Here is a 72,089-nt window from a genome sequence, read left to right as displayed (position 1 = left end):
TCCCTCCTTCATTGATAAAAAGTGAAGTCAATACTCAGTCTTACCTGGCATTCTTCTTCTTACTTGGGTTATAGGCCTGTGTTCTAGATGCAAAGGAAATTGGGTTTTTGCTTTCATCTTAGAGAAGAATTTATAAGGTGAAATTTTCCCAGACACAGGCACAGTATTCAAAGAAATGCAGATCAAAAAGCATGAACAGTGTTAGCTATAGGGCTGTCAGAACGGAATCGTTGCTTGACCCTAGCAAATCATAGCTTTGTTCTGTTTTCCCCCAGATAATGGTGAGAAATCACAGAAAACATTTGGGGAGATTTCAAAATTGTTAAAATCATATATGTTGGAGTTAATATAGGAGAAAATTATGCCTACTGATACTAATATTTGTCTATGTCATTTTTAACAATCAGAGTTCATTTAAGTGATTTTCTATTCATAAGTAAGAAATCTATTACTGTAAGTTCTTGATTAAGCTTATTAGATTCATTCATTCTAAAAGCCTGGTTACATTTTGTCACATATCAGCTCATTTAAACAACTGATACTCAAATACTTAACCTATGTTTATGCAAGGTAACACTAACTATAGTCTTTAAAGAGGGAATGAGTCACCATACTTGGCAGCTATGCAAAAGTTTTGCATTGTTAATCATGAGCGTAATGTAATGTGGCAGAGGGCATGGGGCCTTTTGAGTTACTGGGCGAAGTCTAAAAATAGCTGCCATTCACTGAGTCCAGACCGTAGACGTTGCTCTGAGAATTTTTTTATGCTGCCCTCCTCCCCCTTTTTTTTTTTTTTGAGGCGGAGTCTCACTCTGTCACCCAGGTTGGAGTGCAGTGGCACAATCTTGGCTCACTGCAAACTCCACCTCCCGGGTTCACGCCATTCTCCTGCCTCAGCCTCCAAGTAGCTGGGACTACAGGCGCCACCACCACGCCTGGCTAATTTTTTTGTATTTTTAGTAGAGACGGGGTTTCACCGTGGTCTCGATCTCCTGACCTCGTGATCCGCTCGCCTCAGCCTCCCAAAGTGCTGGGATTACAAGCGTGAGCCACCGCGCCCGGCCTTTTTTTTTTTTTTTTTGAGACAGAGTCTCACTTTGCTGCCCAGGCTGGAGTGCAGTGGTGCAACGGTGGCTGACTGCAGTCTTGACTCCCTTTGGGCTCAAGCAATCCTCCCACCTCAGACCCCCAGGTAGCTGAGACTGCAGGTGTTGCCACCACACATGACCAATTTTATTATTTTTTTTGTAGAGATGAGACCTCACTCTGCGATCCAGGCTTGTCTTGAACTCCTGGCCTCAAGCTATCCTCCCATTTCGACCTCCCAAAGTGCTGGCAATACAGGCATAAGCCACTGTACCCAGCCTGTGTTAACTTTTCTTTCTACCAAACTTTTGAGATAGGTGCTAAGCTTATTCATATACTGAGATGTAACTTGACAAAGGTCACTCAGCAGACTTATGGCAGAGTAAAATCTCTGTACATCTGTTTTGTCTCCTGTGTACATGTGCTTTGTTTAATACCCTACCTTTAAGTGGAATTGGTGTGTGTGAATATAACTAAGCAAATTATACCACAAGAGTGATCCTCTTGGGATTATTTCTTGTTACATAAGCCTCCCTTATAGCAGGCTGGAGAGTTTCCTCTAGCTTTAGAGAAGTAAGCTGCTATGTGTTGAGAGGGCCATATGGCTTGGATCTGAAGGTGGCCTCCAAGAGCTGAAAGCAACTCTCGTTGACAACCAGCAGAGAAACAGGGACGTCAGTCCTCTAACTGCAAGAAGCTGAGTTCTGCCATCAATCAGAATGAGACTGGAAAAAGACCTCCGAGTTTCATGTGAGAATTGCAGACCGGTTGACACCTTGATTTCAGACTTGTGAGACCCAGAGCAGAGGATGCAGTTGAGTCACACACTCAGATTCCTGACCCATGGAAAATGTGAAATAATACACTTGTGTTGTGTTACACTTCTAATTTTGTTGTAATCTGTTATGCAGCAAGAGGAAACTGACATATTATGAAGGTTACACAGCTGATGAGGAGTTAAGTATTTTGCTGAGGAAGCTCAGCTGCAAATCCTCTGGCCTCTCCCATTATAGATGGTTGCCTTCAAATTCGAGGACTCAGCCGTGAACCAGTCCAGGGAACTAGCACAACCCTTGTCCTCTGGGCCAAGCTCCTAGGTAGTTCCACTCTCATTAGAGAATTACGGTTTGGTCCTCTGATGACCAAATTTAAAGACAAATTATTGGTGATTTGAAATTTATCTGAATGCTAATATATGATTAGCTCTAACAATCCTTAAAAAGAAAGAAAGATTTTCTAATAATTACTTTTATTCCTTTAGCAAATATAAGTACATCTGAATCAGGTCTTTTAAACTGATTTTCTTTTAATGAAAATAAAAGTTGGGGGCCTGAAAGAATACATACAATGTAAAAGCACAATAGAGCTAAGATATTTGAGGAAGTGTCTATTCAGGGCAGCTTGAATCTATGCTCCTGGAAATAACATTTTAAAAATAAAAAAGAGAAAGATCTAAATATTTTAAAGGGTGTATGTACCTAATAATACCTATCTTTTCCAATTTTATTTCAAATGTGCCATGCTGCCATAAAATAAAGGTAAGTTTTTTTTCTTTGTTTGTTTGTGTTTGACTTGTATATCTTTATCACAGGAGTATAACAAAGATTATATGTATAGTCATTAATCAATTTGCATTCCAGATTGTTATTATATATATATTTGCATTCCAGATTGTCCATATATAGGGAAATAGATAAGTTGAAACAACTTTCAGAAAGAAATGAAGCAAAAGTGGTTAATAAATATAATAGCATAAAAATTATTGTAAGAAACCGAAAGATTTGTAGCCCGTAAAGATTTCATTAATGTGGTGAGAGACACAGGCTCCGTATCTCTCTGTTGTCAGAGTTAACTTGATTTCCTCACAAAAAAGTGCTTTCAACAATCATTGTGGTTGCTTATCCTAGAATTATAGAATATGTTTTTCTTTGCTCAATTGTAAAGTAGTAATTAGTGCTTATTCTCAGGATATTTTAAATAATGTGCGAGAACAATTTACAATCTCAAGGAAGATGACTGCAAAGCGGCTTTTAAAACACTGTGTATATGATTCAAAAATCATTGGTAAAGACATAACAATCGTGTTGTGTTGAATACTTACTTCCAAATCGATGCCAAAGATTGTTGGCCACTAGTTAACCATATTTTGAACTATAAGAAACAAAATCTTTGGCAAATTCTGTCTGTAAAAGCATCAGAAACCTAAAAAGCCTCTACTTAGAAAATGAAATTTCCCTTATAATAACCTTTCCTCCAAAGGGTTATATTTTTGTAATGTTATGGAAGAAATAAAAATTATTTGACAAAGTAAAATTTTAAATGCCTAAAAATACAGCCTGATATGAGTTTTCACATTCATACCAATTTTTAAACTAAATATAAGCATGTGTATATATATATACACTCACATATATGCTGCCATTTGTAGTTTTACTTAGACATGTTGATTCAGTGCAGTGGTTATTCCAAATTTTGTCTGAAATATTTTAGATTAACTATTTAAAGAATAGTCCCTGTATTGAAAAATTGTCCATCCCATGGCAGTGCAGATGATAAGCTTTCTGTACTTCTGTATTATTCCCTGCTCTCAACAGCTGCTCTTAATTGAACCCTAGGTACGATTTAGGATTGTTTTCTTTTGCTTTGTTGTTCTAAGAATTCTCACTTTAAATCCGTCTAAGGTTACAACAGCCTCTTATCATGTAGCTTTCGTACAAATGTGACATGGTCTCATTATATTTCTGCCAATGGATTTTATCGCTTTAATAATCCTTTGCAATATTTATAGAATGTCATGATGAATCATATTATATTTATCATATCACACAATAAATAGCATGACATGCTAATAAATCATTCCAGTTTGGAGAGTGTTGAAATTATTCTTTGTAAGCTTACATCAAAATGATTAGTCAGCATCCAGTCTCTGCATTAAATCTGTAGTCTTACACCAATTTATAACTTAGAATGGATAATGCAAATGAATACTCAAAATTATTTAATTATTTGCTAATATTTTATATAAGTTAACTTCTTTAGTTGTACAAAATACTAAATTACGGAACCAAATATTTTTTATAATGAACCATTTTCTTAAGAATAATACAATAGACATAAGTCTAATAAGACTTTGCAAAAATTGAGATGTTTGTTGAACATTTTTCAAATTAGCAAGAATAAATTTAAGAGAAAACTTTATTTTAAGGATATTAGAATCCACAGAGAAGAAAGGAATAGAGAAATATGATTTAGTCTGCCAATTTTATATGTGAAAAAACATAGGCTCACCTATGTTAAGGAATGCAATCAGTTAGACTGACAAAGAAATGAAATTAGAAATTAGGTTTTCAGACATTTATCTTAGTGGTACTTTATAATAAGTTCTTTTCTGTTCTCTTTAAAATTTCATGTTGAGTTTTAAGAATTTAAGAAATAATATATAAATATTAAAAGATAATTAAGCTGATAGATATAATCAATCAAGTTAGCTTAGATTGCATCAGAATCTTTTGGAATCCGGGTGTTATCTTCTTGGCTGCGTGTTTGAAGCCAGCAATTTCTTTTCAATTGTCTTTTGCCTTAATGTGAATTCTTTATTAGCTCTTTCGAAACAAAGACACTTTCCATGGACAAATACGAGTCTCCAGCTCGATGACTGTAGGGTTCCTGAGGTTGTGTGGCTGACACAGGAAGCCCGAGGCAATAGCTGAGCAAAGTGGTTCAGGTTGTGAATTCTGGAGTCGGCTTTTTTGGTTTGAATCCCAGATTAGACACAAATCAGAAATGTGATCACAGGCCAGTTATCTGATTTTTCTAAGCCCCAGTTCCCTTCTGTTAAAAATGGGGATAATAAAGAATACAACACAGCTCACATCTGTTGTATGATTAATTATTGTATATCAAGATCAAAGGAGGACAATATCTGCATAATAATCAGCAAATAACAGCTATTGTGTATACTAGTAACAGGGACTAAGAGGAATCTTTCTGAACAAATGTTTGGAAAACATGGTAGAGATTGGCAGCCAAATTTAGTCAAATAGTTTACAGAATTCCTGCGATTCACTGCTTTTCTTTACAATAGATACCAGAGCCTTGGAAATGTTTTTTTTAAAAAAAACTATTGTTTACCTAAAGATCCATAAATATATCAGGCTCCGCACAATTAAGTAGAAAAAGAGTCTTTTTTATATTATTATTATCCTGTAGCATTTATCTGTACTTGGTGTCATATCAAAAACCTTTGCGAGAGGGCCTGGTTTCTTCCAATTACAAAGTAGGAAATGTATTTATTTTGTAAACTTTCACCAGTGCTCTAGTTACCAGTATTTATTTTTGCCTTCTAGTCTTACGAGAAATCTCACTGAAAACTACAATACCCTCTAGTGTACATGATTGCATATAGTTTAAACATTGTTGTTTTAGGATTTTTATGCAAAGTAGTAAAAATTTGAGGTTAAGCCCTAAAATATCATTTTATTCATTTATCTGGCAAACTTACTGAACATGTAATATGTGATGGATAGTAATTTAGCTGCTGGATATATAGCAGTGAACGACGGGTAAAAATTTGTGTTCTCTTAAAATCTAAAGGGGTAAGACAATTATCAAAGAAAATATTTAAAACTCTTAATATGTCGTGTATTGGTGAGTGCTAAGGAGAAGAAGTACACGTGGAGGGTGGAGGGTTACAAGGTCAGGAAAGACTTCATTAAGCAGGTGAAATGTGAGCAAAGGCACAAATGAAAAGAGAAGGCAAGCCCTGCAGAATAGCCTAGTTGTTAAGAGCACAGACTTTGCAGGTACAGAGGCGTGCAGGTGTCTGGTGTGTTTGAGGGAGGGTAAGGAGTTCTGTCTGACTGGGCTGTAGTCAGCAAAAGGACAGTGAGAGCAGAAGGGGACAGCGGGGTAATGGAGCCAAATTACATAGTTCCTTGTAGGCCTCCGTAACACCTCAGGCTTTTACTTTGAATGAGATGGAAAGCCACTGAGGAGTTTGTAACCAGCCATACCTTATGGTCTGGTTTAATACGAGAAACTGTCACTGTGGGTGCCATGGAGAAGGTGCCCTAAGAGGCCACAGTGTGTTCATAGGAAATGCTAAGCCTTCTACCTGTGTGCCAGACACTGTCACCTCTCACCTAATGCAGGAACATCATTCCCCCAACTTTTCCCTTTCTTCTGCATCATCAATTCTCCTCTTGCTAATTAATAATATTCTTCATATGCAAACATGCTACAATTATTCTTATTTTAAAATACCTTTCCACATTCTACAAATCTCTCAAGATACTGCCTCCGTTCTCTGATCCTCAGAGCAAAACTCCATGCACCCATTATACCCAAATCCTTTCATCTTGGTTTTTAAAGATTCCACCCCAATCTGCCTTCTCCTTTTCTACTGTCCAAAATTTGTTGTTGCCAAGGACAACATTGATCTCCATATTCTTCAACTTTTAGTCCTTTTCACAGAATTTGACACAGGTAATCACTGACTTCTCCTTGAAACATGTTTGTCACCTGGGTTCCAGGTCACAGTATTGTCAGTTCCATTCACCTTGTTACAGCTGCTGCTTCCTGCGTTCCTTCGTTCACCACCATCTTCCTGATTTCTCAGTTACAGCACAGAAGGGATGATTCTGGCATTTATTTACTTTATTTAAATGCATTTTCTTTTTTATCTCAGATGGTGTCATGCTTTAACTCCTATGCGTATACTGCCGATTTTCAAGTGTTTAATCCCCAGCCTTCATTGTGCTGTAGAACTCTAGAATTGTACATTGAGCCACCTAGTTAATATCACTTCTTGAAATCTAATAAGTAACTCAAGGTTATTATTTGCAAAATTGACCCTCTGATTTTCTCCCTAAACCTGGTTCTGCCGCAACTTGGCCAGCTCAATAAATGACAGTTTTATTCTTCGATAATTTAAACCAAACTCTATGAAGTTATCCTTACCTGCTATTTCTAGTTTTCCCAGATTCAATCCATCAGGAAATCCTGCAAGTCTACTTTTAAACTGAATGCCTGTTGAGGTAATTTGCACTGACACTACTTGGTATAAACCACCATCAGCTCTCAATGGAATATTGCCTTAGTTTCCTGTTTGCGTCTAGAGCTGATGAAGCCGGACAGCAGGCTGATGGCTAGTTTTTTTTTTTTTCCTGAAAGAAATAAATTATTGTAATTTGGTGGGTCTTAAATAACTGACTTAGAAATTATGTAATCTCATTAAAATTCCTACACTATTTTTTAATGAAAATTAGAAACATCCTAAACTTTGTTTAGTAAAGTCTTGACAAGTTCTTTCTGTGTGAGTTTTAATGGCGAAATCTTGTTCAAGAACAAAGAACACGTTCAGACGTGTTAGGTAAGGGAAGGTCTAAGCTAAACTCAGAGAGAAGAGGCCTATTGCTTTATTTGAATTTGTGATTCTTTGAGATTCTTAATGTCACAAAAACAAGTATAAAAAGAAACCATACAAATACCTCATTAGCCATCTAGTTTTTAATATGCTGTCTAACCAAGGGTTGCATTTCTTGAGTCAAAGGTAGCATTTTATGATTCATAGTTTCTACCATTGCTAAAATTTTAAATTTGGTCTTAACATTTGATTGGTTCTCTTTCATAATTGCAATTTCAGGGCCTATAGTTTGTCTGGGTTGATAATTATTCAGATGAATGATTTATCCATTTAGATAAACATCAACTGGTTCTAATAATTTGCAGTTACTGTTTATGTCAGGTTGCTTAATCATAAATGCTTTCTTGAGACCCCCTCTTTGTCAAAACTGTTCTTTAGATTCCCACAAAACACTTTTGGAGTTAGAATTTTCCCTATCATTTCTAAAGATAAATGGAAGAACTCAGAAATTAATTTGACCTCTTTGCTGCCTTGCCATCCTGCTTAATTACTACAGAGTTAACTATAAAAGCTATTATCTCATCAGTAACTATCTAATTTATAATATCCTATATTGAGTATAAAATGTATGAACTGGTTGGGTTATCTGGCTTTATGTTACATAATTGCCCATTCAAATTTTTATTTCAACCTGGTTTATGTGCTTTGCGACATTTCGGATATATTCGTATTTTTAGGTATTTCTCGTTTTAGTAGAGACTGATGTTCTTAAATACAAGCTTTTACTTTGATTTTTATCAGCATTGTGAGCAATTTGCTCATTTTCTAATCGGACGTTTTCAGGTCATAGAAAAATTAAGGAATGATATTGTCATTTAAATTCACTAAGAGAGTTGGAAACACCAGTAGTGATTTACAAGTTAAGGAAAGTAAACAGACGCTTTAAAAATATATATTTTTTAATGATTATATTATTATTAATTGAAAGCTGATTTTTAGGAATGGAAACAAATGTAGATTTGTGGGTTCTTAATGTCAAGCTAACACCTGTTTCTGGTAGTTTAATTTACTTTGGTTCACTGTCTTCTTCATGTAAGAGTAAAAACTGTTTTGTGGAACACACTTCAGTACCAAGAAAAGCTTGTTAATAGCTGTTCTACAGTATATATTCTCAAATTCGTGTCATGCCACATCTTTTCATATGTTGTAAGTCAGTGGTTTAGGACATTAAAAAATGATGTTTCTCAAAACACTTATTTTCTCACACATACTGTGTTCTAGCATTCTAGAAGTGTTTTGGTAGATTTAAAGATTGGTTTGCTCTGTCACACTATAATCTAACAAAGTTTTCTTTGGCTTTTAAATCTAATCTCTGAGGCTGGATAGTAGGCTTTCTTTCCCCCACAAAAAAACTCTTCGTTGGATTTTTTTTCCTTGAGGCATATCAAATTCTTATTTCCTTTAGGTTATAAAGAAATAGAGACTCAAAACATTGTGTCAAAACTTTTTCATATTTTACCCCCTATTTTGTGGAGAAATGTTTCGAAAAGTAGCCAATGCTATATTTCTTAGTTGTATTTTATTTTTATTTTTACTTCATATTATGTTGAATATAAAATAAAACTTGAGAGATGCATTTACCAGTTTATTCAATAAGGCCTTTTCTTTATATATACTCCTAGATAAATTTTAGCAGGAAAGTCAGAAACTTGTACTAAATTAAAGCTTAGTTTTTTTTTTGTTTTTTTTTTTTAAGACCTACAAACTCCTCTTGTATCAGCACACTTCATATTATGGCTTAAGCTGTTATCAGAAATACTATTTCTTAATATCATATATTATTTTTAAAGCGCAAAAATTTAATACAGCTCTATTTATTAAGACCCTCACAGATCAAGAGCTGAGGGTGTTTATAAATGAAACATAAAAGATGACAGACATAGGGCCAGTGGTCTCGAGCAATGTCCATGAAACCCCAGTGCAGGAATGCAGGCAGGCCTCAGAGGTAGTAAAGTTATACTAAGAAGTAGAAAGTTGACAATTGTTTCTCTACCTATTCAGACCTCTGTTTCCTCATTTGTCAAATGAAATCAATAATAGAAAGTACCTCCCAGGACAAACGATGGGATGGATATAAAGCATTCTTACACTTTAGCACATAATAATTTTTCAGTGTTCCACAAGAAACCTTTATTTTGATTTATTTTATTTTGTCCCTATTCTTTCCCCAGTCACTTGAAATGTTGGAATGAAGGTGAGGGGACTGATCTGCTTACTGCTCTTGTGTTGTGGCTGAAATTTGTAGGGGAGGCTGCTCTCCATAATTAAGTCTAGTATCATTGTTTCATACGTGTGCCTTTAATATTTTTAAAACATTTATTTAAAAACTTAAGCCTAACTGATTTGTGAACTTCTCAGAATGAGTATTCTTCTGAAAATGTTAAATTAATAAGAAAATTAAGCACAATATAAGGAAGACATTTATATAAAAACTGAACAATAAGTTAAATTGGAGTGTAGTCAAAGGCACTTGGGATGCTAGAGCTGTTATAAGTGAGCTTTCAATTTATGTCAAGAGTCCTGGTAGATGGAAGATTAAGAGTCTTTGTGTCTTACCATCTTATAAAGTAAGTTATACGGGTTCAACTAGAGAGATAAGCAGTGTCCTGACAAACGTGAATACGGGTTCCCTTTTAAAAACGTTTCTAATAAAGGCATTGTGTTGAGCTTGCCTCCAATGTGGCATCTCGGTGGAGACCTGAAGCTGAGGCTCCAGGTCCGTGGAGGTCATTTCTCACTCTTCAGTTCCATCAGATGATGTGCCAGGGGTTAGGAGAAGCTACACCCCGTCTCACATTTCAACTCTGCTGCAATGAGAAGGAAATAAGCCAAGGAAAATGCCTTACTGCGTTAAGGCAGGGGCAAGAGAGAAGAAGAGCACCATGGTTTGCTCATGATTAAAAAATATTCAGCCAGATGGCCCACAAGTAAATGTGGCCCAATTAATTGGTAATGTGTAATCAGATTAGAATCTCTTGCCTTCTTAGAGGAGTAAGAAATGGGCAAAGATATGGACAGAGGTGCCAAACATATCTTCTTTCTTAATTTCTCATCAGGAAAAATGTTGATTATGAGTAAAAAGGAAGGAATTAATTGAAGTTAAACTAATATTAAGTGAGATGGATCAATATGTTAGGTTAAATACTTGTCATTAATCTGGAGGAATTAGTATAAAGTAAAATATAAGACTGTTCATTGTAAAATAGTCAATAAAATGAATATAAAGGCACATAGCCCACATATGCTAGTTTTTTAATGAAAAAGGAAAGTTCTGTTTCAGATATGGCCCTTCAAAATATATGTAAAGAAGACACAAAATAAATTGATCAAAAAACGGTAAAGTAACATGTCAGATTACTTTTAAAAATTGTTCCTTTAAGCAAAAGTTAATGAAATGGTGGTAGTTGCATATAAAGAAAGAAATATGTGACAATAGGGTCTTTCATATTCACTAGAAACATACTTGGGGATGAGACTTAACCCATAAGGCATGAATACGAACAGAAATGGAAGACATTCAGACACAAGTGATCATTTGTGAGACATGAGATTGGTCGTATTTATCCTGCTGAGTTCTTTGTTGAAACGACATTGCTTCCCCACATGATATTTCCCACAGCCCGTCTGAATTATGCTGTGTGGAGCCGTGTCACCCAGGCTTTCTGTGCCAGGGCCACCGTGTGATGGCTCATCCAGTATCTACTATCCACTAGCCAGTAACTTCCAAGGCTGAGAGTGGCCAGGGGAGGAAGAAAGATTATGTCATTATTACCAGGAAGGCAAGGCACACTGGTGATATCTACAGCCTGAATGTTTCTACAGGAAGAGTGTTTCAGAAAGGCTCAATCAAAAATATAGTTCAACTCTTTTAGTTGAATGCAAAGAACAGAACGAAGTTTCACAGAATGCTTCTGTGTAGTTTAGATTTGAATATATTCCTTTTTCACTATTACCCTCTTAGCGCTCCGAATGTCCACTTGCATTTTCTACAGAAAGAGTGTTCAGAACTGCGCAATCAAAAGTATGGTTTAATTCTGTTAGCTGAATGCACATATCAGAAATAAGTTTCACACAATGCTTCTGTGTAGTTTTTATTTGAAGATATTATTTTTCCCAATATAGGCCTCTTAGCGCGCAGAATGTCCAATTGCAGTTTCTACAGAAAGAGTGTTTCAGAACGGCTCAATCAAAAGTAAGGTTCAACACTGTTAGTTGAATGCACAGAACAGAAAGAAGTTTCACACAATGCTTCTGTGTAGTTTATATTTGAACATATTCCTTTTTCCACTGTTACCCACTTAGCGCTCCGAATGTCCAGTTGCATTTTCTACAGACAGAGTGTTTCAAAACTGCTCAATCAAAAGTATGGTTTAACTCTGTTAGCTCAATGCTCAGATCAGAAAGAAGTTTCACAGAATGCTTCTGTGTAGTTTATATTTGAATATATTCCTTTTTCCACTACTACCCTCTTAGCGCTCCAAATGTCCAGTTGCATTTTCTACAGAAAGAGTGTTCAGAACTGCTCAATCAAAAGTATGGTTTAACTCTGTTAGCTGAATGCACAGATCAGAAAGAAGTTTCACAGAATGATTCTGTGTAGTTGATATTTGAAGATATTACTTTTTCCACTATTACCCTCTTAGCGCTCCGAATCTCCACTTGCATTTTCTACAGAAAGAGTGTTTCAGAACGGCTCAATCAAAACTAAGGTTCAACTCTTTTAGGTGAATGCACAGAACAGAAAGAAGTTTCACAGAATGCTTCAGTGTAGTATTTAGTTGAAGATATTCCTTTTTCGACTATTACCGTCTTAGCGCTCCGAATGTCCACTGGCACTTTCTACACAAAGAGTGTTTCAGAACTGCTACTTCAAAAGTAAGGCTCAGCTCTGTTAGTTGAATGCAGAGAACAGAAAGGAGTTTCAGAGAATGCTTCTGTGTAGTTTTTATTTGGAGATATTCCATTTTCCACTATTACAATCTTAGCGCTCCGAATGTCCACTTGCATTTTCTACAGAAAGAGTGGTCAGAACTGCTCAATCAAAAGAATGGTTTAACTCTGTTAGCTGTATGAACAGATCAGAAAGAAGTTTCACAGAATGCTTCTGTGTAGTTTTTATTTGAAGAAATTCTTTTTCCCAATATAGGCCACTTAGCGCTCTGAATGTCCAATTGCAGTATCTACAGAAAGAGTGTTACAGAACTGTTCAATCAAAAATAAGGTTCAATAGTGTTAGTTGAATGCACAGAACAGAAAGAAGTTTCATACAATGCTTCTGTGTAGTTTATATTTGAAGATATTCCTTTTTCCACTATTACCCACTTAGCGCTCCAAATGTCCAGTTGCATTTTCTACAGAAAGAGTGTTTCAGAACTGCTCTATCAAAAGTAAGGTTTAACTCTGTTAGTTGAATGCAGAGATCAGAAAGAAGTTTCACAGAATGCTTCTGTGTAGTGTTTATATGAAGATATTCTTTTTACCAATATAGGCCTCTTAGCGCTCAGAATGTCCAATTGCAGTTTCTATAGAAAGAGTGTTTCAGAACGGCTCAATAAAAATAAGGTTCACCTCTTTTAGTTGAATGCACAGAACAGAAAGAAGTTTCACAGAATGCTTCTGTGTAGTATTTAGTTGAAGATATTCCTTTTTTGACTATTATCCACTTAGCGCTCCGAATGTCCACTGGCAGTTTCTACACAAAGAGTGTTTCAGAACTGCTCCTTCAAAAGTAAGGCTAAACTCTGTTAGTTGAATGCAGAGAACAGAAAGGAGTCTCAGAGAATGCTTCTGTGTAGTTTTTATTTGGAGATATTCCCTTTTCCTCTATTACAATCTTAGCGCTCCGAATGTCCACTTGCATTTTCTACAGAACGAGTGTTTCATAACTGCTCAATCAAAAGTATGGTTTAGCTCTGTTAACTGAATGCACTGATCAGAAATAAGTTTCACAGAATGCTTCTGTGTAGTTTTTATTTGAAGATATTCTTTTTAACAATGTAGGCCTCTTAGCGCTTAGAAAGTCCAATTGCAGTTTCTACAGAAAGAGTGTTTCAGAACGGCTCAATCAAATGTAAGGTTCAACTCTGTTAGTTGAATGCACAGAACTGAAAGAAGTTTCACAGAATGCTTCTGTGTACTTTTTATTTGAATATATTCCTTTTCAACTATTACCCTCTTAGCGCTCTGAATGTCCACTTACATTTTCTACAGAAAGAGTGTTCAGAACGGCTCAATCAAAAGTATGGTTTTACTCTGTTAGTTCAATGCACAGATCCGAAAGAAGTTTCACAGAATGCTTCTGTGTAGTTTTTATTTGTAGATATACTTTTTCCCAATATAGGACTTTTAGCGGTCAGAATGTCCGTTTGCAGTTTCTACAGAAAGAGTGTTTCACAACGGCTCCATCAAAAGTAAGGTTCAAATCAGTTAGTTGAATGCACAGAACTGAAAGAAGTTTCACAGAATGCTTCTGTGTAGTTTATAATTTCATATATTCCTTTTCCCACTATTACCGTATTAGCGCTCCGAATGTCCACTTGCATTTTCTACAGAAAGAGTGTTCAGAACTGCGCAATCAAAAGTATGGTTTAGCTCTGTTAGCTGAATGCACATATCAGAAATAAGTTTCACACAATGCTGCTGTGTAGTTTTTATTTGAAGATATTATTTTGCCCAATATAGGCCTCTTAGCGCTCAGAATGTCCAATTGCAGTTTCTACAGAAAGAGTGTTTCAGAACGGCTCAATCAAAAGTAAGGCTCAACACTGTTACTTGGATGCACAGAACAGAAGGACGTTTCATACAATGCTTCTGTGTAGTTTATATTTGAACATATTCCTTTTTCCATTATTACCCACTTAGCGCTCCGAATGTCCAGTTGCATTTTCTACAGACAGACTGTTTCAAATCTCCACAATCAAAAGTATGCTTTAACTCTGTTAGCTGAATGCTCAGATCAGAATGAAGTTTCACAGAATGCTTCTGTGTAGCTTATATTTGAATATATTCCTTTTTCCACTACTAAACTCTTAGCGCTCAAAATGTCCAGTTGCATTTTCTACAGAAAGAGTGTTCAGAACTGCTCTATCAAAACTATGGTTTAACTCTGTTAGCTGAATGCACATATCAGAAAGAAGTTTCACAGAATGATTCTGTGTACTATTTAGTTGAAGATATTCCTTTTTTACTATTACCCACTTAGCGCTCCGAATATCCACTGGCAGTTTCTACACAAAGAGTGTTTCAGAACTGCTCCTTCAAAAGTAAGGCTAAACTCTGTTAGTTGAATGCAGAGAACAGAAAGGAGTCTCAGAGAATGCTTCTGTGTAGTTTTTATTTGGAGATATTCCCTTTTCCTCTATTAAAATCTTAGCGCTCCGAATGTCCACTTGCATTTTCTACAGAACGAGTGTTTCATAACTGCTCAATCAAAAGTATGGTTTAGCTCTGTTAACTGAATTTACAGATCAGTAATAAATTTCACAGAATGCATCTGTGTAGTTTTTATTTGAAGATATTCTTTTTCCCAATATAGGCCTCTTAGCGCTTAGAAAGTTCAATTGCAGTTTCTACAGAAAGAGTGTTTCAGAACGGCTCAATCAAAAGTAAGGTTCAACTCTGTTAGTTGAATGCACAGAACAGAAAGAAGTTTCAAAGAATGCTTCTGTGTACTTTTTATTTGAATATATTCCTTTTTCAACTATTACCCTCTTAGCGCTCTGAATGTCCACTTACATTTTCTACAGAAAGAGTGTTCAGAACGGCTCAATCAAAAGTATGGTTTTACTCTGTTAGTTCAATGCACAGATCCGAAAGAAGTTTCACAGAATGCTTCTGTGTAGTTTTTATTTGTAGATATTCTTTTTCCCAATATAGGCCTTTTAGCGGTCAGAATGTCCGATTGCAGTTTCTACAGAAAGAGTGTTTCACAACGGCTCCATCAAAAGCAAGGTTCAAATCAGATAGTTGAATGCACAGAACTGAGAGAAGTTTCACAGAATGCTTCTGTGTAGTTTATAATTTCATATATTCCTTTTCCCACTATTACCGTATTAGCGCTCCGAATGTCCACTTACATTTTCTACAGAAAGAGTGTTCAGAACTGCGCAATCAAAAGTATGGTTTAACTGTGTTAGCTGAATGCACATATCAGAAATAAGTTTCACACAATGCTGCTGTGCAGTTTTAATTTGTAGATATTCTTTTTCCCAATATAGGCCTCTTAGCGCTCTGAATGTCCAATTGCAGTTTCTACAGAAAGAGTGTTTCAGAACGGCTCAATCAAAAGTAAGGCTCAACTCTGTTACCTGAATGCACAGAACAGAAAGAAGTTTCATACAATGCTTCTGTGTAGTTTATATTTGAACATATTCCTTTTTCCATTATTACCCACTTAGCGCTCCGAATGTCCAGTTGCATTTTCTACACACAGAGTGTTTCAAATCTCCTCAATCAAAAGTATGGTTTAACACTGTTAGCTGAATGCTCAGATCAGAAAGAAGTTTCACAGAATGCTTCTGTGTAGCTTATATTTGAATATATTCCTTTTTCCACTACTAAACTCTTAGCGCTCCAAATGTCCGGTTGCATTTTCTACAGAAAGAGTGTTCAGAACTGCTCTATCAAAACTATGGTTTAACTCTGTTAGCTGAATGCACATATCAGAAAGAAGTTTCACAGAATGATTCTGTGTAGTTTATATTTGAAGATCGTCCTTTTTCCACTATTACCCTCTTAGCGCTCCGAATCTCCACTTTCATTTTCTACAGAAAGAGTGTTTCAGAACGGCTCAATCAAAACTAAGGTTCAACTCTTTTAGTTGAATGCACAGAACAGAAAGTAGTTTCACAGAATGCTTCTGTGTAGTATTTAGTTGAAGATATTCCTTTTTCGACTATTACCCTCTTAGCGCTCTGAATTTCCACTGGCAGTTTCTACACAAAGAGTGTTTCAGAACTGCTCCTTCAAAAGTAAGGCTCAGCTCTGTTACTTGAATGCAGAGAACAGAAAGGAGTTTCAGAGAATGCTTCTGTGTAGTTTTTATTTGGAGATATTCTTTTTTCCACTAGTACTATCTTAGCGCTCCAAATGTCCACTTGCATTTTCTACAGAAAGAGTGTTTCAGAACGGCTCAATCAAAACTATGGTTCAACACATTTAGTTGAATGCACAGAACAGAAACAAGTTTCACAGAATGCTTCTCTGTAGTTTTTATTTGTAGATATTCTTTTTCCCAATATAGGCCTCTTAGCGCTCAGAATGTCCAATTGCATTTTCTACAGAAAGAGTGTTCCAGAACGGCTCAATCAAAAGCAAGGTTCAACTCAGTTAGTTGAATGCAAAGAACAGAAAGAAGTTTGACAGAATGCTTCTGTGTAGTTTATATTTGAATATATTGCTTTTTCCACTATTACCCTCTTAGCGCTCCGAATGTACATTGCATTTTCTACAGAAAGAGGGTTCAGAACTGCGCAATCAAAAGTATGGTTTAACTCTGTTACCTGAACGCACATATGAGAAATAAGTTTCACACAATGCTTCTGTGTAGTTTTTATTTGAATATATTATTTTTCCCAATATAGGCCTCTTAGGGCTCAGAATGTCCACTTGCAGTTTCTACAGAAAGAGTGTTTCAGAACGGCTAAATCAAAAGTAAGTTTCAACTCTGTTAGCTGAATGTACAGAACAGAAAGATGTTTCATACAATGCTTCTGTGTAGTTTATATTTGAACATATTCCTTTTTCCACTATTACCCACTTAGCGCTCCGAATGTCCAGTTGGATTTTCTACAGACAGAGTGTTTCAAAACTGCTCAGTCAAAAGTATGGTTTAACTCTGTTAGCTGAATGCTCAGATCAGAAAGAAGTTTCACAGAATGCTTCTGTGTAGTTTATATTTGAATATAATCCTTTTTCCACTACTACCCTCTTAGCGCTCCAAATGTCCAGTTGCATTTTCAACAGAAAGAGTGTTCAGAACTGCTCAATGAAAAGTATGGTTTAATTCTGTTAGCTGAATGCACAGATCAGAAAGAAGTTTCACAGAATGATTCTGTGTAGTTTATATTTGAAGATATTACTTTTTCTAGTATTACCCTCTTATCGCTCCGAATGTCCACTTGCATTTTCTACAGAAAGAGTGTTCAGAACGGCTCAATCAAAAGTATGGTTTTACTCTATTAGTTGAATGCCCATATCAGAAATAAGTTTCACAGAATGCTTCTGTGTAGTTTTTATTTGAAGATATTCTTTTTCCCAATATAGGCCTCTTAGCGCTCAGAATGTCCAATTGCAGTTTGTACAGAAAGAGTGTTTCAGAACGGCTGCATCAAAAGTAAGGTTCAACTCAGTTAGTTGAATGCAAAGAACAGAAAGAAGTTTCACAGAATGCTTCTGTGTAGTTTATATTTGAATATATCCCTTTTTCCACTACTACACTCTTAGCGCTCCAAATGTCCAGTTGCATTTTCTACACAAAGAGTGTTCAGAGCTGCTCAATCAAAAGTATGGTTTAATTCTGTTAGCTGAATGCACAGATCAGAAAGAAGTTTCACAGAATGATTCTGTGTAGTTGATATTTGAAGATATTACTTTTTCCACTATTCCCCACTTACCGCTCCAAATGTCCAGTTGCATTTTCTACAGAAAGAGTGTTTCAGAACTGCTCAATCAAAAGTATGGTTTAACTCTGTTAGCTGAATGCACAGATCAGAAAGAAGTTTCACAGAATGCTTCTGTGTAGTGTTTCTGTGAAGATATTCTTTTTACCAATATAGGCCTCTTAGCGCTCAGAATGTCCAATTGCAGTTTCTATAGAAAGAGTGTTTCAGAACGGCTCAATCAAAATAAGGTTCACCTCTTTTAGTTGAATGCACACAACAGAAAGAAGTTTCACAGAATGCTTCTGTGTAGTATTTAGTTGAAGATATTCCTTTTTTGACTGTTACCCACTTAGCGCTCCGAATGTCCACTGGCAGTTTGTACACAAAGAGTGTTTCAGAACTGCTCCTTCAAAAGTAAGGCTAAACTCTGTTAGTTGAATGCAGAGAACAGAAAGGAGTTTCAGAGAATGCTTCTGTGTAGTTTTTATTTGGAGATATTTCTTTTTTCTCTATTACAATCTTAGCGCTCAGAATGTGCACTTGCATTTTCTACAGAACGAGTGTTTCATAACTGCTCAATCAAAAGTATGTTTTAGCTCTGTTAACTGAATGCACTGATCAGAAATAAGTTTCACAGAATGCTTCTGTGTAGTTTTTATTTGAAGATATTCTTTTTAACAATGTAGGCCTCTTAGCGCTTAGAAAGTCCAATTGCAGTTTCTACAGAAAGAGTGTTTCAGAAGGGCTCAATAAAAAGTAAGTTTCAACTCTGTTAGTTGAATGCACAGAACAGAAAGAAGTTTCACAAAATGCTTCTGTGTAGTTTATATTTGAATATATTCCTTTTTCAACTATTACCCTCTTAGCGCTCTTAATGTCCACTTACATTTTCTACAGAAAGGGTGTTCAGAACGGCTCAATCAAAAGTATGGTATTACTCTGTTAGTTCAATGCACAGATCCAAAAGAAGTTTCACAGAATGCTTCTGTGTAGTTTTTATTTGTAGATATTCTTTTTCCCAATATAGGCCTTTTAGCGGTCACTATGTCCAATTGCAGTTTCTACAGAAAGAGTGTTTCACAACGGCTCCATCAAAAGTAAGGTTCAACTCAGTTAGTTGAATGCACAGAACTGAAAGAAGTTTCACAGAATGCTTCTGTGTAGTTTATAATTGAATATATTACTTTTTCCACTATTACCGTATTAGCGCTCTGAATGTCCACTTGCATTTTCTACAGAAAGAGTGTTCAGAACTGCGCAATCAAAAGAATGGTTTAGTTCTGTTAGCTGAATGCACATATCAGAAATAACTTTCACAAAATGCTGCTGTGTAGTTTTTATTTGAAGATATTATTATTCCCAATATAGGCCTCTTAGAGCTGAGAATGTCTAATTGCAGTTTCTACAGAAAGAGTGTTTCAGAACGGCTCAATCAAAAGTAAGGTTCAACTCTGTTAGTTGAATGCACGGAACAGAAAGAAGTTTCATACAATGCTTCTGTGTTGTTTATATTTGAACATATTCCTTTTTCCATTATTACCCACTTAGCGCTCCGAATGTCCAGTTGCATTTTCTACAGTCAGAGTGTTTCAAATCTCCTCAATCAAAAGTATGGTTTAACTCTGTTAGCGGAATGCTCAGATCAGAAAGAAGTTTCACAGAATGCTTCTGTGTAGCTTATATTTGAATATATTCCTTTTTCCACTACTACCCTCATAGCGCTCCAAATGTCCAGTTGCATTTTCTACAGAAAGAGTGTTCAGAACTGCTCAATCAAAAGTATGCTTTAACTCTGTTAGCTGAATGCACATATCAGAAAGAAGTTTCACAGAATGATTCTGTGTAGTTTATATTTGAAGATAATATTTTTTCCACTATTACCCTCTTAGCGCTCCGAATCTCCACTTTCATTTTCTACAGAAAGAGTGTTTAAGAACGGCTCAATCAAAACTAAGGTTCAACTCTTTTAGTTGAATGCACAGAACAGAAAGAAGTTTCACAGAATGCTTCTGTGTAGTATTTAGTTGAAGATATTCCTTTTTCGAATCTTACCCTCTTAGCGCTCTGAATTTCCACTGGCAGTTTCTACACAAAGAGTGTTTCAGAACTGCTCCTTCAAAAGTAAGGCTCAGCTCTGTTAGTTGAATGCAGAGAACAGAAAGGAGTTTCAGAGAATGCTTCTGTGTAGTTTTTATTTGGAGATATTCCTTTTTCCACTATTACTATCTTAGCCCTCCGAAAGTCCACTTGCATTTTCTACAGAAAGAGTGTTTCAGAACGGCTCAATCAAAACTAAGGTTCAACACATTTAGTTGAATGCACAGAAGAGAAAGAAGTTTCACAGAATGCTTCTGTGTAGTTTTTATTTGTAGATATTCTTTTTCCCAATATAGGCCACTTAGCGCTCAGAATGTCAAATTGCATTTTCTACAGAAAGAGTGATCCAGAACGGCTCAATCAAAAGCAAGGTTCAACTCAGTTAGTTGAATACAGAGAACAGAAAGAAGTTTCACAGAATGCTTCTGTGTAGTTTATATTTGAATATATTGCTTTTTCCAATATTACCCTCTTAGCGCTCCGAATGTCCACTTGCATTTTCTACAGAAAGAGTGTTCAGAACTGCGCAATAAAAAGTATGGTTTATCTCTGTTAGCTGAACGCACATATCAGAAATAAGTTTCACACAATGCTTCTGTGTAGTTTTTATTTGAATATATTATTTTTCCCAATATAGGCCTCTTAGCGCTCAGAATGTCCAATTGCAGTTTCTACAGAAAGAGTGATTCAGAACGTCTAAATCAAAAGTAAGGTTCAACCCTGTTAGTTGAATGTACAGAACAGAAAGCTGTTTCATACAATGCTTCTGTGTAGTTTATATTTGAACATATTCCTTTTTCCACTATTACCCACTTAGCGCTCCGAATGTCCAGTTGCATTTTCTACAGACAGAGTGTCTCAAAACTGCTCAGTCAAAAGTATGGTTTAACTCTGTTAGCTGAATTCTCAGATCAGAAACAAGTTTCACAGAATGCTTCCGTGTAGTTTATATATGAATATATTCCTTTTTCCACTACTACCCTCTTATCGCTCCAAATGTCTAGTTGCATTTTCTACAGAAAGAGTGTTCAGAACTGCTCAAAGAAAAGTATGGTTTAATTCTGTTAGCTGAATGCACAGATCAGAAAGAAGTTTCACAGAATGATTCTGTGTAGTTTATATTTGAAGATATTACTTTTTCTAGTATTACCCTCTTAGCGCTCATAATGTCCACTTGCATTTCCTACAGAAAGAGTGTTCAGAACGGCTCAATCAAAATTATGGTTTTACTCTATTAGTTGAATGCCCATATCCGAAATAAGTTTCACAGAATGCTTCTGTGTAGTTTTTATTTGAAGATATTCTTTTTCAAAATATCGGCCTCTTAGCGCTCAGAATGTCCAATTGCAGTTTCTACAGAAAGAGCTTTTCAGAACGGCTCCATCAAAAGTAAGGTTCAACTCAGTTAGTTGAATGCACAGAACAGAAATATGTTTCACAGAATGCTTCTGTGTAGTTTATATTTGAATATATTCCTTTTCCAGTATTACCGTCTTAGCGCTGCGAATATCCACTTGCATTTTCTAAAGAAAGAGTGTTTCAGAACGGCTCAATCAAAAATAAGGTTCAACTCTGTTAGTTAAATGCACAGAAGAGAATGGAGTTTCATACAATGCTTCTGTGTAGTTTATATTTGAATATATTACTTTTTCCACTACTACCCTCTTAGCGCTCCAAATGTCCAGTTGCATTTTCTACAGAAAGAGTGTTCAGAACTGCTCAATCAAAAGTATGCTTTAACTCTGTTAGCTGAATGCACAGATCAGAAAGATGTTTCACAGAATGATTCTGTGTAGTTTATATTTGAAGATATTCCTTTTTCCACTATTACCCACTTAGCGCTCCAAATGTCCAGTAGCATTTTCTACAGAAAGAGTGTTTCAGAACTGCTCAATCCAAAGTATGGTTTAACTCTGTTAGCTGAATGCACAGATCAGAAAGAAGTTTCACAGAATGCTTCTGTGTAGTGTTTATATGAAAATATTCTTTTTACCAATATAGGCCTCTTAGCGCTCAGAATGTCCAATTGCAGTTTCTATAGAAAGAGTGTTTCAGAACGGCTCAATGAAAAGTAAGGTTCACCTCTTTTAGTTGAATGCACAGAACAGAAAGTAGTTTCACAGAATGCTTCTGTGTAGTATTTAGTTGAAGATATTCCTTTATTGACTATTACCCACTTAGCGCTCTGAATGTCCACTGGCAGTTTCTACACAAAGAGTGTTTCAGAACTGTTCCTTCAAAAGTAAGGCTCAACTCTATTAGTTGAATTCAGAGAACAGAAAGGAGTTTCAGAGAATGCTTCTGTGTGGTTTTTATTTGGAGATAATCCTTTTTCCCCTATTACACTCTTAGCGCTCCGAAGGTCCACTTATATTTTCTACACAAAGAGTGTTTCATAACTGCTCAATCAAAAGTATGCTTTAGCTCTGTTAACTGAATGCACATATCAGAAATATGTTTCACAGAATGCTTCTGTGTTGTTTTTATTTGAAGATATTCTTTTTAACAATGTAGGCCTCTTAACGCTTAGAAAGTCCAAATGCAGTTTCTACAGAAAGAGTGTTTCAGAACGGCTCAATCAAAAGTAAGGTTCAACTCTGTTAGTTGAATGCACAGAACAGAAAGAAGTTTCATACAATGCTTCTGTGTAGTTTATATTTGAACATATTCTTTTTTCCACTATTACCCACTTAGCGCTACGAATGTCCAGTTGCATTTTCTACAGACAGAGTGTTTCAAAACTGCTCAATCAAAAGTATGGTTTAACTCTGTTAGCTGAATGCTCAGATCAGAAAGAAGTTTCACAGAATGCTTCTGTGTAGTTTATATTTGAATATATTCCTTTTTCCACTACTATGCTCTTAGCGCTCCAAATGTCCAGTAGCATTTTCTACAGAAAGAGTGTTTCAGAACTGCTCAATCCAAAGTATGGTTTAACTCTGTTAGCTGAATGCACAGATCAGAAAGAAGTTTCACAGAATGCTTCTGTGTAGTGTTTATATGAAAATATTCTTTTTACCAATATAGGCCTCTTAGCGCTCAGAATGTCCAATTGCAGTTTCTATAGAAAGAGTGTTTCAGAACGGCTCAATGAAAAGTAAGGTTCAACTCTTTTAGTTGAATGCACAGAACAGAAAGGAGTTTCACGGAATGCTTCTGTGTAGTATTTAGTTGAAGATATTCCTTTATTGACTATTACCCACTTAGCGCTCCGAATGTCCACTGGCAGTTTATACACAAAGAGTGTTTCAGAACTGTTCTTTCAAAAGTAAGGCTCAACTCTGTTAGTTGAATTCAGAGAACAGAAAGGAGTTTCAGAGAATGCTTCTGTGTGGTTTTTATTTGGAGATAATCCTTTTTCCCCTATTACAATCTTAGCGCTCCGAAGGTCCACTTATATTTTCTACACAAAGAGTGTTTCATAACTGCTCAATCAAAAGAATGGTTTAGCTCTGTTAACTGAATGCACATATCAGAAATATGTTTCACAGAATGCTTCTGTGTAGTTTTTATTTGAAGATATTCTTTTTAACAATGTAGGCCTCTTAGCGCTTAGAAAGTCCAATTGCAGTTTCTACAGAAAGAGTGTTTCAGAACGGCTCAATCAAAGTAAGGTTCAACTCTGTTAGTTGAATGCACAGAACAGAAAGAAGTTTCACAGAATGCTTCTGTGTAGTTTATATTTGAATATATTTCTTTTTCAACTATTACCCACTTAGCGCTCCGAATGTCCACTTGCATTTTCTACAGGAAGAGTGTTCAGAACGGCTGAATCAAAAGTATGGTTTTACTCTGTTAGTTGAATGCACAGATCCGAAAGAAGTTTCACAGAATGCTTCTGTGTAGTTTTTATTTGTAGATATTCTTTTTCCCAATATAGGCCTTTTAGCGGTCAGAATGTCCGATTGCAGTTTCTACAGAAAGAGTGTTTCACAACGGCTCCATCAAAAGCAAGGTTCAAATCAGATAGTTGAATGCACAGAACTGAGAGAAGTTTCACAGAATGCTTCTGTGTAGTTTATAATTTCATATATTCCTTTTCCCACTATTACCGTATTAGCGCTCCGAATGTCCACTTACATTTTCTACAGAAAGAGTGTTCAGAACTGCGCAATCAAAAGTATGGTTTAACTGTGTTAGCTGAATGCACATATCAGAAATAAGTTTCACACAATGCTGCTGTGCAGTTTTAATTTGTAGATATTCTTTTTCCCAATATAGGCCTCTTAGCGCTCTGAATGTCCAATTGCAGTTTCTACAGAAAGAGTGTTTCAGAACGGCTCAATCAAAAGTAAGGCTCAACTCTGTTACCTGAATGCACAGAACAGAAAGAAGTTTCATACAATGCTTCTGTGTAGTTTATATTTGAACATATTCCTTTTTCCATTATTACCCACTTAGCGCTCCGAATGTCCAGTTGCATTTTCTACACACAGAGTGTTTCAAATCTCCTCAATCAAAAGTATGGTTTAACACTGTTAGCTGAATGCTCAGATCAGAAAGAAGTTTCACAGAATGCTTCTGTGTAGCTTATATTTGAATATATTCCTTTTTCCACTACTAAACTCTTAGCGCTCCAAATGTCCGGTTGCATTTTCTACAGAAAGAGTGTTCAGAACTGCTCTATCAAAACTATGGTTTAACTCTGTTAGCTGAATGCACATATCAGAAAGAAGTTTCACAGAATGATTCTGTGTAGTTTATATTTGAAGATCGTCCTTTTTCCACTATTACCCTCTTAGCGCTCCGAATCTCCACTTTCATTTTCTACAGAAAGAGTGTTTCAGAACGGCTCAATCAAAACTAAGGTTCAACTCTTTTAGTTGAATGCACAGAACAGAAAGTAGTTTCACAGAATGCTTCTGTGTAGTATTTAGTTGAAGATATTCCTTTTTCGACTATTACCCTCTTAGCGCTCTGAATTTCCACTGGCAGTTTCTACACAAAGAGTGTTTCAGAACTGCTCCTTCAAAAGTAAGGCTCAGCTCTGTTACTTGAATGCAGAGAACAGAAAGGAGTTTCAGAGAATGCTTCTGTGTAGTTTTTATTTGGAGATATTCTTTTTTCCACTAGTACTATCTTAGCGCTCCAAATGTCCACTTGCATTTTCTACAGAAAGAGTGTTTCAGAACGGCTCAATCAAAACTATGGTTCAACACATTTAGTTGAATGCACAGAACAGAAACAAGTTTCACAGAATGCTTCTCTGTAGTTTTTATTTGTAGATATTCTTTTTCCCAATATAGGCCTCTTAGCGCTCAGAATGTCCAATTGCATTTTCTACAGAAAGAGTGTTCCAGAACGGCTCAATCAAAAGCAAGGTTCAACTCAGTTAGTTGAATGCAAAGAACAGAAAGAAGTTTGACAGAATGCTTCTGTGTAGTTTATATTTGAATATATTGCTTTTTCCACTATTACCCTCTTAGCGCTCCGAATGTACATTGCATTTTCTACAGAAAGAGGGTTCAGAACTGCGCAATCAAAAGTATGGTTTAACTCTGTTACCTGAACGCACATATGAGAAATAAGTTTCACACAATGCTTCTGTGTAGTTTTTATTTGAATATATTATTTTTCCCAATATAGGCCTCTTAGGGCTCAGAATGTCCACTTGCAGTTTCTACAGAAAGAGTGTTTCAGAACGGCTAAATCAAAAGTAAGTTTCAACTCTGTTAGCTGAATGTACAGAACAGAAAGATGTTTCATACAATGCTTCTGTGTAGTTTATATTTGAACATATTCCTTTTTCCACTATTACCCACTTAGCGCTCCGAATGTCCAGTTGGATTTTCTACAGACAGAGTGTTTCAAAACTGCTCAGTCAAAAGTATGGTTTAACTCTGTTAGCTGAATGCTCAGATCAGAAAGAAGTTTCACAGAATGCTTCTGTGTAGTTTATATTTGAATATAATCCTTTTTCCACTACTACCCTCTTAGCGCTCCAAATGTCCAGTTGCATTTTCAACAGAAAGAGTGTTCAGAACTGCTCAATGAAAAGTATGGTTTAATTCTGTTAGCTGAATGCACAGATCAGAAAGAAGTTTCACAGAATGATTCTGTGTAGTTTATATTTGAAGATATTACTTTTTCTAGTATTACCCTCTTATCGCTCCGAATGTCCACTTGCATTTTCTACAGAAAGAGTGTTCAGAACGGCTCAATCAAAAGTATGGTTTTACTCTATTAGTTGAATGCCCATATCAGAAATAAGTTTCACAGAATGCTTCTGTGTAGTTTTTATTTGAAGATATTCTTTTTCCCAATATAGGCCTCTTAGCGCTCAGAATGTCCAATTGCAGTTTGTACAGAAAGAGTGTTTCAGAACGGCTGCATCAAAAGTAAGGTTCAACTCAGTTAGTTGAATGCAAAGAACAGAAAGAAGTTTCACAGAATGCTTCTGTGTAGTTTATATTTGAATATATCCCTTTTTCCACTACTACACTCTTAGCGCTCCAAATGTCCAGTTGCATTTTCTACACAAAGAGTGTTCAGAGCTGCTCAATCAAAAGTATGGTTTAATTCTGTTAGCTGAATGCACAGATCAGAAAGAAGTTTCACAGAATGATTCTGTGTAGTTGATATTTGAAGATATTACTTTTTCCACTATTCCCCACTTACCGCTCCAAATGTCCAGTTGCATTTTCTACAGAAAGAGTGTTTCAGAACTGCTCAATCAAAAGTATGGTTTAACTCTGTTAGCTGAATGCACAGATCAGAAAGAAGTTTCACAGAATGCTTCTGTGTAGTGTTTCTGTGAAGATATTCTTTTTACCAATATAGGCCTCTTAGCGCTCAGAATGTCCAATTGCAGTTTCTATAGAAAGAGTGTTTCAGAACGGCTCAATCAAAATAAGGTTCACCTCTTTTAGTTGAATGCACACAACAGAAAGAAGTTTCACAGAATGCTTCTGTGTAGTATTTAGTTGAAGATATTCCTTTTTTGACTGTTACCCACTTAGCGCTCCGAATGTCCACTGGCAGTTTGTACACAAAGAGTGTTTCAGAACTGCTCCTTCAAAAGTAAGGCTAAACTCTGTTAGTTGAATGCAGAGAACAGAAAGGAGTTTCAGAGAATGCTTCTGTGTAGTTTTTATTTGGAGATATTTCTTTTTTCTCTATTACAATCTTAGCGCTCAGAATGTGCACTTGCATTTTCTACAGAACGAGTGTTTCATAACTGCTCAATCAAAAGTATGTTTTAGCTCTGTTAACTGAATGCACTGATCAGAAATAAGTTTCACAGAATGCTTCTGTGTAGTTTTTATTTGAAGATATTCTTTTTAACAATGTAGGCCTCTTAGCGCTTAGAAAGTCCAATTGCAGTTTCTACAGAAAGAGTGTTTCAGAAGGGCTCAATAAAAAGTAAGTTTCAACTCTGTTAGTTGAATGCACAGAACAGAAAGAAGTTTCACAAAATGCTTCTGTGTAGTTTATATTTGAATATATTCCTTTTTCAACTATTACCCTCTTAGCGCTCTTAATGTCCACTTACATTTTCTACAGAAAGGGTGTTCAGAACGGCTCAATCAAAAGTATGGTATTACTCTGTTAGTTCAATGCACAGATCCAAAAGAAGTTTCACAGAATGCTTCTGTGTAGTTTTTATTTGTAGATATTCTTTTTCCCAATATAGGCCTTTTAGCGGTCACTATGTCCAATTGCAGTTTCTACAGAAAGAGTGTTTCACAACGGCTCCATCAAAAGTAAGGTTCAACTCAGTTAGTTGAATGCACAGAACTGAAAGAAGTTTCACAGAATGCTTCTGTGTAGTTTATAATTGAATATATTACTTTTTCCACTATTACCGTATTAGCGCTCTGAATGTCCACTTGCATTTTCTACAGAAAGAGTGTTCAGAACTGCGCAATCAAAAGAATGGTTTAGTTCTGTTAGCTGAATGCACATATCAGAAATAACTTTCACAAAATGCTGCTGTGTAGTTTTTATTTGAAGATATTATTATTCCCAATATAGGCCTCTTAGAGCTGAGAATGTCTAATTGCAGTTTCTACAGAAAGAGTGTTTCAGAACGGCTCAATCAAAAGTAAGGTTCAACTCTGTTAGTTGAATGCACGGAACAGAAAGAAGTTTCATACAATGCTTCTGTGTTGTTTATATTTGAACATATTCCTTTTTCCATTATTACCCACTTAGCGCTCCGAATGTCCAGTTGCATTTTCTACAGTCAGAGTGTTTCAAATCTCCTCAATCAAAAGTATGGTTTAACTCTGTTAGCGGAATGCTCAGATCAGAAAGAAGTTTCACAGAATGCTTCTGTGTAGCTTATATTTGAATATATTCCTTTTTCCACTACTACCCTCATAGCGCTCCAAATGTCCAGTTGCATTTTCTACAGAAAGAGTGTTCAGAACTGCTCAATCAAAAGTATGCTTTAACTCTGTTAGCTGAATGCACATATCAGAAAGAAGTTTCACAGAATGATTCTGTGTAGTTTATATTTGAAGATAATATTTTTTCCACTATTACCCTCTTAGCGCTCCGAATCTCCACTTTCATTTTCTACAGAAAGAGTGTTTAAGAACGGCTCAATCAAAACTAAGGTTCAACTCTTTTAGTTGAATGCACAGAACAGAAAGAAGTTTCACAGAATGCTTCTGTGTAGTATTTAGTTGAAGATATTCCTTTTTCGAATCTTACCCTCTTAGCGCTCTGAATTTCCACTGGCAGTTTCTACACAAAGAGTGTTTCAGAACTGCTCCTTCAAAAGTAAGGCTCAGCTCTGTTAGTTGAATGCAGAGAACAGAAAGGAGTTTCAGAGAATGCTTCTGTGTAGTTTTTATTTGGAGATATTCCTTTTTCCACTATTACTATCTTAGCCCTCCGAAAGTCCACTTGCATTTTCTACAGAAAGAGTGTTTCAGAACGGCTCAATCAAAACTAAGGTTCAACACATTTAGTTGAATGCACAGAAGAGAAAGAAGTTTCACAGAATGCTTCTGTGTAGTTTTTATTTGTAGATATTCTTTTTCCCAATATAGGCCACTTAGCGCTCAGAATGTCAAATTGCATTTTCTACAGAAAGAGTGATCCAGAACGGCTCAATCAAAAGCAAGGTTCAACTCAGTTAGTTGAATACAGAGAACAGAAAGAAGTTTCACAGAATGCTTCTGTGTAGTTTATATTTGAATATATTGCTTTTTCCAATATTACCCTCTTAGCGCTCCGAATGTCCACTTGCATTTTCTACAGAAAGAGTGTTCAGAACTGCGCAATAAAAAGTATGGTTTATCTCTGTTAGCTGAACGCACATATCAGAAATAAGTTTCACACAATGCTTCTGTGTAGTTTTTATTTGAATATATTATTTTTCCCAATATAGGCCTCTTAGCGCTCAGAATGTCCAATTGCAGTTTCTACAGAAAGAGTGATTCAGAACGTCTAAATCAAAAGTAAGGTTCAACCCTGTTAGTTGAATGTACAGAACAGAAAGCTGTTTCATACAATGCTTCTGTGTAGTTTATATTTGAACATATTCCTTTTTCCACTATTACCCACTTAGCGCTCCGAATGTCCAGTTGCATTTTCTACAGACAGAGTGTCTCAAAACTGCTCAGTCAAAAGTATGGTTTAACTCTGTTAGCTGAATTCTCAGATCAGAAACAAGTTTCACAGAATGCTTCCGTGTAGTTTATATATGAATATATTCCTTTTTCCACTACTACCCTCTTATCGCTCCAAATGTCTAGTTGCATTTTCTACAGAAAGAGTGTTCAGAACTGCTCAAAGAAAAGTATGGTTTAATTCTGTTAGCTGAATGCACAGATCAGAAAGAAGTTTCACAGAATGATTCTGTGTAGTTTATATTTGAAGATATTACTTTTTCTAGTATTACCCTCTTAGCGCTCATAATGTCCACTTGCATTTCCTACAGAAAGAGTGTTCAGAACGGCTCAATCAAAATTATGGTTTTACTCTATTAGTTGAATGCCCATATCCGAAATAAGTTTCACAGAATGCTTCTGTGTAGTTTTTATTTGAAGATATTCTTTTTCAAAATATAGGCCTCTTAGCGCTCAGAATGTCCAATTGCAGTTTCTACAGAAAGAGCTTTTCAGAACGGCTCCATCAAAAGTAAGGTTCAACTCAGTTAGTTGAATGCACAGAACAGAAATATGTTTCACAGAATGCTTCTGTGTAGTTTATATTTGAATATATTCCTTTTCCAGTATTACCGTCTTAGCGCTGCGAATATCCACTTGCATTTTCTAAAGAAAGAGTGTTTCAGAACGGCTCAATCAAAAATAAGGTTCAACTCTGTTAGTTAAATGCACAGAAGAGAATGGAGTTTCATACAATGCTTCTGTGTAGTTTATATTTGAATATATTACTTTTTCCACTACTACCCTCTTAGCGCTCCAAATGTCCAGTTGCATTTTCTACAGAAAGAGTGTTCAGAACTGCTCAATCAAAAGTATGCTTTAACTCTGTTAGCTGAATGCACAGATCAGAAAGATGTTTCACAGAATGATTCTGTGTAGTTTATATTTGAAGATATTCCTTTTTCCACTATTACCCACTTAGCGCTCCAAATGTCCAGTAGCATTTTCTACAGAAAGAGTGTTTCAGAACTGCTCAATCCAAAGTATGGTTTAACTCTGTTAGCTGAATGCACAGATCAGAAAGAAGTTTCACAGAATGCTTCTGTGTAGTGTTTATATGAAAATATTCTTTTTACCAATATAGGCCTCTTAGCGCTCAGAATGTCCAATTGCAGTTTCTATAGAAAGAGTGTTTCAGAACGGCTCAATGAAAAGTAAGGTTCACCTCTTTTAGTTGAATGCACAGAACAGAAAGTAGTTTCACAGAATGCTTCTGTGTAGTATTTAGTTGAAGATATTCCTTTATTGACTATTACCCACTTAGCGCTCTGAATGTCCACTGGCAGTTTCTACACAAAGAGTGTTTCAGAACTGTTCCTTCAAAAGTAAGGCTCAACTCTATTAGTTGAATTCAGAGAACAGAAAGGAGTTTCAGAGAATGCTTCTGTGTGGTTTTTATTTGGAGATAATCCTTTTTCCCCTATTACACTCTTAGCGCTCCGAAGGTCCACTTATATTTTCTACACAAAGAGTGTTTCATAACTGCTCAATCAAAAGTATGCTTTAGCTCTGTTAACTGAATGCACATATCAGAAATATGTTTCACAGAATGCTTCTGTGTTGTTTTTATTTGAAGATATTCTTTTTAACAATGTAGGCCTCTTAACGCTTAGAAAGTCCAAATGCAGTTTCTACAGAAAGAGTGTTTCAGAACGGCTCAATCAAAAGTAAGGTTCAACTCTGTTAGTTGAATGCACAGAACAGAAAGAAGTTTCATACAATGCTTCTGTGTAGTTTATATTTGAACATATTCTTTTTTCCACTATTACCCACTTAGCGCTACGAATGTCCAGTTGCATTTTCTACAGACAGAGTGTTTCAAAACTGCTCAATCAAAAGTATGGTTTAACTCTGTTAGCTGAATGCTCAGATCAGAAAGAAGTTTCACAGAATGCTTCTGTGTAGTTTATATTTGAATATATTCCTTTTTCCACTACTATGCTCTTAGCGCTCCAAATGTCCAGTAGCATTTTCTACAGAAAGAGTGTTTCAGAACTGCTCAATCCAAAGTATGGTTTAACTCTGTTAGCTGAATGCACAGATCAGAAAGAAGTTTCACAGAATGCTTCTGTGTAGTGTTTATATGAAAATATTCTTTTTACCAATATAGGCCTCTTAGCGCTCAGAATGTCCAATTGCAGTTTCTATAGAAAGAGTGTTTCAGAACGGCTCAATGAAAAGTAAGGTTCAACTCTTTTAGTTGAATGCACAGAACAGAAAGGAGTTTCACGGAATGCTTCTGTGTAGTATTTAGTTGAAGATATTCCTTTATTGACTATTACCCACTTAGCGCTCCGAATGTCCACTGGCAGTTTATACACAAAGAGTGTTTCAGAACTGTTCTTTCAAAAGTAAGGCTCAACTCTGTTAGTTGAATTCAGAGAACAGAAAGGAGTTTCAGAGAATGCTTCTGTGTGTTTTTATTTGGAGATAATCCTTTTTCCCCTATTACAATCTTAGCGCTCCGAAGGTCCACTTATATTTTCTACACAAAGAGTGTTTCATAACTGCTCAATCAAAAGAATGGTTTAGCTCTGTTAACTGAATGCACATATCAGAAATATGTTTCACAGAATGCTTCTGTGTAGTTTTTATTTGAAGATATTCTTTTTAACAATGTAGGCCTCTTAGCGCTTAGAAAGTCCAATTGCAGTTTCTACAGAAAGAGTGTTTCAGAACGGCTCAATCAAAGTAAGGTTCAACTCTGTTAGTTGAATGCACAGAACAGAAAGAAGTTTCACAGAATGCTTCTGTGTAGTTTATATTTGAATATATTTCTTTTTCAACTATTACCCACTTAGCGCTCCGAATGTCCACTTGCATTTTCTACAGGAAGAGTGTTCAGAACGGCTGAATCAAAAGTATGGTTTTACTCTGTTAGTTGAATGCACAGATCCGAAAGAAGTTTCACAGAATGCTTCTGTGTAGTTTTTATTTGTAGATATTCTTTTTCCCAATATAGGCCTTTTAGCGGTCAGAATGTCCAATTGCAGTTTCTACAGAAAGAGTGTTTCACAACGGCTCCATCAATAGTAAGGTTCAACTCAGTTAGTAGAATGCACAGAACAGAAAGAAGTTTCACAGAATGCTTCTGTGTAGTTTATAATTGAATATATTCCTTTTTCCACTATTACCGTATTAGCGCTCCGAATGTCCACTTGCATTTTCTACAGAAAGAGTGTTCAGAACTGCGCAATCAAAAGTATGGTTTAACTCTATTAGCTGAATGCACATATGAGAAATAAGTTTCACACAATGCTGCTGTGTAGTTTTTATTTGAAGATATTATTATTCCCAATATAGGCTTCTTAGAGCTGAGAATGTCCAATTGCAGTTTCTACAGAAAGAGTGTTTCAGAACGGCTCAATCAAAAGTAAGGTTCAACTCTGTTAGTTGAATGCACAGAACAGAAAGAAGTTTCATACAATGCTTCTGTGTTGTTTATATTTGAACATATTCCTTTTTCCATTATTACCCACTTAGCGCTCCGAATGTCCAGTTGCATTTTCTACAGTCAGAGTGTTTCAAATCTCCTCAATCAAAAGTATGGTTTAACTCTGTTAGCGGAATGCTCAGATCAGAAAGAAGTTTCACAGAATGCTTCTGTGTAGCTTATATTTGAATATATTCCTTTTTCCACTACTACCCTCTTAGCGCTCCAAATGTCCAGTTGCATTTTCTACAGAAAGAGTGTTCAGAACTGCTCAATCAAAAGTATGTTTTAACTCTGTTTGCTGAATGCACATATCAGAAAGAAGTTTCACAGAATGATTCTGTGTAGTTTATATTTGAAGATAATCCTTTTTCAACTATTACCCTCTCAGCGCTCCGAATCTCCACTTGCATTTTCTACAGAAAGAGTGTTTCAGAACGGCTCAATCAAAACTAAGGTTCAACTCTTTTAGTTGAATGCACAGAACAGAAAGAAGTTTCACAGAATGCTTCTGTGTAGTATTTAGTTGAAGATATTCCTTTTTCGACTATTACCCTCTTAGCGCTCTGAATTTCCACTGGCAGTTTCTACACAAAGAGTGTTTCAGAACTGCTCCTCCAAAAGTAAGGCTCAGCTCTGTTAGTTGAATGCAGAGAACAGAAAGGAGTTTCAGAGAATGCTTCTGTGTAGTTTTTATTTGGAGATATTCCTTTTTCCACTATTACTAACTTAGCGCTCCGAATGTCCACTTGCATTTTCTACAGAAAGAGTGTTTCAGAACGGCTCAATCAAAACTAAGGTTCAACTCTGTTAGTTGAATGTACAGAACAGAAAGGTGTTTCATACAATGCTTCTGTGTAGTTTATATTTGGACATATTCCTTTTTCCACTATTACCCACTTAGCGCTCTGAATGTCCAGTTGCATTTTCTACAGACAGAGTGTTTCAAAACTGCTCAGTCAAAAGTATGGTTTAACTCTGTTAGCTGAATTCTCAGATCAGAAAGAAGTTTCACAGAATGCTTCCGTGTAGTTTATATTTGAATATATTCCTTTTTCCACTACTACCCTCTTATCGCTCCAAATGTCTAGTTGCATTTTCTACAGAAAGAGTGTTCAGAACTGCTCAATGAAAAGTATGGTTTAATTCTGTTAGCTGAATGCACAGATCAGAAAGAAGTTTCACAGAATGATTCTGTGTAGTTTCTATTTGAAGATATTACTTTTTCTAGTATTACCCTCTTAGCGCTCAGAATGTCCACTTGCATTTTCTACAGAAAGAGTGTTCAGAACGGCTCAATCAAAAGTATGGTTTTACTCTATTAGTTGAATGCCCATATCCGAAATAAGTTTCACAGAATGCTTCTGTGTAGTTTTTATTTGAAGATATTCTTTTTCAAAATATAGGCCTCTTAGCGCTCAGAATGTCCAATTGCAGTTTCTACAGAAAGAGCTTTTCAGAACGGCTCCATCAAAAGTAAGGTTCAACTCAGTTAGTTGAATGCACAGAACAGAAAGAAGTTTCACAGAATGCTTCTGTGTAGTTTATATTTGAATATATTCCTTTTCCAGTATTACCGTCTTAGCGCTGCGAATATCCACTTGCATTTTCTAAAGAAAGAGTGTTTCAGAACGGCTCAATCAAAAATAAGGTTCAACTCTGTTAGTTAAATGCACAGAAGGGAAAGGAGTTTCATACAATTCTTCTGTGTAGTTTATATTTGAATATATTACTTTTTCCACTACTACCCTCTTAGCGCTCCAAATGTCCAGTTGCATTTTCTACACAAAGAGTGTTCAGAACTGCTCAATCAAAAGTATGCTTTAACTCTGTTAGCTGAATGCACAGATCAGAAAGATGTTTCACAGAATGATTCTGTGTAGTTTATATTTGAAGATATTCCTTTTTCCACTATTACCCACTTAGCGCTCCAAATGTCCAGTAGCATTTTCTACAGAAAGAGTGTTTCAGAACTGCTCAATCCAAAGTATGGTTTAACTCTGTTAGCTGAATGCACAGATCAGAAAGAAGTTTCACAGAATGCTTCTGTGTAGTGTTTATATGAAAATATTCTTTTTACCAATATAGGCCTCTTAGCGCTCAGAATGTCCAATTGCAGTTTCTATAGAAAGAGTGTTTCAGAACGGCTCAATGAAAAGTAAGGTTCAACTCTGTTAGTTGAATGCACAGAACAGAAAGAAGTTTCATACAATGCTTCTGTGTAGTTTATATTTGAACATATTCTTTTTTCCACTATTACCCACTTAGCGCTCCGAATGTCCAGTTGCATTTTCTACAGTCAGAGTGTTTCAAATCTCCTCAATCAAAAGTATGGTTTAACTCTGTTAGCGGAATGCTCAGATCAGAAAGAAGTTTCACAGAATGCTTCTGTGTAGCTTATATTTGAATATATTCCTTTTTCCACTACTACCCTCTTAGCGCTCCAAATGTCCAGTTGCATTTTCTACAGAAAGAGTGTTCAGAACTGCTCAATCAAAAGTATGGTTTAACTCTGTTTGCTGAATGCACATATCAGAAAGAAGTTTCACAGAATGATTCTGTGTAGTTCATATTTGAAGATAATCCTTTTTCAACTATTACCCTCTCAGCGCTCCGAATCTCCACTTTCATTTTCTACGGAAAGGTGTTTCAGAACGGCTCAATCAAAACTAAGGTTCAACTCTTTTAGTTGAATGCACAGAACAGAAAGAAGTTTCACAGAATGCTTCTGTGTAGTATTTAGTTGAAGATATTCCTTTTTCGACTATTACCCTCTTAGCGCTCTGAATTTCCACTGGCAGTTTCTACACAAAGAGTGTTTCAGAACTGCTCCTCCAAAAGTAAGGCTCAGCTCTGTTAGTTGAATGCAGAGAACAGAAAGGAGTTTCAGAGAATGCTTCTGTGTAGTTTTTATTTGGAGATATTCCTTTTTCCACTATTACTAACTTAGCGCTCCGAATGTCCACTTGCATTTTCTACAGAAAGAGTGTTTCAGAACGGCTCAATCAAAACTAAGGTTCAACTCTGTTAGTTGAATGTACAGAACAGAAAGGTGTTTCATACAATGCTTCTGTGTAGTTTATATTTGGACATATTCCTTTTTCCACTATTACCCACTTAGCGCTCTGAATGTCCAGTTGCATTTTCTACAGACAGAGTGTTTCAAAACTGCTCAGTCAAAAGTATGGTTTAACTCTGTTAGCTGAATTCTCAGATCAGAAAGAAGTTTCACAGAATGCTTCCGTGTAGTTTATATTTGAATATATTCCTTTTTCCACTACTACCCTCTTATCGCTCCAAATGTCTAGTTGCATTTTCTACAGAAAGAGTGTTCAGAACTGCTCAATGAAAAGTATGGTTTAATTCTGTTAGCTGAATGCACAGATCAGAAAGAAGTTTCACAGAATGATTCTGTGTAGTTTCTATTTGAAGATATTACTTTTTCTAGTATTACCCTCTTAGCGCTCAGAATGTCCAATTGCATTTTCTACAGAAAGAGTGTTCAGAACGGCTCAATCAAAAGTATGGTTTTACTCTATTAGTTGAATGCCCATATCCGAAATAAGTTTCACAGAATGCTTCTGTGTAGTTTTTATTTGAAGATATTCTTTTTCAAAATATAGGCCTCTTAGCGCTCAGAATGTCCAATTGCAGTTTCTACAGAAAGAGCTTTTCAGAACGGCTCCATCAAAAGTAAGGTTCAACTCAGTTAGTTGAATGCACAGAACAGAAAGAAGTTTCACAGAATGCTTCTGTGTAGTTTATATTTGAATATATTCCTTTTCCAGTATTACCGTCTTAGCGCTGCGAATATCCACTTGCATTTTCTAAAGAAAGAGTGTTTCAGAACGGCTCAATCAAAAATAAGGTTCAACTCTGTTAGTTAAATGCACAGAAGAGAAAGGAGTTTCATACAATTCTTCTGTGTAGTTTATATTTGAATATATTACTTTTTCCACTACTACCCTCTTAGCGCTCCAAATGTCCAGTTGCATTTTCTACACAAAGAGTGTTCAGAACTGCTCAATCAAAAGTATGCTTTAACTCTGTTAGCTGAATGCACAGATCAGAAAGAAGTTTCACAGAATGATTCTGTGTAGTTTATATTTGAAGATATTCCTTTTTCCACTATTACCCACTTAGCGCTCCAAATGTCCAGTAGCATTTTCTACAGAAAGAGTGTTTCAGAACTGCTCAATCCAAAGTATGGTTTAACTCTGTTAGCTGAATGCACAGATCAGAAAGAAGTTTCACAGAATGCTTCTGTGTAGTGTTTATATGAAAATATTCTTTTTACCAATATAGGCCTCTTAGCGCTCAGAATGTCCAATTGCAGTTTCTATAGAAAGAGTGTTTCAGAACGGCTCAATGAAAAGTAAGGTTCACCTCTTTTAGTTGAATGCACAGAACAGAAAGGAGTTTCACGGAATGCTTCTGTGTAGTATTTAGTTGAAGATATTCCTTTATTGACTATTACCCACTTAGCGCTCCGTATGTCCACTGGCAGTTTATACACAAAGAGTGTTTCAGAACTGTTCTTTCAAAAGTAAGGCTCAACTCTGTTAGTTGAATTCAGAGAACAGAAAGGAGTTTCAGAGAATGCTTCTGTGTGGTTTTTATTTGGAGATAATCCTTTTTCCCCTATTACAATCTTAGCGCTCCGAAGGTCCACTTATATTTTCTACACAAAGAGTGTTTCATAACTGCTCAATCAAAAGAATGGTTTAGCTCTGTTAACTGAATGCACATATCAGAAATATGTTTCACAGAATGCTTCTGTGTAGTTTTTATTTGAAGATATTCTTTTAAACAATGTAGGCCTCTTAGCGCTTAGAAAGTCCAATTGCAGTTTCTACAGAAAGAGTGTTTCAGAACGGCTCAATCAAAGTAAGGTTCAACTCTGTTAGTTGAATGCACAGAACAGAAAGAAGTTTCACAGAATGCTTCTGTGTAGTTTATATTTGAATATATTCCTTTTTCAACTATTACACTCTTAGCGCTCCGAATGTCCACTGGCATTTTCTACAGAAAGAGTGTTCAGAACGGCTGAATCAAAAGTATGGTTTTACTCTGTTAGTTGAATGCACAGATCCGAAAGAAGTTTCACAGAATGCTTCTGTGTAGTTTTTATTTGTAGATATTCTTTTTCCCAATATAGGCCTTTTAGCGGTCAGAATGTCCAATTGCAGTTTCTACAGAAAGAGTGTTTCACAACGGCTCCATCAATAGTAAGGTTCAACTCAGTTAGTTGAATGCACAGAACAGAAAGAAGTTTCACAGAATGCTTCTGTGTAGTTTAGAATTGAATATATTCCTTTTTCCACTATTACCGTATTAGCGCTCCGAATGTCCACTTGCATTTTCTACAGAAAGAGTGTTCAGAACTGCGCAATCAAAAGTATGGTTTAACTCTATTAGCTGAATGCACATATCAGAAATAAGTTTCACACAATGCTGCTGTGTAGTTTTTATTTGAAGATATTATTATTCCCAATATAGGCTTCTTAGAGCTGAGAATGTCCAATTGCAGTTTCTACAGAAAGAGTGTTTCAGAACGGCTCAATCAAAAGTAAGGTTCAACTCTGTTAGTTGAATGCACAGAACAGAAAGAAGTTTCATACAATGCTTCTGTGTAGTTTATATTTGAACATATTCTTTTTTCCACTATTACCCACTTAGCGCTACGAATGTCCAGTTGCATTTTCTACAGACAGAGTGTTTCAAAACTGCTCAATCAAAAGTATGGTTTAACTCTGTTAGCTGAATGCTCAGATCAGAAAGAAGTTTCACAGAATGCTTCTGTGTAGTTTATATTTGAATATATTCCTTTTTCCACTACTATGCTCTTAGCGCTCCAAATGTCCAGTAGCATTTTCTACAGAAAGAGTGTTTCAGAACTGCTCAATCCAAAGTATGGTTTAACTCTGTTAGCTGAATGCACAGATCAGAAAGAAGTTTCACAGAATGCTTCTGTGTAGTGTTTATATGAAAATATTCTTTTTACCAATATAGGCCTCTTAGCGCTCAGAATGTCCAATTGCAGTTTCTATAGAAAGAGTGTTTCAGAACGGCTCAATGAAAAGTAAGGTTCAACTCTTTTAGTTGAATGCACAGAACAGAAAGGAGTTTCACGGAATGCTTCTGTGTAGTATTTAGTTGAAGATATTCCTTTATTGACTATTACCCACTTAGCGCTCCGAATGTCCACTGGCAGTTTATACACAAAGAGTGTTTCAGAACTGTTCTTTCAAAAGTAAGGCTCAACTCTGTTAGTTGAATTCAGAGAACAGAAAGGAGTTTCAGAGAATGCTTCTGTGTGGTTTTTATTTGGAGATAATCCTTTTTCCCCTATTACAATCTTAGCGCTCCGAAGGTCCACTTATATTTTCTACACAAAGAGTGTTTCATAACTGCTCAATCAAAAGAATGGTTTAGCTCTGTTAACTGAATGCACATATCAGAAATATGTTTCACAGAATGCTTCTGTGTAGTTTTTATTTGAAGATATTCTTTTTAACAATGTAGGCCTCTTAGCGCTTAGAAAGTCCAATTGCAGTTTCTACAGAAAGAGTGTTTCAGAACGGCTCAATCAAAGTAAGGTTCAACTCTGTTAGTTGAATGCACAGAACAGAAAGAAGTTTCACAGAATGCTTCTGTGTAGTTTATATTTGAATATATTCCTTTTTCAACTATTACCCACTTAGCGCTCCGAATGTCCACTTGCATTTTCTACAGGAAGAGTGTTCAGAACGGCTGAATCAAAAGTATGGTTTTACTCTGTTAGTTGAATGCACAGATCCGAAAGAAGTTTCACAGAATGCTTCTGTGTAGTTTTTATTTGTAGATATTCTTTTTCCCAATATAGGCCTTTTAGCGGTCAGAATGTCCAATTGCAGTTTCTACAGAAAGAGTGTTTCACAACGGCTCCATCAATAGTAAGGTTCAACTCAGTTAGTTGAATGCACAGAACAGAAAGAAGTTTCACAGAATGCTTCTGTGTAGTTTATAATTGAATATATTCCTTTTTCCACTATTACCGTATTAGCGCTCCGAATGTCCACTTGCATTTTCTACAGAAAGAGTGTTCAGAACTGCGCAATCAAAAGTATGGTTTAACTCTATTAGCTGAATGCACATATGAGAAATAAGTTTCACACAATGCTGCTGTGTAGTTTTTATTTGAAGATATTATTATTCCCAATATAGGCTTCTTAGAGCTGAGAATGTCCAATTGCAGTTTCTACAGAAAGAGTGTTTCAGAACGGCTCAATCAAAAGTAAGGTTCAACTCTGTTAGTTGAATGCACAGAACAGAAAGAAGTTTCATACAATGCTTCTGTGTTGTTTATATTTGAACATATTCCTTTTTCCATTATTACCCACTTAGCGCTCCGAATGTCCAGTTGCATTTTCTACAGTCAGAGTGTTTCAAATCTCCTCAATCAAAAGTATGGTTTAACTCTGTTAGCGGAATGCTCAGATCAGAAAGAAGTTTCACAGAATGCTTCTGTGTAGCTTATATTTGAATATATTCCTTTTTCCACTACTACCCTCTTAGCGCTCCAAATGTCCAGTTGCATTTTCTACAGAAAGAGTGTTCAGAACTGCTCAATCAAAAGTATGGTTTAACTCTGTTTGCTGAATGCACATATCAGAAAGAAGTTTCACAGAATGATTCTGTGTAGTTTATATTTGAAGATAATACTTTTTCAACTATTACCCTCTCAGCGCTCCGAATCTCCACTTGCATTTTCTACAGAAAGAGTGTTTCAGAACGGCTCAATCAAAACTAAGGTTCAACTCTTTTAGTTGAATGCACAGAACAGAAAGAAGTTTCACAGAATGCTTCTGTGTAGTATTTAGTTGAAGATATTCCTTTTTCGACTATTACCCTCTTAGCGCTCTGAATTTCCACTGGCAGTTTCTACACAAAGAGTGTTTCAGAACTGCTCCTCCAAAAGTAAGGCTCAGCTCTGTTAGTTGAATGCAGAGAACAGAAAGGAGTTTCAGAGAATGCTTCTGTGTAGTTTTTATTTGGAGATATTCCTTTTTCCACTATTACTAACTTAGCGCTCCGAATGTCCACTTGCATTTTCTACAGAAAGAGTGTTTCAGAACGGCTCAATCAAAACTAAGGTTCAACTCTGTTAGTTGAATGTACAGAACAGAAAGGTGTTTCATACAATGCTTCTGTGTAGTTTATATTTGGACATATTCCTTTTTCCACTATTACCCACTTAGCGCTCTGAATGTCCAGTTGCATTTTCTACAGACAGAGTGTTTCAAAACTGCTCAGTCAAAAGTATGGTTTAACTCTGTTAGCTGAATTCTCAGATCAGAAAGAAGTTTCACAGAATGCTTCCGTGTAGTTTATATTTGAATATATTCCTTTTTCCACTACTACCCTCTTATCGTTCCAAATGTCTAGTTGCATTTTCTACAGAAAGAGTGTTCAGAACTGCTCAATGAAAAGTATGGTTTAATTCTGTTAGCTGAATGCACAGATCAGAAAGAAGTTTCACAGAATGATTCTGTGTAGTTTCTATTTGAAGATATTACTTTTTCTAGTATTACCCTCTTAGCGCTCAGAATGTCCACTTGCATTTTCTACAGAAAGAGTGTTCAGAACGGCTCAATCAAAAGTATGGTTTTACTCTATTAGTTGAATGCCCATATCCGAAATAAGTTTCACAGAATGCTTCTGTGTAGTTTTTATTTGAAGATATTCTTTTTCAAAATATAGGCCTCTTAGCGCTCAGAATGTCCAATTGCAGTTTCTACAGAAAGAGCTTTTCAGAACGGCTCCATCAAAAGTAAGGTTCAACTCAGTTAGTTGAATGCACAGAACAGAAAGAAGTTTCACAGAATGCTTCTGTGTAGTTTATATTTGAATATATTCCTTTTCCAGTATTACCGTCTTAGCGCTGCGAATATCCACTTGCATTTTCTAAAGAAAGAGTGTTTCAGAACGGCTCAATCAAAAATAAGGTTCAACTCTGTTAGTTAAATGCACAGAAGGGAAAGGAGTTTCATACAATTCTTCTGTGTAGTTTATATTTGAATATATTACTTTTTCCACTACTACCCTCTTAGCGCTCCAAATGTCCAGTTGCATTTTCTACACAAAGAGTGTTCAGAACTGCTCAATCAAAAGTATGCTTTAACTCTGTTAGCTGAATGCACAGATCAGAAAGATGTTTCACAGAATGATTCTGTGTAGTTTATATTTGAAGATATTCCTTTTTCCACTATTACCCACTTAGCGCTCCAAATGTCCAGTAGCATTTTCTACAGAAAGAGTGTTTCAGAACTGCTCAATCCAAAGTATGGTTTAACTCTGTTAGCTGAATGCACAGATCAGAAAGAAGTTTCACAGAATGCTTCTGTGTAGTGTTTATATGAAAATATTCTTTTTACCAATATAGGCCTCTTAGCGCTCAGAATGTCCAATTGCAGTTTCTATAGAAAGAGTGTTTCAGAACGGCTCAATGAAAAGTAAGGTTCAACTCTGTTAGTTGAATGCACAGAACAGAAAGAAGTTTCATACAATGCTTCTGTGTAGTTTATATTTGAACATATTCTTTTTTCCACTATTACCCACTTAGCGCTCCGAATGTCCAGTTGCATTTTCTACAGTCAGAGTGTTTCACATCTCCTCAATCAAAAGTATGGTTTAACTCTGTTAGCGGAATGCTCAGATCAGAAAGAAGTTTCACAGAATGCTTCTGTGTAGCTTATATTTGAATATATTCCTTTTTCCACTACTACCCTCTTAGCGCTCCAAATGTCCAGTTGCATTTTCTACAGAAAGAGTGTTCAGAACTGCTCAATCAAAAGTATGGTTTAACTCTGTTTGCTGAATGCACATATCAGAAAGAAGTTTCACAGAATGATTCTGTGTAGTTTATATTTGAAGATAATCCTTTTTCAACTATTACCCTCTCAGCGCTCCGAATCTCCACTTTCATTTTCTACGGAAAGGTGTTTCAGAACGGCTCAATCAAAACTAAGGTTCAACTCTTTTAGTTGAATGCACAGAACAGAAAGAAGTTTCACAGAATGCTTCTGTGTAGTATTTAGTTGAAGATATTCCTTTTTCGACTATTACCCTCTTAGCGCTCTGAATTTCCACTGGCAGTTTCTACACAAAGAGTGTTTCAGAACTGCTCCTCCAAAAGTAAGGCTCAGCTCTGTTAGTTGAATGCAGAGAACAGAAAGGAGTTTCAGAGAATGCTTCTGTGTAGTTTTTATTTGGAGATATTCCTTTTTCCACTATTACTAACTTAGCGCTCCGAATGTCCACTTGCATTTTCTACAGAAAGAGTGTTTCAGAACGGCTCAATCAAAACTAAGGTTCAACTCTGTTAGTTGAATGTACAGAACAGAAAGGTGTTTCATACAATGCTTCTGTGTAGTTTATATTTGGACATATTCCTTTTTCCACTATTACCCACTTAGCGCTCTGAATGTCCAGTTGCATTTTCTACAGACAGAGTGTTTCAAAACTGCTCAGTCAAAAGTATGGTTTAACTCTGTTAGCTGAATTCTCAGATCAGAAAGAAGTTTCACAGAATGCTTCCGTGTAGTTTATATTTGAATATATTCCTTTTTCCACTACTACCCTCTTATCGCTCCAAATGTCTAGTTGCATTTTCTACAGAAAGAGTGTTCAGAACTGCTCAATGAAAAGTATGGTTTAATTCTGTTAGCTGAATGCACAGATCAGAAAGAAGTTTCACAGAATGATTCTGTGTAGTTTCTATTTGAAGATATTACTTTTTCTAGTATTACCCTCTTAGCGCTCAGAATGTCCAATTGCATTTTCTACAGAAAGAGTGTTCAGAACGGCTCAATCAAAAGTATGGTTTTACTCTATTAGTTGAATGCCCATATCCGAAATAAGTTTCACAGAATGCTTCTGTGTAGTTTTTATTTGAAGATATTCTTTTTCAAAATATAGGCCTCTTAGCGCTCAGAATGTCCAATTGCAGTTTCTACAGAAAGAGCTTTTCAGAACGGCTCCATCAAAAGTAAGGTTCAACTCAGTTAGTTGAATGCACAGAACAGAAAGAAGTTTCACAGAATGCTTCTGTGTAGTTTATATTTGAATATATTCCTTTTCCAGTATTACCGTCTTAGCGCTGCGAATATCCACTTGCATTTTCTAAAGAAAGAGTGTTTCAGAACGGCTCAATCAAAAATAAGGTTCAACTCTGTTAGTTAAATGCACAGAAGAGAAAGGAGTTTCATACAATTCTTCTGTGTAGTTTATATTTGAATATATTACTTTTTCCACTACTACCCTCTTAGCGCTCCAAATGTCCAGTTGCATTTTCTACACAAAGAGTGTTCAGAACTGCTCAATCAAAAGTATGCTTTAACTCTGTTAGCTGAATGCACAGATCAGAAAGAAGTTTCACAGAATGATTCTGTGTAGTTTATATTTGAAGATATTCCTTTTTCCACTATTACCCACTTAGCGCTCCAAATGTCCAGTAGCATTTTCTACAGAAAGAGTGTTTCAGAACTGCTCAATCCAAAGTATGGTTTAACTCTGTTAGCTGAATGCACAGATCAGAAAGAAGTTTCACAGAATGCTTCTGTGTAGTGTTTATATGAAAATATTCTTTTTACCAATATAGGCCTCTTAGCGCTCAGAATGTCCAATTGCAGTTTCTATAGAAAGAGTGTTTCAGAACGGCTCAATGAAAAGTAACGTTCACCTCTTTTAGTTGAATGCACAGAACAGAAAGGAGTTTCACGGAATGCTTCTGTGTAGTATTTAGTTGAAGATATTCCTTTATTGACTATTACCCACTTAGCGCTCCGTATGTCCACTGGCAGTTTATACACAAAGAGTGTTTCAGAACTGTTCTTTCAAAAGTAAGGCTCAACTCTGTTAGTTGAATTCAGAGAACAGAAAGGAGTTTCAGAGAATGCTTCTGTGTGGTTTTTATTTGGAGATAATCCTTTTTCCCCTATTACAATCTTAGCGCTCCGAAGGTCCACTTATATTTTCTACACAAAGAGTGTTTCATAACTGCTCAATCAAAAGAATGGTTTAGCTCTGTTAACTGAATGCACATATCAGAAATATGTTTCACAGAATGCTTCTGTGTAGTTTTTATTTGAAGATATTCTTTTTAACAATGTAGGCCTCTTAGCGCTTAGAAAGTCCAATTGCAGTTTCTACAGAAAGAGTGTTTCAGAACGGCTCAATCAAAGTAAGGTTCAACTCTGTTAGTTGAATGCACAGAACAGAAAGAAGTTTCACAGAATGCTTCTGTGTAGTTTATATTTGAATATATTCCTTTTTCAACTATTACACTCTTAGCGCTCCGAATGTCCACTGGCATTTTCTACAGAAAGAGTGTTCAGAACGGCTGAATCAAAAGTATGGTTTTACTCTGTTAGTTGAATGCACAGATCCGAAAGAAGTTTCACAGAATGCTTCTGTGTAGTTTTTATTTGTAGATATTCTTTTTCCCAATATAGGCCTTTTAGCGGTCAGAATGTCCAATTGCAGTTTCTACAGAAAGAGTGTTTCACAACGGCTCCATCAATAGTAAGGTTCAACTCAGTTAGTTGAATGCACAGAACAGAAAGAAGTTTCACAGAATGCTTCTGTGTAGTTTATAATTGAATATATTCCTTTTTCCACTATTACCGTATTAGCGCTCCGAATGTCCACTTGCATTTTCTACAGAAAGAGTGTTCAGAACTGCGCAATCAAAAGTATGGTTTAACTCTATTAGCTGAATGCACATATCAGAAATAAGTTTCACACAATGCTGCTGTGTAGTTTTTATTTGAAGATATTATTATTCCCAATATAGGCTTCTTAGAGCTGAGAATGTCCAATTGCAGTTTCTACAGAAAGAGTGTTTCAGAACGGCTCAATCAAAAGTAAGGTTCAACTCTGTTAGTTGAATGCACAGAACAGAAAGAAGTTTCATACAATGCTTCTGTGTAGTTTATATTTGAACATATTCTTTTTTCCACTATTACCCACTTAGCGCTACGAATGTCCAGTTGCATTTTCTACAGACAGAGTGTTTCAAAACTGCTCAATCAAAAGTATGGTTTAACTCTGTTAGCTGAATGCTCAGATCAGAAAGAAGTTTCACAGAATGCTTCTGTGTAGTTTATATTTGAATATATTCCTTTTTCCACTACTATGCTCTTAGCGCTCCAAATGTCCAGTAGCATTTTCTACAGAAAGAGTGTTTCAGAACTGCTCAATCCAAAGTATGGTTTAACTCTGTTAGCTGAATGCACAGATCAGAAAGAAGTTTCACAGAATGCTTCTGTGTAGTGTTTATATGAAAATATTCTTTTTACCAATATAGGCCTCTTAGCGCTCAGAATGTCCAATTGCAGTTTCTATAGAAAGAGTGTTTCAGAACGGCTCAATGAAAAGTAAGGTTCAACTCTTTTAGTTGAATGCACAGAACAGAAAGGAGTTTCACGGAATGCTTCTGTGTAGTATTTAGTTGAAGATATTCCTTTATTGACTATTACCCACTTAGCGCTCCGAATGTCCACTGGCAGTTTATACACAAAGAGTGTTTCAGAACTGTTCTTTCAAAAGTAAGGCTCAACTCTGTTAGTTGAATTCAGAGAACAGAAAGGAGTTTCAGAGAATGCTTCTGTGTGGTTTTTATTTGGAGATAATCCTTTTTCCCCTATTACAATCTTAGCGCTCCGAAGGTCCACTTATATTTTCTACACAAAGAGTGTTTCATAACTGCTCAATCAAAAGAATGGTTTAGCTCTGTTAACTGAATGCACATATCAGAAATATGTTTCACAGAATGCTTCTGTGTAGTTTTTATTTGAAGATATTCTTTTTAACAATGTAGGCCTCTTAGCGCTTAGAAAGTCCAATTGCAGTTTCTACAGAAAGAGTGTTTCAGAACGGCTCAATCAAAGTAAGGTTCAACTCTGTTAGTTGAATGCACAGAACAGAAAGAAGTTTCACAGAATGCTTCTGTGTAGTTTATATTTGAATATATTCCTTTTTCAACTATTACCCACTTAGCGCTCCGAATGTCCACTTGCATTTTCTACAGGAAGAGTGTTCAGAACGGCTGAATCAAAAGTATGGTTTTACTCTGTTAGTTGAATGCACAGATCCGAAAGAAGTTTCACAGAATGCTTCTGTGTAGTTTTTATTTGTAGATATTCTTTTTCCCAATATAGGCCTTTTAGCGGTCAGAATGTCCAATTGCAGTTTCTACAGAAAGAGTGTTTCACAACGGCTCCATCAATAGTAAGGTTCAACTCAGTTAGTTGAATGCACAGAACAGAAAGAAGTTTCACAGAATGCTTCTGTGTAGTTTATAATTGAATATATTCCTTTTTCCACTATTACCGTATTAGCGCTCCGAATGTCCACTTGCATTTTCTACAGAAAGAGTGTTCAGAACTGCGCAATCAAAAGTATGGTTTAACTCTATTAGCTGAATGCACATATGAGAAATAAGTTTCACACAATGCTGCTGTGTAGTTTTTATTTGAAGATATTATTATTCCCAATATAGGCTTCTTAGAGCTGAGAATGTCCAATTGCAGTTTCTACAGAAAGAGTGTTTCAGAACGGCTCAATCAAAAGTAAGGTTCAACTCTGTTAGTTGAATGCACAGAACAGAAAGAAGTTTCATACAATGCTTCTGTGTTGTTTATATTTGAACATATTCCTTTTTCCATTATTACCCACTTAGCGCTCCGAATGTCCAGTTGCATTTTCTACAGTCAGAGTGTTTCAAATCTCCTCAATCAAAAGTATGGTTTAACTCTGTTAGCGGAATGCTCAGATCAGAAAGAAGTTTCACAGAATGCTTCTGTGTAGCTTATATTTGAATATATTCCTTTTTCCACTACTACCCTCTTAGCGCTCCAAATGTCCAGTAGCATTTTCTACAGAAAGAGTGTTTCAGAACTGCTCAATCCAAAGTATGGTTTAACTCTGTTAGCTGAATGCACAGATCAGAAAGAAGTTTCACAGAATGCTTCTGTGTAGTGTTTATATGAAAATATTCTTTTTACCAATATAGGCCTCTTAGCGCTCAGAATGTCCAATTGCAGTTTCTATAGAAAGAGTGTTTCAGAACGGCTCAATGAAAAGTAAGGTTCAACTCTGTTAGTTGAATGCACAGAACAGAAAGAAGTTTCATACAATGCTTCTGTGTAGTTTATATTTGAACATATTCTTTTTTCCACTATTACCCACTTAGCGCTCCGAATGTCCAGTTGCATTTTCTACAGTCAGAGTGTTTCAAATCTCCTCAATCAAAAGTATGGTTTAACTCTGTTAGCGGAATGCTCAGATCAGAAAGAAGTTTCACAGAATGCTTCTGTGTAGCTTATATTTGAATATATTCCTTTTTCCACTACTACCCTCTTAGCGCTCCAAATGTCCAGTTGCATTTTCTACAGAAAGAGTGTTCAGAACTGCTCAATCAAAAGTATGGTTTAACTCTGTTTGCTGAATGCACATATCAGAAAGAAGTTTCACAGAATGATTCTGTGTAGTTTATATTTGAAGATAATCCTTTTTCAACTATTACCCTCTCAGCGCTCCGAATCTCCACTTTCATTTTCTACAGAAAGGTGTTTCAGAACGGCTCAATCAAAACTAAGGTTCAACTCTTTTAGTTGAATGCACAGAACAGAAAGAAGTTTCACAGAATGCTTCTGTGTAGTATTTAGTTGAAGATATTCCTTTTTCGACTATTACCCTCTTAGCGCTCTGAATTTCCACTGGCAGTTTCTACACAAAGAGTGTTTCAGAACTGCTCCTCCAAAAGTAAGACTCAGCTCTGTTAGTTGAATGCAGAGAACAGAAAGGAGTTTCAGAGAATGCTTCTGTGTAGTTTTTATTTGGAGATATTCCTTTTTCCACTATTACTAACTTAGCGCTCCGAATGTCCACTTGCATTTTCTACAGAAAGAGTGTTTCAGAACGGCTCAATCAAAAGTAAGGTTCAACTCTGTTAGTTGAATGTACAGAACAGAAAGGTGTTTCATACAATGCTTCTGTGTAGTTTATATTTGGACATATTCCTTTTTCCACTATTACCCACTTAGCGCTCTGAATGTCCAGTTGCATTTTCTACAGACAGAGTGTTTCAAAACTGCTCAGTCAAAAGTATGGTTTAACTCTGTTAGCTGAATTCTCAGATCAGAAAGAAGTTTCACAGAATGCTTCCGTGTAGTTTATATTTGAATATATTCCTTTTTCCACTACTACCCTCTTATCGCTCCAAATGTCTAGTTGCATTTTCTACAGAAAGAGTGTTCAGAACTGCTCAATGAAAAGTATGGTTTAATTCTGTTAGCTGAATGCACAGATCAGAAAGAAGTTTCACAGAATGATTCTGTGTAGTTTCTATTTGAAGATATTACTTTTTCTAGTATTACCCTCTTAGCGCTCAGAATGTCCAATTGCATTTTCTACAGAAAGAGTGTTCAGAACGGCTCAATCAAAAGTATGGTTTTACTCTATTAGTTGAATGCCCATATCCGAAATAAGTTTCACAGAATGCTTCTGTGTAGTTTTTATTTGAAGATATTCTTTTTCAAAATATAGGCCTCTTAGCGCTCAGAATGTCCAATTGCAGTTTCTACAGAAAGAGCTTTTCAGAACGGCTCCATCAAAAGTAAGGTTCAACTCAGTTAGTTGAATGCACAGAACAGAAAGAAGTTTCACAGAATGCTTCTGTGTAGTTTATATTTGAATATATTCCTTTTCCAGTATTACCGTCTTAGCGCTGCGAATATCCACTTGCATTTTCTAAAGAAAGAGTGTTTCAGAACGGCTCAATCAAAAATAAGGTTCAACTCTGTTAGTTAAATGCACAGAAGAGAAAGGAGTTTCATACAATTCTTCTGTGTAGTTTATATTTGAATATATTTCTTTTTCCACTACTACCCTCTTAGCGCTCCAAATGTCCAGTTGCATTTTCTACACAAAGAGTGTTCAGAACTGCTCAATCAAAAGTATGCTTTAACTCTGTTAGCTGAATGCACAGATCAGAAAGAAGTTTCACAGAATGATTCTGTGTAGTTTATATTTGAAGATATTCCTTTTTCCACTATTACCCACTTAGCGCTCCAAATGTCCAGTAGCATTTTCTACAGAAAGAGTGTTTCAGAACTGCTCAATCCAAAGTATGGTTTAACTCTGTTAGCTGAATGCACAGATCAGAAAGAAGTTTCACAGAATGCTTCTGTGTAGTGTTTATATGAAAATATTCTTTTTACCAATATAGGCCTCTTAGCGCTCAGAATGTCCAATTGCAGTTTCTATAGAAAGAGTGTTTCAGAACGGCTCAATGAAAAGTAAGGTTCACCTCTTTTAGTTGAATGCACAGAACAGAAAGGAGTTTCACGGACTGCTTCTGTGTAGTATTTAGTTGAAGATATTCCTTTATTGACTATTACCCACTTAGCGCTCCGTATGTCCACTGGCAGTTTATACACAAAGAGTGTTTCAGAACTGTTCTTTCAAAAGTAAGGCTCAACTCTGTTAGTTGAATTCAGAGAACAGAAAGGAGTTTCAGAGAATGCTTCTGTGTGGTTTTTATTTGGAGATAATCCTTTTTCCCCTATTACAATCTTAGCGCTCCGAAGGTCCACTTATATTTTCTACACAAAGAGTGTTTCATAACTGCTCAATCAAAAGAATGGTTTAGCTCTGTTAACTGAATGCACATATCAGAAATATGTTTCACAGAATGCTTCTGTGTAGTTTTTATTTGAAGATATTCTTTTTAACAATGTAGGCCTCTTAGCGCTTAGAAAGTCCAATTGCAGTTTCTACAGAAAGAGTGTTTCAGAACGGCTCAATCAAAGTAAGGTTCAACTCTGTTAGTTGAATGCACAGAACAGAAAGAAGTTTCACAGAATGCTTCTGTGTAGTTTATATTTGAATATATTCCTTTTTCAACTATTACACTCTTAGCGCTCCGAATGTCCACTGGCATTTTCTACAGAAAGAGTGTTCAGAACGGCTGAATCAAAAGTATGGTTTTACTCTGTTAGTTGAATGCACAGATCCGAAAGAAGTTTCACAGAATGCTTCTGTGTAGTTTTTATTTGTAGATATTCTTTTTCCCAATATAGGCCTTTTAGCGGTCAGAATGTCCAATTGCAGTTTCTACAGAAAGAGTGTTTCACAACGGCTCCATCAATAGTAAGGTTCAACTCAGTTAGTTGAATGCACAGAACAGAAAGAAGTTTCACAGAATGCTTCTGTGTAGTTTATAATTGAATATATTCCTTTTTCCACTATTACCGTATTAGCGCTCCGAATGTCCACTTGCATTTTCTACAGAAAGAGTGTTCAGAACTGCGCAATCAAAAGTATGGTTTAACTCTATTAGCTGAATGCACATATCAGAAATAAGTTTCACACAATGCTGCTGTGTAGTTTTTATTTGAAGATATTATTATTCCCAATATAGGCTTCTTAGAGCTGAGAATGTCCAATTGCAGTTTCTACAGAAAGAGTGTTTCAGAACGGCTCAATCAAAAGTAAGGTTCAACTCTGTTAGTTGAATGCACAGAACAGAAAGAAGTTTCATACAATGCTTCTGTGTAGTTTATATTTGAACATATTCTTTTTTCCACTATTACCCACTTAGCGCTACGAATGTCCAGTTGCATTTTCTACAGACAGAGTGTTTCAAAACTGCTCAATCAAAAGTATGGTTTAACTCTGTTAGCTGAATGCTCAGATCAGAAAGAAGTTTCACAGAATGCTTCTGTGTAGTTTATATTTGAATATATTCCTTTTTCCACTACTATGCTCTTAGCGCTCCAAATGTCCAGTAGCATTTTCTACAGAAAGAGTGTTTCAGAACTGCTCAATCCAAAGTATGGTTTAACTCTGTTAGCTGAATGCACAGATCAGAAAGAAGTTTCACAGAATGCTTCTGTGTAGTGTTTATATGAAAATATTCTTTTTACCAATATAGGCCTCTTAGCGCTCAGAATGTCCAATTGCAGTTTCTATAGAAAGAGTGTTTCAGAACGGCTCAATGAAAAGTAAGGTTCAACTCTTTTAGTTGAATGCACAGAACAGAAAGGAGTTTCACGGAATGCTTCTGTGTAGTATTTAGTTGAAGATATTCCTTTATTGACTATTACCCACTTAGCGCTCCGAATGTCCACTGGCAGTTTATACACAAAGAGTGTTTCAGAACTGTTCTTTCAAAAGTAAGGCTCAACTCTGTTAGTTGAATTCAGAGAACAGAAAGGAGTTTCAGAGAATGCTTCTGTGTGGTTTTTATTTGGAGATAATCCTTTTTCCCCTATTACAATCTTAGCGCTCCGAAGGTCCACTTATATTTTCTACACAAAGAGTGTTTCATAACTGCTCAATCAAAAGAATGGTTTAGCTCTGTTAACTGAATGCACATATCAGAAATATGTTTCACAGAATGCTTCTGTGTAGTTTTTATTTGAAGATATTCTTTTTAACAATGTAGGCCTCTTAGCGCTTAGAAAGTCCAATTGCAGTTTCTACAGAAAGAGTGTTTCAGAACGGCTCAATCAAAGTAAGGTTCAACTCTGTTAGTTGAATGCACAGAACAGAAAGAAGTTTCACAGAATGCTTCTGTGTAGTTTATATTTGAATATATTCCTTTTTCAACTATTACCCACTTAGCGCTCCGAATGTCCACTTGCATTTTCTACAGGAAGAGTGTTCAGAACGGCTGAATCAAAAGTATGGTTTTACTCTGTTAGTTGAATGCACAGATCCGAAAGAAGTTTCACAGAATGCTTCTGTGTAGTTTTTATTTGTAGATATTCTTTTTCCCAATATAGGCCTTTTAGCGGTCAGAATGTCCAATTGCAGTTTCTACAGAAAGAGTGTTTCACAACGGCTCCATCAATAGTAAGGTTCAACTCAGTTAGTTGAATGCACAGAACAGAAAGAAGTTTCACAGAATGCTTCTGTGTAGTTTATAATTGAATATATTCCTTTTTCCACTATTACCGTATTAGCGCTCCGAATGTCCACTTGCATTTTCTACAGAAAGAGTGTTCAGAACTGCGCAATCAAAAGTATGGTTTAACTCTATTAGCTGAATGCACATATGAGAAATAAGTTTCACACAATGCTGCTGTGTAGATTTTATTTGAAGATATTATTATTCCCAATATAGGCTTCTTAGAGCTGAGAATGTCCAATTGCAGTTTCTACAGAAAGAGTGTTTCAGAACGGCTCAATCAAAAGTAAGGTTCAACTCTGTTAGTTGAATGCACAGAACAGAAAGAAGTTTCATACAATGCTTCTGTGTTGTTTATATTTGAACATATTCCTTTTTCCATTATTACCCACTTAGCGCTCCGAATGTCCAGTTGCATTTTCTACAGTCAGAGTGTTTCAAATCTCCTCAATCAAAAGTATGGTTTAACTCTGTTAGCGGAATGCTCAGATCAGAAAGAAGTTTCACAGAATGCTTCTGTGTAGCTTATATTTGAATATATTCCTTTTTCCACTACTACCCTCTTAGCGCTCCAAATGTCCAGTTGCATTTTCTACAGAAAGAGTGTTCAGAACTGCTCAATCAAAAGTATGGTTTAACTCTGTTTGCTGAATGCACATATCAGAAAGAAGTTTCACAGAATGATTCTGTGTAGTTTATATTTGAAGATAATCCTTTTTCAACTATTACCCTCTCAGCGCTCCGAATCTCCACTTTCATTTTCTACAGAAAGAGTGTTTCAGAACGGCTCAATCAAAACTAAGGTTCAACTCTTTTAGTTGAATGCACAGAACAGAAAGAAGTTTCACAGAATGCTTCTGTGTAGTATTTAGTTGAAGATATTCCTTTTTCGACTATTACCCTCTTAGCGCTCTGAATTTCCACTGGCAGTTTCTACACAAAGAGTGTTTCAGAACTGCTCCTCCAAAAGTAAGGCTCAGCTCTGTTAGTTGAATGCAGAGAACAGAAAGGAGTTTCAGAGAATGCTTCTGTGTAGTTTTTATTTGGAGATATTCCTTTTTCCACTATTACTAACTTAGCGCTCCGAATGTCCACTTGCATTTTCTACAGAAAGAGTGTTTCAGAACGGCTCAATCAAAACTAAGGTTCAACTCTGTTAGTTGAATGTACAGAACAGAAAGGTGTTTCATACAATGCTTCTGTGTAGTTTATATTTGGACATATTCCTTTTTCCACTATTACCCACTTAGCGCTCTGAATGTCCAGTTGCATTTTCTACAGACAGAGTGTTTCAAAACTGCTCAGTCAAAAGTATGGTTTAACTCTGTTAGCTGAATTCTCAGATCAGAAAGAAGTTTCACAGAATGCTTCCGTGTAGTTTATATTTGAATATATTCCTTTTTCCACTACTACCCTCTTATCGCTCCAAATGTCTAGTTGCATTTTCTACAGAAAGAGTGTTCAGAACTGCTCAATGAAAAGTATGGTTTAATTCTGTTAGCTGAATGCACAGATCAGAAAGAAGTTTCACAGAATGATTCTGTGTAGTTTCTATTTGAAGATATTACTTTTTCTAGTATTACCCTCTTAGCGCTCAGAAAGTCCACTTGCATTTTCTACAGAAAGAGTGTTCAGAACGGCTCAATCAAAAGTATGGTTTTACTGTATTATTTGAATGCCCATATCAGAAATAATTTCACAGAATTCTTCCATGTAGTTTTTATTTGAAGATATTCTTTTTCCCAATATAGGCCTCTTAGCACTCAGAATGTCCAATTGCAGTTTCTACAGAAAGAGCGTTACAGAACGGCTCCATCAAAAGTAAGGTTCAACTCAGTTAGTTGAATGCACAGAACAGAAAGAAGATTCACCGAATGCTTCTGTGTAGTTTATATTTGAATATATTAGTTTTCCAGTATTACCGTCTTAGCGCTCCTAATATCCACTTGCATTTTCTACAGAAAGAGTGTTTCAGAACGGCTCAATCAAAAATAATGTTCAACTCTGTTAGTTGAATGCACAGAAGAGAAAGAAGTTTCATACAATGCTTCTGTGTAGTTTATATTTGAATATATTCCTTTTTCCACTACTACCCTCTTAGCGCTCCAAATATCCAGTTGCATTTTCTACAGAAAGAGTGTTCACAACTGCTCAATCAGAAGTATGGTTTAACTCCGTTAGCTGAATGCACAGATCAGAAAGAAATTTCACATAATGCTTCTGTGTAGTGTTTATATGAAGATATTCTTTTTACCAATATAGGCCTCTTAGCGCTCAGAATGTCCAATTGCAGTTTCTATAGAAAGAGTGTTTCAGAACGGCTCAATGAAAAGTAAGATTCACCTCTTTTAGTTGAATGCACAGAACAGAAAGAAGTTTCACAGAATGATTCTGTGTCGAATTTAGTTGAAGATATTCCTTTTTTGACTATTACCCACTTAGCGCTCTGAATATCCATTTGCAGTTTCTACACAAAGAGTGTTTCAGAACTGTTCCTTCAAAAGTAAGGCTAAACTCTGTTAGTTGAATTCAGAGAACAGACAGGAGTTGCTGAGAATGCTTCTGTGTATTTTTTATTTGGAGATATTCCTTTCTCCTCTATTACAATCTTAGCGCTCCGAATGTCCACTTGCATTTTCTACACAAAGAGTGTTTCATAACTGCTCAATCAAAAGTATGGTTTAGCTCTGTTAACTGAATGCACAGATCAGAAATAAGTTTCACAGAATGCTTCTGTGTAGTTTTTATTTGAAGATATTCTTTTTCCCAATGTAGGCCTCTTGGCGCTTAGAATGTCCAATTGCTGTTTCTAAAGAAAGAGTGTTTCAGAACGGCTCAATCAAAAGTAAGGTTCAACTCTGTTAGTTGAATGCACAGAACAGATAGTAGTTTCACAGAATGCTTCTGTGTAGTTTATATTTGAATATATTCCTTTTTCCACTATTACCCTCTTAGCGTTCCGCATGTCCACTTGCATTTTCTACAGAAAGAATGTTCAGAACGGCTCAATCAAAAGTATGGTTTAACTCTGTTAGCTGAATGCACATATCAGAAATAAGTTTCACAAAATGCTGCTGTGTAGTTTTTATTTGAAGATATTACTTTTCCCAATATAGGCCTCTTGGCCCTCAGAATGTCCAATTGCAGTTTCTACAGAAAGAGTGTTTCAGAACGGCTCAATCAAAAGTAAGTTTCAACTGTGTTAGTTGAATGCACAGAACAGAAAGAAGTTTCATACAATGCTTTTGTGTAGTTTATATTTGAACATATTCCTTTTTCCATTATTACCCACTTAGCGCTCCGAATGTCCAATTGCATTTTCTACAGACAGAGTGTTTCAAAACTGCTCAATCAAAAGTATGGTTTATCTCTGTTAGCTGAATGCTCAGATCAGAAAGAAGTTTCACAGAATGCTTCTGTGTAGTTTATATTTGAATATATTCTTTTTCCACTACTACCCTCTTAGCGCTCCAAATGTCCAGTTGCATTTTCTACAGAAAGAGTGTTCAGAACTGCTCAATCAAAAGTATGTTTTAACTCTGTTATCTGAATGCACAGATCAGAAAGAAATTTCACAGAATGATTCTGTGTAGTTCATATTTGAAGGTATTACTTTTTCCAGTATTACCCTCTAAGCGCTCCGAATGTCCACTTGCATTTTCTACAGAAAGAGTGTTCAGAACGGCTCAATCAAAAGTATGGTTTTACTCTATTAGTTGAATGCCCATATCAGAAATAAGTTTCACAGAATTCTTCTGTTTAGTTTTTATTTGAAGATATTCTTTTTCCCAATATAAGCCTCTTAGCGCTCAGAATGTCCAATTGCAGTTTCTACAGAAAGAGTGTTTCAGAACGGCTCCATCAAAAGTAAGGTTCAACTCTGTTAGTTGAATGCACAGAACAGAAAGAAGTTTCACAGAATGCTTCTGTGTAGTTTATATTTCAATGTATTCCTTTTCCAGTATTACCGTCTTAGAGCTCCGAATATCCACTTGCATTTTCTACAGAAAGAGTGTTTCAGAACGGCTCAATCAAAAATAAGGTTCAACTCTGTTAGTTGAATGCACAGAAGAGAAAGAAGTTTCATACAATGCTTCTGTGTAGTTTATATTTGAATATATTCCTTTTTCCACTACTACCCTCTTAACGCTCCAAATATCCAGTTGCATTTTCTACAGAAAGAGTGTTCACAACTGCTCAATCAGAAGTATGTTTTAACTCCGTTAGCTGAATGCACAGATCAGAAAGAAGTTTCACAGAATGCTTCTGTGTAGTGTTTATATGAAGATATTCTTTTTACCAATATAGGCCTCTTAGCGCTCAGAATGTCCAATTGCAGTTTCTATAGAAAAAGTGTTTCAGAACGGCTCAATGAAAAGTAAGGTTCACCTCTTTTACTTGAACAGAAAGAAGTTTCACAGAATGATTCTGTGTAGAATTTAGTTGAAGATATTCCTTTTTTGGCAATTACCCACTTAGCGCTCTGAATATCCACTTGCAGTTTCTACACAAAGAGTGTTTCAGAACTGTTCCTTCAAAAGTAAGGGTAAACCCTGTTAGTTGAATTCAGAGAACGGAAAGGAGTTTCTGAGAATGCTTCTGTGTAGTTTTTATTTGGAGATATTCCTTTTTCTTCTATTACAATCTTAGCGCTCCGAAGGTCCACTTGCATTTTCTACACAAAGAGTGTTTCATAACTGCTCAATCAAAAGTATGGTTTAGTTCTGTTAACTGAATGCACAGATCAGAAATAAGTTTAACAGAATGCTTCTGTGTAGTTTTTATTTGAAGATATTCTTTTTCCCAATGTAGGCCTCTTAGCGCTCAGAATGTCCAATTGCAGTTTCTACAGAAAGAGTGCTTCAGAACGGCTCAATCAAAAGTAAGGTTAAACTCTGTTCGTTGAATGCACAGAACAGAAAGAAGATTCACAGAATGCTACAGTGTAGTTTATATTTGAATATATTACTTTTTCCACTATTACCCTCTTAGCGCTCCGAATGTCCACTTGCATTTTCTACAGAAAGAGTGTTCGGAACTGCGCAATCAAAAGTATGGCTTAACTCTGTTAGCTGAATGCACATATCAGAAATAAGTTTCACACAACGCTTCTGTGCAGTTTTTATTTGAAGATATTATTTTTCCCAATATAGGCCTCTTAGCGCTCAGAATGTCCAATTGCAGTTTCTATAGAAAGAGTGTTTCAGAACGGCTCAATCAAAAGTAAGGTTCAACTCTGTTAGTTGAATGCACAGAACAGAAAGAAGTTTCATACAATGCTTCTGTGTAGTTTATATTTGAACATATTCTTTTTTCCACTATTACCCACTTAGCGCTATGAATGTCCAGTTGCATTTTCTACAGACAGATTGTTTCAAAACTGCTCAATGAATAGTATGGTTTAACTCTGTTAGCTGAATGCTCAGATCAGAAAGAAGTTTCACAGAATGCTTCTGTGTAGTTTATATTTGAATATATTCCTTTTTCCACTACTACTCTCTTAGCGCTCCAAATGTCCAGTTGCATTTTCTACAGAAAGAGTGTTCAGATCTGCTCAATCAAAAGTATGGTTTAACTCTGTTAGCTGAATGCACAGATCAGAAATATGTTTCACAGAATGATTTTGTGTAGTTTATATTTGAAGACATTCCTTTTTCCACTATTACCGTCATAGCGCTGCGAATCTCCACTTGCGTTTTCTACAGAAAGAGTGTTTCAGAACGACTCAATCAAAACTAAGGTTCAAATCTTTTAGTTGAATGAACAGAACAGAAAGAAGTTTCACAGAATGCTTCTGTATAGTTTTTATTTGTAGATATTCTTTTTCCCAATATAGGCCTCTTAGCGCTCAGAATGTCCAATTGCAGTTTCTATAGAAAGAGTGCTTCAGAACGGCTCAATCAAAAGTAAGGTTCAACCCTGGTAGTTGAATGCACAGAACAGAAAGAAGTTTCACAGAATGCTTCTGTGTAGTTTATATTTGAATATATTCCTTTTTCCACTATTACCCTCTTAGCGCTCCGAATATCCACTTGCATTTTTCACAGAAAGAGTGTTCTGATCTGCGCAATCAAAAGTATGGTTTAAATCTGTTAGCTGAATGCACATAGCAGAAATAAGTTTCAAACAATGCTTCTGTGTAGTTTTTATTGGAAGATATTATTTTTGCCAATATAGGCCTCTTAGCGCTCAGAATGTCCAATTGCAGTTTCTACAGAAAGAGTGTTTCAGATCGGCTCAATCAAATGTAAGGTTCAACTCTCTTAGTTGAATGCACAGAACAGAAAGAAGTTTCACAGAATGCTCCTGTGTAGTATTTAGTTGAAGATATTACTTTTTGGACTATTACCCACTTAGCGCTCCGAATATCCACTGGCAGTTTCTACACAAAGTGTGTTTCAGAACTGCTCCTTCAAAAGTAAGGCTCAAATGTGTTAGTTGAATGCGGAGAACAGAAAGGGGTTTCAGAGAATGCTTCTGTGTAGTTTTTAATTGGAGATATTCCTTTTTCCTCTATTACAATCTTAGCACTCCGAATGTCCACTTGCATTTTCTACAAAAAGAGTGTTTCATAACTGCTCAATCAAAAATATGGTTTAGCTCTGTTAACTGAATTTACATATCAGAAATAAATTTCACAGAATGCATCTGTGTAGTTTTTATTTGAAGATATTCTTTTTCCCAATGTAGGCCTCTTAGCGCTTAGAATGTCCAATTGCAGTTTCTACAGAAAGAGTGTTTCAGAACGGCTCAATCAAAAGTAAGGTTCAACTCTGTTAGTTGAATGCACAGAACAGAAAGAAGTTTCACAGAATGCTACTGTGTAGTTTCTATTTGAATATATTCCTTTTTCCACTATTACCCTCTTAGCGCTCCGAATGTCCACTTGCATTTTCTACAGAAAGGGTGTACGGAACTGCGCAATCAAAAGTATGGTTTAACTCTGTTAGCTGAATGCACATATCAGAAATAAGTTTCACACAATGCTTCTGTGTAGTTTTTATTTGAAGATATTATTTTTCCCAATATAGGCCTCTTAGCGCTCAGAATGTCCAATTGCAGTTTCTACAGAAAGAGTGTTTCAGAACGGTTCAATCAAAAGTAAGTTTCAACTCTGTTAGTTGAATGCACAGAAAAGAAAGAAGTTCCATACAATGCTTCTGTGTAGTTTATATTTGAACATATTCTTTTTTCCACTATTACCCACTTAGCGCTACGAATGTCCAGTTGCATTTTCTACAGACAGAGTGTTTCAAAACTGCTCAATCAAAAGTATGGTTTAACTCTGTTAGCTGAATGCTCAGATCAGAAAGAAGTTTCACAGAATGCTTCTGTGTAGTTTATATTTGAATATATTCCTTTTTCCACTCCTTCCCTCTTAGCGCTCCAAATGTCCAGTTGCATTTTCTACAGAAAGAGTGTTCAGATCTGCTCAATCAAAAGTATGGTTTAACTCTGTTAGCTGAATGCACAGATCAGAAAGAAGTTTCACAGAATGATTCTGTGTAGTTTATATTTGAAGACATTCCTTTTTCCACTATTACCCTCTTAGCGCTCCGAATCTCCACTTGCATTTTCTACAGAAAGAGTGTTTCAGAACGGCTCAATCAAAACTAAGGTTCAACTATTTTAGTTGAATGAACAGAACAGAAAGAACTTTCACAGAATGCTTCTGTGTAGTTTTTATTTGTAGATATTCTTTTTCCCAATATAGGCCTCTTAGCGCTCAGAATGTCCAATTGCAGTTTCTACAGAAAGAGTGCTTCAGAACGGTTCCATCAAATTAAGGTTCAACCTTGGTAGTTGAATGCACAGAACAGAAAGAAGTTTCACAGAATGCTTCTGTGTAGTTTATATTTGAATATATTCCTTTTTCCACTATTACCCTCTTAGCGCTCCGAATGTCCACTTGCATTTTCTACAGAATGAGTGTTCTGAACTGCGCAATCAAAAGTATGGTTTAACTCTGTTAGCTTAATGCACATATCAGAAATAACTTTCAAACAATGCTTCTGTGTAGTTTTTATTTGAAGATATTATTTTCCCAATATAGGCCTCTTTGCGCTCAGAATGCCCAATTGCAGTTTCTACAGAAAGAGTGTTTCAGAACGGCTCAATCAAATGTAAGGTTCAACTCTCTTAGTTGAATGCACAGAACAGAAAGAATTTTCACAGAATGCTTCTGTGTAGTATTTAGTTGAAGATACTCCTTTTTGGACTATTACCCACTTAGCGCTCCGAATATCCACTGGCAGTTTCTACACAAAGAGTGTTTCAGAACTGCTCCTTCAAAAGTAAGGCTCAATTCTGTTAGCTGAATGCGGAGAACAGAAAGGGGTTTCAGAGAATGCTTCTGTGTAGTTTTTAATTGGAGATATTCCTTTTTCCTCTATTACAATCTTAGCGCTCTGAATGTCCGCTTGCATTTTCTACAAAAAGCGTGTTTCGTAACTGCTCAATCAAAAATATGGTTTAGCTCTGTTAACTGAATTTACAGATTAGAAATAAGTTTCACAGAATGCATCTGTGTAGTTTTTATTTGAAGATATTTTTTTCCCAATGTAGGCCTCTTAGCGCTCAGAATGTCCAATTGCAGTTTCTACAGATAGAGTGTTTCAGAACGGCTCAATCAAAAGTAAGGTTCACATCTGTTCGTTGAATGCACAGAACAGAAAGAAGTTTCAAAGAATGCTACTGTGTAGTTTATATTTGAATATATTCCTTTTTCCACTATTACCCTCTTAGCGCTCCGAATGTCCACTTGCATTTTCTACAGAAAGAGTGTTCGGAACTGCGCAATGAAAAGTATGGTTTAACTCTTTTAGCTGAATGCACATATCAGAAATAAGTTTCAAACAATGTTTCTGTGTAGTTTTTATTTGAAGATATTATTTTTGCCAATATAGGCCCCTTAGCGCTCAGAATGTCCGATTGCAGTCTCTACAGAAAGAGTGTTTCAGAACGGCTCAATCAAAAGTAAGGTTCAACTCGGTTAGTTGAATGCACAGAACAGAAAGAAGTTTCATACAATGCTTCTGTGTAGTTTATATTTGAACATATTCTTTTTTCCACTATTACCCACTTAGCGCTACGAATGTCCAGTTGCATTTTCTACAGACAGAGTGTTTCAAAACTGCTCAATCAAAAGTATGGTTTAACTCTGTTAGCTGAATGCTCAGATCAGAAAGAAGTTTCACAGAATGCTTCTGTGTAGTTTATATTTGAATATATTCCTTTTTCCACTACTATGCTCTTAGCGCTCCAAATGTCCAGTAGCATTTTCTACAGAAAGAGTGTTTCAGAACTGCTCAATCCAAAGTATGGTTTAACTCTGTTAGCTGAATGCACAGATCAGAAAGAAGTTTCACAGAATGCTTCTGTGTAGTGTTTATATGAAAATATTCTTTTTACCAATATAGGCCTCTTAGCGCTCAGAATGTCCAATTGCAGTTTCTATAGAAAGAGTGTTTCAGAACGGCTCAATGAAAAGTAAGGTTCAACTCTTTTAGTTGAATGCACAGAACAGAAAGGAGTTTCACGGAATGCTTCTGTGTAGTATTTAGTTGAAGATATTCCTTTATTGACTATTACCCACTTAGCGCTCCGAATGTCCACTGGCAGTTTATACACAAAGAGTGTTTCAGAACTGTTCTTTCAAAAGTAAGGCTCAACTCTGTTAGTTGAATTCAGAGAACAGAAAGGAGTTTCAGAGAATGCTTCTGTGTGGTTTTTATTTGGAGATAATCCTTTTTCCCCTATTACAATCTTAGCGCTCCGAAGGTCCACTTATATTTTCTACACAAAGAGTGTTTCATAACTGCTCAATCAAAAGAATGGTTTAGCTCTGTTAACTGAATGCACATATCAGAAATATGTTTCACAGAATGCTTCTGTGTAGTTTTTATTTGAAGATATTCTTTTTAACAATGTAGGCCTCTTAGCGCTTAGAAAGTCCAATTGCAGTTTCTACAGAAAGAGTGTTTCAGAACGGCTCAATCAAAGTAAGGTTCAACTCTGTTAGTTGAATGCACAGAACAGAAAGAAGTTTCACAGAATGCTTCTGTGTAGTTTATATTTGAATATATTCCTTTTTCAACTATTACCCACTTAGCGCTCCGAATGTCCACTTGCATTTTCTACAGGAAGAGTGTTCAGAACGGCTGAATCAAAAGTATGGTTTTACTCTGTTAGTTGAATGCACAGATCCGAAAGAAGTTTCACAGAATGCTTCTGTGTAGTTTTTATTTGTAGATATTCTTTTTCCCAATATAGGCCTTTTAGCGGTCAGAATGTCCAATTGCAGTTTCTACAGAAAGAGTGTTTCACAACGGCTCCATCAATAGTAAGGTTCAACTCAGTTAGTTGAATGCACAGAACAGAAAGAAGTTTCACAGAATGCTTCTGTGTAGTTTATAATTGAATATATTCCTTTTTCCACTATTACCGTATTAGCGCTCCGAATGTCCACTTGCATTTTCTACAGAAAGAGTGTTCAGAACTGCGCAATCAAAAGTATGGTTTAACTCTATTAGCTGAATTCACATATGAGAAATAAGTTTCACACAATGCTGCTGTGTAGTTTTTATTTGAAGATATTATTATTCCCAATATAGGCTTCTTAGAGCTGAGAATGTCCAATTGCAGTTTCTACAGAAAGAGTGTTTCAGAACGGCTCAATCAAAAGTAAGGTTCAACTCTGTTAGTTGAATGCACAGAACAGAAAGAAGTTTCATACAATGCTTCTGTGTTGTTTATATTTGAACATATTCCTTTTTCCATTATTACCCACTTAGCGCTCCGAATGTCCAGTTGCATTTTCTACAGTCAGAGTGTTTCAAATCTCCTCAATCAAAAGTATGGTTTAACTCTGTTAGCGGAATGCTCAGATCAGAAAGAAGTTTCACAGAATGCTTCTGTGTAGCTTATATTTGAATATATTCCTTTTTCCACTACTACCCTCTTAGCGCTCCAAATGTCCAGTTGCATTTTCTACAGAAAGAGTGTTCAGAACTGCTCAATCAAAAGTATGGTTTAACTCTGTTTGCTGAATGCACATATCAGAAAGAAGTTTCACAGAATTATTCTGTGTAGTTTATATTTGAAGATAATCCTTTTTCAACTATTACCCTCTCAGCGCTCCGAATCTCCACTTTCATTTTCTACAGAAAGAGTGTTTCAGAACGGCTCAATCAAAACTAAGGTTCAACTCTTTTAGTTGAATGCACAGAACAGAAAGAAGTTTCACAGAATGCTTCTGTGTAGTATTTAGTTGAAGATATTCCTTTTTCGACTATTACCCTCTTAGCGCTCTGAATTTCCACTGGCAGTTTCTACACAAAGAGTGTTTCAGAACTGCTCCTCCAAAAGTAAGGCTCAGCTCTGTTAGTTGAATGCAGAGAACAGAAAGGAGTTTCAGAGAATGCTTCTGTGTAGTTTTTATTTGGAGATATTCCTTTTTCCACTATTACTAACTTAGCGCTCCGAATGTCCACTTGCATTTTCTACAGAAAGAGTGTTTCAGAACGGCTCAATCAAAACTAAGGTTCAACTCTGTTAGTTGAATGTACAGAACAGAAAGTTGTTTCATACAATGCTTCTGTGTAGTTTATATTTGGACATATTCCTTTTTCCACTATTACCCACTTAGCGCTCTGAATGTCCAGTTGCATTTTCTACAGACAGAGTGTTTCAAAACTGCTCAGTCAAATGTATGGTTTAACTCTGTTAGCTGAATTCTCAGATCAGAAAGAAGTTTCACAGAATGCTTCCGTGTAGTTTATATTTGAATATATTCCTTTTTCCACTACTACCCTCTTATCGCTCCAAATGTCTAGTTGCATTTTCTACAGAAAGAGTGTTCAGAACTGCTCAATGAAAAGTATGGTTTAATTCTGTTAGCTGAATGCACAGATCAGAAAGAAGTTTCACAGAATGATTCTGTGTAGTTTCTATTTGAAGATATTACTTTTTCTAGTATTACCCTCTTAGCGCTCAGAATGTCCACTTGCATTTTCTACAGAAAGAGTGTTCAGAACGGCTCAATCAAAAGTATGGTTTTACTGTATTATTTGAATGCCCATATCAGAAATAATTTCACAGAATTCTTCCCTGTAGTTTTTATTTGAAGATATTCTTTTTCCCAATATAGGCCTCTTAGCACTCAGAATGTCCAATTGCAGTTTCTACAGAAAGAGTGTTTCAGAACGGCTCCATCAAAAGTAAGGTTCAACTCAGTTAGTTGAATGCACAGAACAGAAAGAAGATTCACCGAATGCTTCTGTGTAGTTTATATTTGAATATATTAGTTTTCCAGTATTACCGTCTTAGCGCTCCTAATATCCACTTGCATTTTCTACAGAAAGAGTGTTTCAGAACGGCTCAATCAAAAATAATGTTCAACTCTGTTAGTTGAATACACAGAAGAGAAAGAAGTTTCATACAATGCTTCTGTGTAGTTTATATTTGAATATATTCCTTTTTCCACTACTACCCTCTTAGCGCTCCAAATATCCAGTTGCATTTTCTACAGAAAGAGTGTTCACAACTGCTCAATCAGAAGTATGGTTTAACTCCGTTAGCTGAATGCACAGATCAGAAAGATGTTTCACATAATGCTTCTGTGTAGTGTTTATATGAAGATATTCTTTTTACCAATATAGGCCTCTTAGCGCTCAGAATGTCCAATTGCAGTTTCTATAGAAAGAGTGTTTCAGAACGGCTCAATGAAAAGTAAGATTCACCTCTTTTAGTTGAATGCACAGAACAGAAAGAAGTTTCACAGAATGATTCTGTGTCGAATTTAGTTGAAGATATTCTTTTTTTGACTATTACCCACTTAGCGCTCTGAATATCCATTTGCAGTTTCTACACAAAGAGTGTTTCAGAACTGTTCCTTCAAAAGTAAGGCTAAACTCTGTTAGTTGAATTCAGAGAACAGACAGGAGTTGCTGAGAATGCTTCTGTGTATTTTTTATTTGGAGATATTCCTTTCTCCTCTATTACAATCTTAGCGCTCCGAATGTCCACTTGCATTTTCTACACAAAGAGTGTTTCATAACTGCTCAATCAAAAGTATGGTTTAGCTCTGTTAACTGAATGCACAGATCAGAAATAAGTTTCACAGAATGCTTCTGTGTAGTTTTTATTTGAAGATATTCTTTTTCCCAATGTAGGCCTCTTGGCGCTTAGAATGTCCAATTGCTGTTTCTAAAGAAAGAGTGTTTCAGAACGGCTCAATCAAAAGTAAGGTTCAACTCTGTTAGTTGAATGCACAGAACAGATAGTAGTTTCACAGAATGCTTCTGTGTAGTTTATATTTGAATATATTCCTTTTTCCACTATTACCCTCTTAGCGTTCCGCATGTCCACTTGCATTTTCTACAGAAAGAATGTTCAGAACGGCTCAATCAAAAGTATGGTTTAACTCTGTTAGCTGAATGCACATATCAGAAATAAGTTTCACACAATGCTGCTGTGTAGTTTTTATTTGAAGATATTACTTTTCCCAATATAGGCCTCTTGGCCCTCAGAATGTCCAATTGCAGTTTCTACAGAAAGAGTGTTTCAGAACGGCTCAATCAAAAGTAAGTTTCAACTGTGTTAGTTGAATGCACAGAACAGAAAGAAGTTTCATACAATGCTTTTGTGTAGTTTATATTTGAACATATTCCTTTTTCCATTATTACCCACTTAGCGCTCCGAATGTCCAATTGCATTTTCTACAGACAGAGTGTTTCAAAACTGCTCAATCAAAAGTATGGTTTATCTCTGTTAGCTGAATGCTCAGATCAGAAAGAAGTTTCACAGAATGCTTCTGTGTAGTTTATATTTGAATATATTCTTTTTCCACTACTACCCTCTTAGCGCTCCAAATGTCCAGTTGCATTTTCTACAGAAAGAGTGTTCAGAACTGCTCAATCAAAAGTATGTTTTAACTCTGTTATCTGAATGCACAGATCAGAAAGAAATTTCACAGAATGATTCTGTGTAGTTCATATTTGAAGGTATTACTTTTTCCAGTATTACCCTCTAAGCGCTCCGAATGTCCACTTGCATTTTCTACAGAAAGAGTGTTCAGAACGGCTCAATCAAAAGTATGGTTTTACTCTATTAGTTGAATGCCCATATCAGAAATAAGTTTCACAGAATTCTTCTGTTTAGTTTTTATTTGAAGATATTCTTTTTCCCAATATAAGCCTCTTAGCGCTCAGAATGTCCAATTGCAGTTTCTACAGAAAGAGTGTTTCAGAACGGCTCCATCAAAAGTAAGGTTCAACTCTGTTAGTTGAATGCACAGAACAGAAAGAAGTTTCACAGAATGCTTCTGTGTAGTTTATATTTCAATGTATTCCTTTTCCAGTATTACCGTCTTAGAGCTCCGAATATCCACTTGCATTTTCTACAGAAAGAGTGTTTCAGAACGGCTCAATCAAAAATAAGGTTCAACTCTGTTAGTTGAATGCACAGAAGAGAAAGAAGTTTCATACAATGCTTCTGTGTAGTTTATATTTGAATATATTCCTTTTTCCACTACTACCCTCTTAACGCTCCAAATATCCAGTTGCATTTTCTACAGAAAGAGTGTTCACAACTGCTCAATCAGAAGTATGTTTTAACTCCGTTAGCTGAATGCACAGATCAGAAAGAAGTTTCACAGAATGCTTCTGTGTAGTGTTTATATGAAGATATTCTTTTTACCAATATAGGCCTCTTAGCGCTCAGAATGTCCAATTGCAGTTTCTATAGAAAAAGTGTTTCAGAACGGCTCAATGAAAAGTAAGGTTCACCTCTTTTAGTTGAACAGAAAGAAGTTTCACAGAATGATTCTGTGTAGAATTTAGTTGAAGATATTCCTTTTTTGGCAATTACCCACTTAGCGCTCTGAATATCCACTTGCAGTTTCTACACAAAGAGTGTTTCAGAACTGTTCCTTCAAAAGTAAGGGTAAACCCTGTTAGTTGAATTCAGAGAACGGAAAGGAGTTTCTGAGAATGCTTCTGTGTAGTTTTTATTTGGAGATATTCCTTTTTCTTCTATTACAATCTTAGCGCTCCGAAGGTCCACTTGCATTTTCTACACAAAGAGTGTTTCATAACTGCTCAATCAAAAGTATGGTTTAGTTCTGTTAACTGAATGCACAGATCAGAAATAAGTTTAACAGAATGCTTCTGTGTAGTTTTTATTTGAAGATATTCTTTTTCCCAATGTAGGCCTCTTAGCGCTCAGAATGTCCAATTGCAGTTTCTACAGAAAGAGTGCTTCAGAACGGCTCAATCAAAAGTAAGGTTAAACTCTGTTCGTTGAATGCACAGAACAGAAAGAAGATTCACAGAATGCTACAGTGTAGTTTATATATGAATATATTACTTTTTCCACTATTACCCTCTTAGCGCTCCGAATGTCCACTTGCATTTTCTACAGAAAGAGTGTTCGGAACTGCGCAATCAAAAGTATGGCTTAACTCTGTTAGCTGAATGCACATATCAGAAATAAGTTTCACACAACGCTTCTGTGTAGTTTTTATTTGAAGATATTATTTTTCCCAATATAGGCCTCTTAGCGCTCAGAATGTCCAATTGCAGTTTCTATAGAAAGAGTGTTTCAGAACGGCTCAATCAAAAGTAAGGTTCAACTCTGTTAGTTGAATGCACAGAACAGAAAGAAGTTTCATACAATGCTTCTGTGTAGTTTATATTTGAACATATTCTTTTTTCCACTATTACCCACTTAGCGCTATGAATGTCCAGTTGCATTTTCTACAGACAGATTGTTTCAAAACTGCTCAATGAATAGTATGGTTTAACTCTGTTAGCTGAATGCTCAGATCAGAAAGAAGTTTCACAGAATGCTTCTGTGTAGTTTATATTTGAATATATTCCTTTTTCCACTACTACCCTCTTAGCGCTCCAAATGTCCAGTTGCATTTTCTACAGAAAGAGTGTTCAGATCTGCTCAATCAAAAGTATGGTTTAACTCTGTTAGCTGAATGCACAGATCAGAAATATGTTTCACAGAATGATTTTGTGTAGTTTATATTTGAAGACATTCCTTTTTCCACTATTACCGTCATAGCGCTGCGAATCTCCACTTGCGTTTTCTACAGAAAGAGTGTTTCAGAACGACTCAATCAAAACTAAGGTTCAAATCTTTTAGTTGAATGAACAGAACAGAAAGAAGTTTCACAGAATGCTTCTGTATAGTTTTTATTTGTAGATATTCTTTTTCCCAATATAGGCCTCTTAGCGCTCAGAATGTCCAATTGCAGTTTCTATAGAAAGAGTGCTTCAGAACGGCTCAATCAAAAGTAAGGTTCAACCCTGGTAGTTGAATGCACAGAACAGAAAGAAGTTTCACAGAATGCTTCTGTGTAGTTTATATTTGAATATATTCCTTTTTCCACTATTACCCTCTTAGCGCTCCGAATATCCACTTGCATTTTTCACAGAAAGAGTGTTCTGATCTGCGCAATCAAAAGTATGGTTTAACTCTGTTAGCTGAATGCACATAGCAGAAATAAGTTTCAAACAATGCTTCTGTGTAGTTTTTATTGGAAGATATTATTTTTGCCAATATAGGCCTCTTAGCGCTCAGAATGTCCAATTGCAGTTTCTACAGAAAGAGTGTTTCAGATCGGCTCAATCAAATGTAAGGTTCAACTCTCTTAGTTGAATGCACAGAACAGAAAGAAGTTTCACAGAATGCTCCTGTGTAGTATTTAGTTGAAGATATTACTTTTTGGACTATTACCCACTTAGCGCTCCGAATATCCACTGGCAGTTTCTACACAAAGTGTGTTTCAGAACTGCTCCTTCAAAAGTAAGGCTCAAATCTGTTAGTTGAATGCGGAGAACAGAAAGGGGTTTCAGAGAATGCTTCTGTGTAGTTTTTAATTGGAGATATTCCTTTTTCCTCTATTACAATCTTAGCGCTCCGAATGTCCACTTGCATTTTCTACAAAAAGAGTGTTTCATAACTGCTCAATCAAAAATATGGTTTAGCTCTGTTAACTGAATTTACATATCAGAAATAAATTTCACAGAATGCATCTGTGTAGTTTTTATTTGAAGATATTCTTTTTCCCAATGTAGGCCTCTTAGCGCTTAGAATGTCCAATTGCAGTTTCTACAGAAAGAGTGTTTCAGAACGGCTCAATCAAAAGTAAGGTTCAATTCTGTTATGTGAATGCACAGAACAGAAAGAAGTTTCACAGAATGCTACTGTGTACTTTATATTTGAATATATTCCTTTTTCCACTATTACCCTCTTAGCGCTCCGATTGTCCACTTGCATTTTCTACAGAAAGAGTGTACGGAACTGCGCAATCAAAAGTATGGTTTAACTCTGTTAGCTGAATGCACATATCAGAAATAAGTTTCACACAATGCTTCTGTGTAGTTTTTATTTGAAGATATTATTTTTCCCAATATAGGCCTCTTAGCGCTCAGAATGTCCAATTGCAGTTTCTACAGAAAGAGTGTTTCAGAACTTCTCAATCAAAAGTAAGGTTCAACTCTGTTAGTTGAATGCACAGAACAGAAAGAAGTTTCATACAATGCTTCTGTGTAGTTTATATTTGAACATATTCTTTTTTCCACTATTACCCACTTAGCGCTACGAATGTCCAGTTGCATTTTCTACAGACAGAGTGTTTCAAAACTGCTCAATCAAAAGTATGGTTTAACTCTGTTAGCTGAATGCTCAGATCAGAAAGAAGTTTCACAGAATGCTTCTGTGTAGTTTATATTTGAATATATTCCTTTTTCCACTACTACCCTCTTATTGCTCCAAATGTCCAGTTGCATTATCTACAGAAAGAGTGTTCAGATCTGCTCAATCAAAAGTATGGTTTAACTCTGTTAGCTGAATGCACAGATCAGAAAGATGTTTCACAGAATGATTCTGTGTAGTTTATACTTGAAGACATTCCTTTTTCCACTATTACCCTCTTAGCGCTCCGAATCTCCACTTGCATTTTCTTTAGAAAGAGTGTTTCAGAACGGCTCAATCAAAACTAAGGTTCAACACTTTTTGTTGAATGAACAGAACAGAAAGAAGTTTCACAGAATGCTTCTGTGTAGTTTTTATTTGTAGATATTATTTTTCCCAATATAGGCCTCTTAGCGCTCAGAATGTCCAATTGCAGTTTCTACAGAAAGAGTGTTTCAGAACGGCTCAATCAAAAGTAAGGTTCAACTCTGTTAGTTGAATGCACAGAACAGAAAGAAGTTTCACAGAATGCTACTGTGTAGTTTATATTTGAATATATTCCTTTTTCCACTATTACCCTCTTAGCGCTCCGAATGTCCACTTGCATTTGCTACAGAAAGAGTGTTCGGAACTGCGCAATCAAAAGTATGGTTTAACTCTGTTAGCTTAATGCACATATCAGAAATAAGTTTCACACAATACTTCTGTGTAGTTTTTATTTGAAGATATTATTTTTCCCAATATAGGCCTCTTAGCGCTCAAAATGTCCAATTACAGTTTCTACAGAAAGAGTGTTTCAGAACGGCTCAATCAAATGTAAGGTTCAACTCTGTTAGTTGAAAGCACAGAAGAGAAAGAAGTTTCACCGAATGCTTCTGTGTAGTATTTAGTTGAAGATACTCCTTTTTGGACAATTACAGACTTAGCGCTCCAAATATCCACTGACAGTTTCTACACAAAGAGTGTTTCAGAACTGCTCCTTCAAAAGTAAGGCTCAACTCTGTTAGTTGAATGCGGAGAACAGAAAGGGGTTTCAGAGAATGCTTCTGTGTAGTTTTTAATTGGAGATATTCCTTTTTCCTCTATTACAATCTTAGCGCTCCGAATGTCCACTTGCATTTTCTACAAAAAGAGTGTTTCATAACTGCTCAATCAAAAATATGGT

The sequence above is a fragment of the Symphalangus syndactylus genome, chromosome 1, assembly GCF_028878055.3.
Source record: "Symphalangus syndactylus isolate Jambi chromosome 1, NHGRI_mSymSyn1-v2.1_pri, whole genome shotgun sequence".
In the NCBI taxonomy this organism is placed as follows: Eukaryota; Metazoa; Chordata; class Mammalia; order Primates; family Hylobatidae; genus Symphalangus; species Symphalangus syndactylus.
Note: the sequence above shows the minus strand (reverse complement) of the source record.